General features: G+C 39.6%; 1 protein-coding gene, 1 non-coding gene and 1 pseudogene across 2 annotated transcripts; all 3 read right to left on the bottom strand.

Moving 5' to 3' along the window:
- Positions 1 to 7,840: 7,840 nt before the first annotated feature.
- Positions 7,841 to 8,753, bottom strand: LOC114897930 (annotated as a pseudogene).
- Positions 8,754 to 21,843: 13,090 nt separating this feature from the next.
- LOC114897929 (SWI/SNF-related matrix-associated actin-dependent regulator of chromatin subfamily D member 2-like) lies at positions 21,844 to 62,303 on the bottom strand. Its single transcript, XM_029226980.1, is given in 6 exon segments — positions 21,844 to 22,788; positions 22,791 to 23,053; positions 23,056 to 23,365; positions 34,487 to 34,697; positions 56,952 to 57,110; positions 62,290 to 62,303. Coding segments are annotated over 6 exon segments (1,902 nt in total).
- On the bottom strand, positions 32,599 to 32,705 carry LOC114900203. Its single transcript, XR_003794806.1, has one exon. It is a non-coding gene; the product is annotated as a U6 spliceosomal RNA (small nuclear RNA).
- Positions 62,304 to 72,089: the final 9,786 nt, after the last annotated feature.

Raw genomic sequence — 72,089 nt, 5'->3', positions numbered from 1 at the left:
GTTTGTGGGTGGACATGTTCTGTACCGCAGAATAATATGCTTCATTTGAGTATCTTTATAGCAGTTTAATCTCAAATCGCTCTTTTTTAGCTTTCACTACAAAGTGTTTCACATCCTTACTTCTCTCTTGAGCCCCAGTTATCCCATCCTTGCTTTACCATAGACCCTTTCTTTCTTGCCTCTTAACCTCTGGGTCTCTGATTACTGTGTCCTCTGTCCCAAAGCACTTACTTTTCATATATTTGGCATTTCCTGCGTTCCTAACTACACTGTATGTCGTTTGAGTGCAAAGGCTGTCTTCTATCTGCCTTTCAGACTTAACAAGAAGCGCAACTTCCCAAGAGCATCAGGTTGTTTAAGAGTTTTCCATTTTGCTCATTCTGATGGTTTTATTCTATCTCCATTTATCAAATGGCTTAAAACAGGTTTTGGCCATGTTGCTTTTTGTTTGTTTTCCCTCCTCTTTTTTTTTACTACCTTTTGGCATCCAACATGCCTGAACCATTCTCCCTTCTGCTGGACACGCCCTACCACGCTTTACTTTGTTCTTTATCCACTCTTCCTCCAGGAAACCTTCATGTATTTCCTCTAATCATTTTCACCTTGTTAGCACCTTCTAGGGGCTAAATTTATCTCCAACTCAAAGCTGTAATTATTGCTGATTCTTATTTTGGGAAGTGGAGGAGGGGACAGTGCTCATGTCTGTGGTTGTGGCTGAAAAGTGAATGTTGGGCAAACAGTTCTGGAACATCTCCTTGGTCATCTTGCTACTTCCTGTGGGTCCCAAATTCTCCTCACTTGTAGCTCTATTTGAACACTTCTTTACTCTGCATTATGTTATAGCTGGTTATCTCTTCACCCTTCTTAGACTCTCAGAATTTTGAAAATAGAGAGAATAAACACGTCTCTATGGCATACCAGCTCAGCATGGGGATTAGTTCATAGTAGATACTCAACGTATATTTAGAGTTGAAATAAAACATCCTTTTCTGCCCTGGAGCTGAGTTTATCTTGTGAGTAAGGACTATTTCTACTATGCAAAGAGCTGCTGTTCTCAAACAGTATAAAACTGTTGTCTAGGTTCACTGCCAGCCCGAAGCCTTCTTCAAAATGATCAGTTCCATTCCTTATTCTTTAAGGCATATGTTCCTAAATTGTTAGAACGATAATTACTTAGTAATACTAAATGTTTCAATAGATGTATAATGTGATTTACATATTGACAAAGTATTTATAGGAATCTTTATAGTTTTGTTGTATCATTTGGCCAGGTTAACCTCTCTGTGCCTAGGTTTTTTAATTCTGTAAAATGAGGATAAGTATTGTGGACAAAACTCAGGGTCTTTTTTTTTTTTTTTCAGTAATTCCCGGTATTTCTACCTCTACTCCACAGCTTTCCTCTACCTATGACAGATGTGGTCTAATATTTCCACCATTCACAGGAATCTCCGGAAAATTTCCTCTGTACGTGGGGACAGCTCCTACGGCAGAAAATGGCAATCTATGCAGGATAAGACCTAAACCTGGCCTTACCAATATGTCCTCTGCATGCTTTCATTGCAGTTGGGCTAAAAATGGGAAAATCAAGGTGATGGAATCTGTCTTAGGAAGGGTAGAACCATTATTTTGTGGCAATTTAAGTCATTTTAAAAATCAAAAGATGTTAATTGAAGCCCAAGTTGTAAATGAATAGTTAAACTTCCCTTTGCTGGATGAGATGTGTCAAAGAGCAAGTATCCATCTCATGTTTCACTAAACAGAGTACTGACTTAAGGTATCTGCCCTGGATCAACTCGGAGCAGTACTTAAAACTGGACTACTAAAGAGAGGCTGATGTTCTAGGAGCTCCCTGTGGGGGTGACATTTATTGGGGGAGGTCTTGGAAACCAGCAAGGGTCAACACTGTGAATGAAGCTGACCCCACAGGTGCAAGGCTTGTGGGTTTCAGTTCCAGTCTCACCCTTCAGAGATCAGTGAGGGCCACCCTAGAGGCACCATCTGCAGACCTATGGGAAAGACATCAGATTTGAAATACGTGGGAAAGAAAGAAGTTAAATTTGAAAGTTGACTTAATTATACTCTCTGCTTTCAGAGAGCTTCCTCTTTGTACCTCTCACCTCATTTTTTACCCACGCTGCCGAACAGTTTTGGCATTTGATTCTCCCCCAAACTACTGGTTCCTAGTTTCAATTTCTGTATCTAGTTGAGAAAGACAAATGGGGTTGGACCTCACTGAGAAATACAGGAAAGTTACTTTCTGGTTTGGAGTCTTGCCAGGCTCAGCAGATACTTTTCATGAGGGCAAGATAACTGCTGTTGGCTTCTGATGTCTGTGTCTGGGGAGCTCAAAGAACTTTGTATACACTGTCACATTCATTTTACCTGAGGCAGGGTGGAGGCATGCTTTATTGTAAAATTTTCTTTAAAGTTCTACTCTTAAGTATAAAAGAGAGATAGAAGAAAAATGTTGTCTATGTGTCAGTTAGGCACATTTAAAAAATATGATACTGAAAAAAGCTGGGGTTTTTTAATAATGTTCCCTCACTCTCTTTAGAGGGGATAAGGGGGTCATTGGTGACCCAATCCCAGGGCTTCCCCCAAGGGAGGGCGTTATAAAGGGAGAGAATATAGTGCAGACATCAGCACTTAAAGAGGAGCATGTTATAGATGCATATCCACTCCACCACATCCTGGGAGACTGGCCATTGACTTAAGACCTCTCCAAATTGATTGGACTAATACCTAACATTTTGCTGATTCTATTCTTTTGCTGTTGGCCAAAAAACCTCACATATTTATTTTTTACTTTTGGACATCATTAGAGACACCGTAGAACTCTAAACTGTAATGATACTGCTTCTCCTGCCACCTAATAAAAGTATTGGGTTAAGAATTAATAAATCTAAATTATTTCCTTGCTCTGCTGCTGTGACTCTTTACTGGGTACAATACTAGGGATCTCTAGGCCTGAGTTCCTTCACCTACACAGTGGAAGTGAGGGACCATATCACCTCTAAGATTCCTTCCAGCTTTGCAGTTTCCAGAAGTATATAACATGTTTTACTGCTTGCTGTGCAGGAAAGAACATGCAGAGAATATCGGAGTTTCTTTGTCTGAATATCCCTTGCAGCCTTTTCCTCTCTCTCTTAAAGTCATAGATATAACCTAAAAAATCTTATTCAAAACTCTACATGCTTGTTGTACAGAAAAGTTAGAAAATGTAGATAAACAAAAGTAATAAAAACTATGCATAATCTCACCACTCTTGGATAACTACTATTAACACTGTGGTATACAGTGCCTCTGGCATTGTTTCAGATATTTCTGAAAACACACACACTTTAGTTATGTCAGTGGCATCTTGAAGGTTATTAAGGTTGAGGTGCATTAAGAAACCGTCACTATTAGATGTTCAGGATACGTCTAGAGTTTGGAGGAGGGACAGGATGGTCCTTTGCTTCTATTTTGGGTTATGTGTCAGTCCATCTAGGTTTGCCTCAGATGGGCTTCCTCTGGCCTCCTTTCTTTCTGTGTTCTCTAAAATTCCATTTTAAAAATTTTATCGAAGTATAGTTGCTGTACAATATTATGTAAGTTTCAGGTATACAGTATAGTGATTCACAATTTTAAAGGTTATACTCCATTTATAATTATTATAAAATATTGGCTATATTCCTTGTGTTGTACAATATATCCTTGTAGTTTATTTTACACTTAATAGTAGTTGTACCTGTTCATCCCCTACCCTTTTATTTCCTCTCTCCTTTTCCCTCTCCCCACGGGTAACCACTAGTTTGTTCTCTAGTTTGTTCTGTGAGTCTGCTTCTTTTTTGTTATATTCACTAGTTTGTTGTATTTTTTAGACTCCACATATAAGTGATATCATGCACTATTTGTCTTTCTCTGACTTATTTCACTTAACAAAATGCCCTCCAAGTCCATCTGTGTTGCTGCAAATGGCAAAATTTCATTCTTTGTTTATGGCTGAGTTGTTTCCATTGTGTATATATATATATATATATATATATATATACACACACACACACACACACATCTTCTTTATCCATTTACCTCTTGATGGACTCTTATGCTGCTTCTATGTCTTTGGTCTCCTTCTTGTCTTAGAATTTTTTATCTTCTTTCCCTGTCTCCTAGTTTATTGGTTTGATTGATTTCCCCTCCTGGAGAGGTGGTACTAGCATCTTTCATCCTGCTCTTCCTTGGAAGGAACTTTATACAGAGTTAAACACTGATAGGACAAAAAAACACTTTGGTTATATTGATGCCTTTTATAGCATAAGTTCAGTGCCTTACTAGGCTAGCAGATTCTCTGCCTCTTTTTTTCCTACCTTAAAAAGACACAAACAAAATAAAATGGAATAAAAAAATAACTACAGGACATCCCTGGTGGTGCAGTGGTTAAGAATCTACCTTCTGGGACTTCCCTGGTGGTGCAGTGGTTAAAAATCCATCTGCCAATGGAGGGGACATGGGTTTGAGCCCTGCTCCGGGAAGATCCCACATGCCATGGAGCAACTAAGCCCGTGCGCCACAACTACTGAGCCTGTGCTCTAGAGCACGTGAGCCACAACTACTGAGCCCTCATGCCACAACTACTGAAGCCTATGAGCCTAGAGCCCATGCTCTGCAACAAGAGACACCACCACAACGAGAAGCCCACGCACTGCAACAAAGAGTAACACCCACTCACTGCAACTAGAGAAAGCCCGCGCACAGCAATGAAGACACAACACAGCCAAAAATTAAAAAAATAAAGTAAAATAACTACAACAACAGCAATAATGACATAACGACAAAACTCAAAACTCCTCCCAGGAAGGAGTAGAAGAGAAGGAAAATAAAGAAGTGAGGAAGGAAGAAAACTCTGACTTGCTTTGTGTTTACATTTGTAAATACTTTCTCAATATTTTCTATCTCAACAATCTATTTTAAAAATGTGAGCATACTTTGTGTAGTTTGAAACCCACTTTTTCTCATAATAAATCCATCACAAACATCTTTCTACCTCATCTAATAAATACCTAAATCATATATGTAGTGGTTGAATATTTTTGCAGGGGGAGAGATAACTTACCCCCATTATTATTTTTGTTGACGTAAACAATAATAAAGAATTACATTGGATGACCAGACTAGGATAATGGCATAATTATTCCTGTCTTTCTTCAGAGTCCTTTATGTCCATGATAGGTATATGCAAATATGTAGCCATAATCCTGCAAGACTTTACTAAAAGACCACGACCCTGTAGCTGAGATCTCAGCACAATGCTCCAGGTAGCCACAACTAGTTGATTAGAGATGACAAGCTAGATGAAATCTAGGCCACTCAACTTCTCTGGGTCCCCATATTGCCAAAAGCAGGAATGACATAGTATTAGAATCTGTCTCACAATGAAGAGCACAGTAAATTCTTTTATATTAGTATGCTTACACGAATCCTACTGAGCTGGCTATTGGCGGAAAGAGATAGGTTGATGTTATGGACTGAATGTTTGTTTCCACCGCCCCACCTCACCCCCCGCCAAGTTATATGTTGAAGCCCCAACTCCCAATGTGACTATATTTGGAGATGGGGCCTTTATGGATGTAATGAAGGTTAAATGAGGTCAAAAGGATGGGGACCCTGATTCAATAGGACTGGTATCATCATAAGAAGAGACATGAGAGAGGTCTCTCTCAATCTCAGTCTCCCTCTCTCTCTCTGCCATGGGAGGACAGAGGGAGAATGCGGCTGTCTACAAGCCAGGGAGAGAATTATCACTGGGAACTGAATGAGTCAGCACCTTGATTAGGGACTTCTAGCCTCCGAAACTGTGAGGAAATACATTTCTGTGGTTTAAGCCACCCAGTCTATGGTATTTTGTTACGGCAGCCCAAGCAACCTAAGACTGTAGATACATTATCACTAAGTATTACTCAGTTAAGGACCAAATATCAAGGATTTCCTCTGAAAGATGTAATTCATTTGTCTAAACATGCAAAAATGTTTCCATTTGAGAGTCAGAAATTTTGAAATACTGTGATTAACTCTGTTGGTAAATCACCTGAACAAATCACAGAATCACAGTATTGACAGGTGAGAAAGAAACTTGGCCACTTGGCTCAGCTACCCACCAATGCAGTAATATTTTTTTTCTAAATAACACACAGACTTTACTAGAATTATTTATCAAGTAATTTTTCTTTATATGAAACTTTGATCTACCTAGGTATAGCTTTCATCCATAGGAACAAGTTCTGTTATCTTTACCTGACAGAACAAGTCTGTTCTTTCCTCCACTTCATTCATCTTTCTAGATGCTGTGATGGTTAATTTTATGTATCAGTTTGTTTGGGCCACAGTGCCCAGATATTTGGTCACCTATTTTCTGGATGTTCCTGTGAGGGTGTTTTTAAATGAGATTTGTATTTAAATTGGTAGACTTTGAGAAAAGCAGATTGCCCATAAGGTGGGTGGGTTTTAATCAATCAGTGGAAGGTCTGAATAGAACAAAAGACTGACCTCCCCTGGAGAAGAGAAAATTCTCCAGCAGACTGTCTTCAGACTTCATCTCCAAAATCAGTTTTTCCTGGTTCTATATCAGACTGACTTTGGACTTAAACTGCAACTCTTTCCTGAGTCTCCAGCCTGCCAGCCTTCCCTGCATATGTATGTATATATATGCACATATATGAATATATAATATCCATTTATGTATAATAATATATATATTATATATGTCTAATTAGTTGTGCTTCTCTGGAGAACCCTAATACAGATAATGTCATGTTCCTTCTCTCTTCAAAGCTATCCATTGGCTTCTCATCTCAGTCCTGTAAAAGCCAAAACCTTATGATGACCTCAAGTCCTTACATGCTCTTCCCTCATCTTCACCTCTAAACCCCTCATCAATAGCTCTCTAACTTCATATGTTCCAACTCTTTCCCTAGATCACGCTGGTTCAATCACACTGGCCTAGCTGTGCCTGTCTCAATATTGTTGGATTTACAATTTCCTCTGACCTGAATGTTAGTCTCCCAGATAACCATGAGGCTGGATCCCTCACTTTCTTCACATCTTTACTCAACAAAAATCTCAGTAAAACCTTTCTTAGTTCTTTTTTAAAAAAAATCAATGTCCCTTTCCAATATTTCCTATTCCCTTCATTATTTTATTGTTTTCCTTAGCACTAATCACAATCTGTTATACATTGTATTTTACTTTTATCTTTGCCATCTGATTTCCCTTTTAGAATGAAATTTTCATGAAAGTTGGAATTATTATCTGCTTTGTTCATTGCTATAGTCCCAACACCTAGAGCAGTGTCTGAAATATAAGAGCTGACCAATTAATATTTGTCAAATAAATGAATGAGTCAGAACATCAGATCCTTTTTGAAATTTTTTAGGTTGATTTTCAAACCAAATCTTCAAATTTAATAAGTTTTGGCTTAATTTTAACATTTTTACACACTGTTAATTATTTTGGAATTGAAATATATTGTATATATATATATATATTTTTTTTTTATTTAAGTGTTTTCATCTTTTAATTTTTCTTATTTTTGTAAATTAAAATTAAAAGAGTGAATGTTTCTAGCTTAAGTTAGGTCAAATCAGACAGGGAAAAAAAGCAGATAATATAGCAAACACTTCCTCCTTTAACACCTGCAATTTCTAGAAGCGTTAAGAATACTGCTATTAAATTTAGATAAAGTATAACTGTGAACAAATACATGACTTTTTCCAAAAGGCCACTTTGTGATAAACTACATACACATAGTGTTCACGGGGTTTTTTAAAAGTGCTATATATGTCATCTCTGGCTTGAGAATCACCTACTGCTTTAAAAGGTCTTTCAACACAACTCCGGCGCTGTTGTCAGGTAACACTGGCAAAGGTGTAAATGTGGGCAGTACGTCTGAGATGGGTTTCAAAAGGAGATGCCCAGGCCCTCCAGGTCCAAGTCCAGCTGGGTTAATGAGAGGCACAGCCGCAGAGCGGGGAGCTAGGAGCGGATTCACATCTGTTCTACCAGACCTGGGTTCGGTTGTATCTTTAAAACTTCCAGGTACACTTGTATCTAGTTTTCTCCTTCCTGGTGAATCTAGAGGTTTCATATCATGAACAGAAAGCTTGGGTGGTGGAATAGATGGATGAGATTCTGTTTCTAGAAATTTAACAAAAAGTTCTGAAAAAGAACTATTAAGCAGAGATTGCTGATTTGTTCTCAAAGGTGTGTTGGGAACACTTTTTGATCCTCCTCCAAGCCACCCAGTCATCCACCTGGTAACACCACCCTGATCTTCATTCAACAACTGTTCCATTTCCTCCTTTTTGATACCTAGGATGCTTCCCATTAATCGTAACACTTCATGACGCTGATTTTTTGGTGTGTGGAAGTGTCCAGTGAAGAGATTTCTCATTAGGACTTTGTCCACTTTTCCTTCTGTGCTATTTTCTAAATTCATCAATTTCTTTTGTACATCATCCAGCATTTCTTGTCGGAACTCATTTTGTTTTTTAAGTTCTTCAATTTGTTCTTCCTTTAAATCTAACTGTTCTGTAAGTCTTGATGCTGAATCCAACGCAACATTTGCTTCATCCAAATGCTCCTGTAATGATACAAGTTTTCCTTCCAGATTTTCTGCCTTTTTCTTCCATTCAGCAACAAGTTGCTTGTGTTTTTCTAGTTCAGCAGAATACATAGCTTTTTCTTCGTGCTGGAAATGCTCCAGGACCATCTGCAGGTTGGAGAGTGACAAAATATATTGTATATTAAATATGTAACTTAAATACCTTAGTTTTCACCTGTTCTTAATCCACTGTCAAATGCTGTTACTAAATAAATGAGGCATCTCATAAACAACAGTGTTTCTGAGGTGATAGATAGATAGACAGTAGCAGTAGTAATGGAAGATATTCATTTATCCTTTATCAGTTTCATACTTTACATTTTAAAAAGTTATCAGTCATACTACAAATATTTATATAATGCTAGTTTATATACTTATTAATATACTTTAATATATTAATTATATTTATATATAATTTATGTAATAATAATTATAGAACACTATACTAGATTCAGGGGAATTGGCAACATAAAACATATGTGCCTGACTGTATGCAACTTACAGTCCAACATACAAACCAAATAACAAACATTTTGTTGGAAGACAATTCCCTATGGGTCTCTCCTGTTCTGTGAGTTTCTATAAGCAAGGGCACCAATTTGCCCTTTGCTCCAGATGATAATTTTAAGAATCTTGCTAGGGCTTCCCTGGTGGCGCAGTGGTTAAGAATCTGCCTGCCAATGCAGGGGACACAGGTTCAAGCCCTGGTCTGGGAAGATCCCAAATGCTGTGGAGCAACTAAGCCCATGGGCCACAACTACTAGAGCCCACGCAACTAGAGCTCATGCTCTGCAACAAGAGAAGCCACTGCAATGAGAAGCCTGCGTACCACAACGAAGAGTAGTCCCCGCTCTCTGCGACTAGAAAAAGACCGCAGCAGCAACGAAGACCCAATGCAGCCAAAACTAAATAAATAAAAAATTAAAAAAAAAAAAAAGAATCTTGCTATAGCAAACAGGCCTGGAACACAGAGACAGTGTCTCTCTCTGGACCAAAGGACAGATATACTTACTGCCCATTATAAAAGATTTAGATCCCTAAGCTCAGGGTTCTTCTTTTATTCTTTTATTTTTAAAAATTAATTAAGTTTTGGCTGCGCTGGGTCTCTGTTGCTGCGCGTGGGCTTCCTCTAGTTGTGGCGAGTGGGGGGCTACTCTTTGTTGCGGTGCACGGGCTTCTCATTGCGGTGGCTTCTCTTGTTGCAGAGCACAGGCTCTAGGTGTGTGGGCTTCAGTAGTTGTGGCTCACAGGCTTTAGAGCACAGGCTCAATAGTTGTGGTGCATGAGCTTAGTTGCTCCACAGCATGCGGGATCTTCCTGGACCAGGGCTCAAACCCGTGTCTCCTGCATTGGCAGGTGGATTCTTAACCACTGGGCCATCAGGGAAGCCCAGGGTTCTTCTTTTAAAATGCAACTCACCGCACATGTACACGTCTATCTGGGCCCATCCACATCACCTCTGTGGGACTTGGGGGCAGGTGGAACTGATGTAAATATGCTAGTACTTATGCTGCCTGTTGCCCCATGCATCATGAGGTTCTGGGTCTCTGAGCCAGGGTACTCATGTCTTTAGCAACATCCATGAAACTTGTTTGTTTGCAAGTAAATTGAAATCTCAGACCCTTCACAGTTCCTGATACACGTCACTACTATCATCATCAGAATTCTAACAGGAAAGCTCATTTATCTTCTTGGTTCTAAGATGCATTTTAACATCATAAAAATGAGGCAGATGAAGTCTTGTCAAAGGGTGGAAGGACCATAGAGAAATAAGCCTGAATTCAGTAATTTGATGTTGCTTATAAAAACAATTATATGACTTACCTGAATTTGTTGTTTTGGTGAGTGACTCTCGTTACTCTGGACCTTTGTGTCGGAATTCAAATCAGGAATAATTTGAGTCTCTCCTGGGGCAGACCCACTGGACACTTTTAGTCCAGACCGACTCCCTTCAGGCTAGCAAGAAAAGGATTGAGTTAGTAGGGAAGGTAGAGTTATGGGGATTCCTACTGGTGTTCTCACTAAATTTTATTGCCCACGGAATGCTCAATTGAATAAAGAACTATAGATTCCACAGATACAGATGTGAAGAACATGGAATCTAATTGACTCAGCTGTGATTTGTAGGTCTTTGCCACATACCTCACTCTAACTAAAATCCTATATTGTGTTGAGTTATACTCAATATTGTGGTATTTTCAAAGAGTGGTCCCCAAACATCTCCTGGGTGCTTATTAAAAATTCTGATTTCTTGATCCCACTCCAGACTTAATATATTGGGATCTTGGAGGTGGGGCTCAGCTATTTCATTTTTAACAAATGTCTCAGGCGTTACTTAGACACTTCTCAGGTGATATTTAGATTCTCTAAAGATTGAGAATCAGTATATAGACTGGGGTATCAGGAGAGAAGCCAGGTGATGAGGGTCACTGTGATTCTGGTGGGAAATGTGGTGTGCAGTGTACTATGGTATGATGTAGAGCAAACTGAGTATGATGGTTAATTTTATGTGTCAACTTGGTTCGGCCACTGTACTGAGATATTAGGTAAAACATTTTTCTAGTTGTTTCTGTGACAGTGTCTTTTTAGATGAGAATGACATTTAAATCACTAGACTTTGAGTAAAGCAGATTACCTTCCGTAATGTGGGTGGGCCTCATTCAGTCAATTGAAGGCCTTGATAGAAAAAGATTGACCTCCCCAGAAGAGGGAACTCTGCTAGCTGACAGCCTTTGAACTTGAATTGAAACTCTTCACTGGGTCTCCAGCCTACCCTGCAGATTTTGGACATGCCAACCTCCACAAGCAGTCTCTCTTCCTGGTTCTGTTTCTCTGGAGAACGCTGATAATACACCATCGTACCAGGTTTACCTTGGGGGATGAGAGGACATAGTCTCTGATCTTCAGAATGAGAATTTAAATTTTTGTGTTTGCATTTAATGATAAATATTTATATTCAGGATCATCTGGATGTTCATCTCCTATCAGAGGACCATCATATGATTTCAGTCATGAAATTTGTGATAGTGCTATGATTGCTGGGGACAGTTGGTTGTCTAAAGTGACAGCATTTAATTTTTAGTGTGTTTTTAAAACTTGAGTACACAGAATTCTATGTAGGGTTGCCAGATAAGATACAGGAGGCCCAGTTAAATTTAAATTTCAGATAGGCAACAAATAGTATTTTAACATAAGTATGTCCCAAATATTGCATGGGGCATATTTATACTAATAATTTTTTGTTGTTTATCTGAAATCCAAATTTAACTGGGAATCCTGTATTTTTATTTGCTAAATTTGGCAATCCCAAATTTGAGGGTATATTTCCAGAGGTCCAAGACTTTTCAGATTTGAAGGTGTTCTTTGCATGTATTTGTGCATGTGACTGTGTGTGTGTTTTAGGCAGACAGATGGTGCTTCTTGATTACTATATTTTTTCATAGTTACCTCTATATTACTCCTCTGTTTCATCAGTCTTTGGGAGATTTATTGACATTAACCATACTCTCAAGAGACCTCTTTGAATTCAGAAAGTTAATATTGATTTACAACAGGCGATATATTTTGCCAATTATAGTTGAGGTTTCTCTGTGGCTGGGTTCACTTAAGAAACCAAATGGCATAAGAAAATAGAGCTTGAGAAATTCAGGTTTAAAGCAAAGGGAATGGATTTTTAGGAATAACTTTGATATATATTAGCTTGATAAAATTCTGTTTTTTGTTTTTCTCATAATTTGGATTTAAAAAAAAACAAACAAACAGATTATCTCTTTCATTGGACATGGCTGAGGCACATAGCTAAAATATTTTCTTCCAACTCTCCTTTCTGTAGTCCCTGCGTTGGCCCCAAACTCAACTATTGCAGTTTTCTACCTCACTGAAATGCCTTCCAAACATCTTTACAATGTCAATATCCAATTTTACAGTGACTACCTTTTCAATGGACTGTCTCCTAATTGTTTCTGGGATGTTTTCTAGGTGCCAATGGCTCTTACTCATTTTATGTGGATTATTTTTGGTCTCAGAGAGCGTGTCGTTTTTATGTCCTTGCTCTTTCCACCTGTGCTCTAATTTTTAATGTCCAGAGTTAAGAGAATAATAGGAGGATATTTCACTCTTAGACCATAAGTGGTCACTGTCTATTCTCCAGATGAAGTGTAATACACGTTCTTCTTAAAGCTGGCGTTCTAGTTATATGCTCATTTCACATAACCATTGTAATTGTCTTATAAACCATAATCTAGGCTCATAAGGGAAAGCTAATTCTGTATCCACAGGAAAAATATTCATTTCTGTAGCGTATGCATTAAAAACCACATGACTTTTTAATTTTGTTCTTTTCTTTTATAAGTGCTCCCATTTACTATAAAATCTAATTTAGGTGATTATTTAGAAGAATGGAAACTATTAAAGTAAAACCAACCAAAAATTATATATAGAGGAGGGGTGAGAATCCCTTAATGGTTTCTTATTATAAACACTCTTAGAATAGTTCACAATGCAAAAGTTAAAGTTAAAGAATGACAGTAGTTTTCCCAAATACTTTAATTTAATGTATAAATATCGTCTTTCATTCTAGAAGATGAATTTTCTTCCAGAGTTCAGATTTAAAGCTGAGATATTTCTTTTTTTTTTTATTAAAGACTAGTCCTTTGTTTTATTAATTAATTTATGTATTTTTGCTGTGTTGGGTCTTAATTTCTGTGCGAGGGCTTTCTCTAGTTGTGGCAAGCGGGGGCCACTCTTCATCATGATGCACGGGCCTCTCACTATCGTGTCCTCTCTTGTTGCGGAGCACAGGCTCCAGATGCGCAGGCTCAGTAGTTGTGGCTCACGGGCGTAGTTGCTCCGCGGCATGTGGGATCCTCCCAGACCAGGGCTCGAACCCATGTCCCCTGCATTAGCAGGCAGATTCTCAACCACTGCACCACCAGGGAAGCCCCTGAGATATTTCTTTTAACACTCAATCTGAATTCATTCAGCCAATGGGAAAACTTGAAAAAAAATGAGTGCTGTTAAAGTAGATACCATCTAAAATCTTTCTGGTCCAACTTATCTCTAATATTGTCATAAACACACACACATATCTTTGCATACACACATAGATACTTACACATCTTCCTTCAGATGCCCAGATTTTTATTTAGCTTTACTGTTTAATAAAGACACTCAGGACACATAACCCATCCCAAATAATGACACCATTTCTCATTTTTAATAATTATGCTTTATATTTTCAGGTGCTTTGGCATTTAAAAAAGGTCTAGCAGGCATGCAGGGCAGATATAACTATATTTAATTTTCATTTTATAGGTGAAGAAAGTGAGAATCACAGAAGTTAAGTTTTTGTGCACTAAAAAGTGACATGGTTGGGGGACTTCCCTGGTGGTCCAGTGGTAAAGAATCTATCTGCCTTCCAATGCAGGGGATGTGGGTTTGATCGCTGGTTGGGGAACTAAGATCCCACATGCCACGGGGCAAGTAAGCCTGCGAGTCACAACTACTGAGTTCGCGCACCTCAGTGGGAGAGCCCGCGTGCCACAAACTACAGAGCCCACACACCCTGGAGCCTGTGTGCCACAACCAGAGAGAGAAAACCCGCACACCACAACTAGAGAGAATCCCGCGCACCACCACTAGAGAGATAAAAAAAAAAGTGACTAGGTGGGAGCTAAAGTCCAGTCGTTTCGACTGCAAATTCTGTTCTCCTTTCAATACAGTAATAGTTGTCATGAGCTTTATAAGAGATAATGTGTGAAAAATACTCTAGAGTATTAGTCATTATAATATATCCTCCAACTTACTGTTCCCAAACCTGGTTGACTATCAGAGTCCCTTGGGGATCTGTACTTTTGAAAACACTCCCCAGGTGATTCTGATGATCAGCTAGAGTGGAAAACAACTTCTTACGTCACATTCTCAGAAAACCAACTGACTGGTGATGTCAGTACCCTGTGGATCATGTACTTAATCCAAATATGTTTCCTACTGCCTACCTTCAAGTTGTAAAGTCTTATTCTCCTCATAGGAAGACATCATGGTAATAGAAATTTTTATCTTTACCTTTGCACTTTCCACTCATAGGCTACGTATTAGATGCTGTCGGCATTATCTAAATGTGAGGGAGGTGATGTTATCACCCTCTTACAGACTAGGATGTTGAAAAGCAGGGAAAATAAGTAAATTTCCCAAAGGAACTGCCATTGAATAAGTTGATTCGGTTAGCATAAGGTTGATTATTAGTTCATTCATGATAATGATCTGTAGTAACTGAAGCATCTTCAAGTTTTGTCATCAAAAGTTATCTTTCAAAAAGAAAGCCGCAAAGGCTCTTTCATTTACAGTTTTATTTAGAAAATTTCCAAAGTCCCTCTCTTTCTTATCTCTCTCTCTCTCTCTCTCTCTCTTCCTCACACACACACACACACACACACACACACACACACAGTCATGTAGAAAAAAATCTGAAACCTGATTGTTTTAAAACTCTTATTCTATAGAACAATTTACTTATGTAATTGAACAACAACTTTAAAGGACTTTCCAGACCATATTTTCTTGAAACCTTAAATATTTTAGTTCATCCTGGGAAGAAACATTTGCTTTTGAAAAAGACTGATGGTTTGAGTAACATACTTTGCTTTGATCCCCTTTTCTGCCTGGGGAAGAACATGTCTTATTAATCATTCAATGTGTAAAGTTTTATTTTTACTCCACAGTTAGAGGAGGAGAAAAATAACCAAGGACAATTGCAATTTGAGAGAGTACGCAAGGGCAGGGAAGAAGACATGAGATGATCCTAGACTTAAAAAATATATTTTATGTTTGTAATATCTTCTAGATATTATGAATTTGTTTGCACACTTAGCTTAACTTTGAAAGGAGAACCTCTAAATCAAGAAAATAGTTTTAACCATACTGTGCCAAGTTCAAAGCCAGGTCTTGGAGTCAGCTATAATTTGAGTAAAACAGTAATAGTTACAGCAGATGCAGCTTTTCCTTCAGCCTGTCCAGAGTCTTACTGTGTGCAAGTTACTTAATCGCTCTTGTCACTAAGACCAGTCATCCCCATCTCACAATAGAAATTACAAAAATCAATGTGTCATATCCCACTTCCCTGGAAAGCAGCACTGAGGATCTGTCAGTCAACAGCAACTACAACAGACACCATTCATGTCACCTGCCCCTTTTTCTTTTGTCCCCTACATCTCTCATAGGCTAAAGAAGAGAAGCCTGAGTTAGTAGCCCCTCACTGGGCCCTGCTTATCTGACAACAGTCAATTAATATTTATTAAACATTCATAATGAGCCTAGCCTGTGTCAGGTGTTGGCTCCCATCTTACAGCCCTCTTCCTGGAGGGTTATCCTCATCAGTCTTCACATGACTGGTTTCATTTTAACTAAAATTTTCAATTTCACCACTCCAAAAAGGTTTTCTTTCAATCTGAAATAAACATCTTAATCACATTGTGTCATATGATCCTATTTGAATTCTCTGCATAGCACTTATTATTACCTATTATTTTTCTTATTTAAAAAAATATTTTTTAAATTTTCTGTCTCCTATTACTACAATGTACATACCACAACAGGTGGAAACTTCTCTGTCTTGTTATTACTATGTCCTTAGCACCTAGAATATTTCCTGACACATAAATATTTGTTAAATGAGTGAGAGACTTAGGGTACAGCGGTGGGACAGAAGTGGACGTGGTTCCTGATTTTGCGGGGCAGCTTGTAGTTTAGCAAGGGCAATAGACATTAAGCAAAGAATCCTACAATTTAATGCAAATTTACAGCTGTCATTAGTGTGGAGATAGAGCCATTCTAGGAGGACTTAGTAATGGGCCATTAACCATAGAATGGAGGTCACACTAGGGTCCCTGAGAAAGGGAAACAAGGTGAGATAAAATCTAAAAGTAGAAGTGAAAGGGAGATGAGACAAGTAAGGAAATTGTTTGAGACCAAGGAATTTGTATGTTCCAGGTTCTGTGGTTGGAGGGAACATGCCCATTCAAGAAAAAAGCCAGTGTGGTTGGTTTGCAGAGGGAAAGTAAAAGGGTGGTTTTGAGATGAGGCTGGGCAGGCAGATGGGATCCAGGCCAAGGTAGGGTCTTGTGGGCAATGTTAAGCCTTTGTATCTTTAGCCTAGCATTGATGGAGAGCCTCTGATAAGTTTTAAATAGTAGTGGAATGATGGGATCAGATTTGCAATTTGAAAAAAATCACTGTGCATTGTAGAGAATGGACTATTTGGTGGTGGTTTAAAAAGGAAAAGCAATGCCATCATTCAAGCAAGAGATGTGGGCAGTTTGGGTTGGGATACTGTAGAGGAGATGTGGTGCAGTATACAGATTCAGGAGGTATTTTGGAAGTGAAATCAGTAAGATGTGGTTTTGGAGCAGCTATCAGGGGCAAGAAAGAGGGAGGTGTCTCGGATGATTCTTAGATGTCTGGCTTGCTTATCAGAATGGAAGCTTGTGTCATTCACTGATAATGGTCACTGTAAGAAGACGTGGAGGGGGGGTATGAGGCTGGAAACAATGAATTCAATTGTGTGTTACGTTGTGTTTAAAATGCCTTTGAGATATCCAAGTAGACACGTTTAGTAGGTAATTGGTTATGTGAGTCTGGAACGCCAAAGAAAGGCCTGTACCTGAGAAATATTCACAGATTTGAGAGTCATGTGTAGGTGGGCAAAAATAGAAGTTGTTGATGTCGATATAAGAGCCTGAATATAGAAATTGGAGAGAGAGAAAGGCTAAGACAGAGACTTGAGGAAGTTCCATCACTTAATATCATTTAATTATTGGAAAGAGAAGGATGGTCATGCAAAGCAGAGAGAGGAGGAAGTGCCAGAGAATAGGAATAAACCAGGAGAGACTTGTGTGATGGAAGACTCATCCATGTCAGAAGCTGTGTATAGACTGAAAAGATGACTTGTCTATTTCCCCCACTGGACAAATAATTTTTTAAGCAATGAATGAATATTGAACAAGAGGTATGTCATCTTCAAGGAAGATAGATAATAGGGCATTAAGGGAAAATGGGGATGTCATAACAAAAGGTGGGACTGAGGAGAGAAGTAGAGATTTCTGAAAACACACTCATCATGAATGATGTTTGTGGTCAATTATTAGTGTTAGACTTAAAATATAGACCCTAAATAGATCACCTTTCTGTCTTCTAAACATCATGTGGATATAATGGCAAATTCCAGAAGGGGCAATCTGGTGAAGAGGAGCAGTGAGACCCTGTGTTATCTGGGAGGGCTCACAGAGAACACAAGGTGCAGGTGTGCTTGGCTGCTACTTACAGGGGCACTTTTTGATCTAAAGGGAATTCCGTAGCTACTGCTCTATAGCCATTTGAGGTGCAGGCATCAGAGCTCGGCATGAAACATTGCTGCTTTGACTAAAAATGCATTTATTTTAGTCACTCTCGCAAAGACTTAGATTACACATGGTAGATGCTGTCTGTAACAAACCCCAGACTTCACTGGCTTAGCCCAGTGGCAATTTGTCTCATTCATATAGTGTTTTTGTGTAGGTGTGTGGTAGTGGCATTCCCCAGGGTGATTTATGAACTCTGGGTCCTTCTAGCTTGTGGATCTACTGTCCCTTAAAGCCATGGAGGTTTCTGCTGAATCCTCTGCTTCCAGTAGGCCAGTGTGAGAAGAAAGAAGAGTGAGCATTATGACAGAGATTTTATTTATTATTTATTTATTTATTTATTTATTTATTTTTGCGGTACGCGGGCCTCTCACTGTTGTGGCCTCTCCCGTTGCGGAGCACAGGCTCCGGACGTGTAGGCTCAGCGGCCGTGGCTCACGGGCCCAGCTGCTCCGCTGCATGTGGGATCTTCCCGGACCGGGGCACGAACCCACGTCCCCTGCATCGGCAGGCGGACTCTCAACCACTGCGCCACCAGGGAAGCCCGACAGAGATTTTTTATTTTAATGGGCTGGGCTGGAAGTAGCGTCCACCCCTTCTACTCATATTCCAGGAGTCAGAACTCAGTCCTGGGGCCACACTCTACTACCAGGGAGTCTGGGCTGTGTACTCAAGTGGAAAGGAAAACAGATTTGTGGAAAGGAAAACAGATTTGGTAACCCTGTCCACCTCTCCCCTAAGGGTCTTTTTTCATTTTTTCTGCTAGTTTGAGGACCTAATTAAGCCCTAGTACCTTCCTTGCCAGAGAATTCTCTTTCTTTACTCAACATATTTCCTTTAAACTGTTTCTGCCTGTTGGCCTTAACTTTTACTTAAATGTCTTCTCAAGAGAGGAAAATATTTGGGGATGATTTCCCACAATTGTCTAATGATTATTTTCCAACCAAGAAGACTCCACCTCTGGCAACCAAGCTGATTTACTTCTCCAAAAACTATTACTTCTCTGACTTTACCTTTGAGTTTTTAAAAAAATATTTTTGAGATTCTATTTCAACAAAATTTGGGGGAAAGTGTTTATAGTTTGGCTTTTGTCTAAAACAGTGGTTCTTAAAATTTCAGAATTGCCTGGAGAGCTAGCCCACACCCAGAGGTTCTCATTTTCTGGGTCTAGGGTGTGGGATGAGAATTTGCATTTCTAACAAATCCCTAAGTGATTCTCAAGCTGCTCATTCAGAAACCACATTTTGAGAACACTTTTCTAAAATAAACTGCTTTTTATTTTTTTAAAGAGGACATCCTGCTTTCCTAACCCTGAGATTTTATTTGCATGTGAACCTAACACAATAGAAAATACATTTTAAAATCAGAAAAAAGCTTAGAGGTAGAAAATCTTAATCCTCGTTTTGAACCAGTCACTTTTTAGTCTGTAGTATGAAAGTAGGCAAGTCATTCTACCTCTCAGGGTTTCCATTTCTTTATTTATAAAATGATGATAGTAACACCTACTTTGCCTGGAACAAGAGATTTTGTCCCAGGCTAATGAGGAGCAGAACAGCCAGGAGATTGGCTTGTTTGTATGAAAAGGGAGATTTACGCTCCATCACAGAGTTTCCCCGGGGGGCTGATCACCCCCAGGGAAAACTATTATGTAGCCTCCACAAAAGAGGCTGCCTTCATTTTCTGGAAGGCAGTATACACCCAGTCCCTGGACTGAATTTTGAAACAATGCACCAGCAACGACACTGAAAAGTCAACACTGCATCCCTGTGATTCTCAATGCAGCTCTGTGACAGAATCACTGTGTAGCTTTGAAAAAAATGCCCAGGCCCTAGTCTCGGGCATTCTGAGGTGGGGTTTGGGTGTCCAAAATTGTGTCTTAGGTGCTAACTGAGGTTGAGAACCTTCCTGTGGGAAAGAGACTGGCCCTGTCCTGGTCAGCGAAGTGGGTTGCACTGTGACTTCCAGCTTACAGATGACAGACACATTCTGTGCACATCAAAGTTTGATTGCAGTGGGGATATTAAATTCCCATGCAGGGAGCATTCTATCACAGGACAAATGAGAGTATCAGAGCGGGCTTTTTAAGGCCCTGTGCTATTATGTTGAATGATAAACTGCTTGCAGGTGATTAAGCTGCCTCCACAGGCTTAGGCCCTCACTTCTTTTGCTTTTCAGGTGATGCCATCTATCTTTGTTTTTCTTTTTTTTTCCACCAAAGAGAAAGCACACACATGTTGAATTGCTGCAAAGCATCCTAGATACTAGAGAAGTAGGTTGAAGAAGGTGCTTCATGCTTAATTTCCCTAGTCATGCAGAACTGGATCAAATCTAATGTAACTATGTCGTAAGAAATTGGACAGCTATAAATAATCTTGGGTTTCAATATCTGATTTTGAGGTGTTATTTTGGTTTTTATCACTAGGATAAAGACAAGAAGAATGGTAATTGTGAGAAGGAAGTGAAACAGGCTAGTATGAGATTCAAATGCTGTTATGACCTCTGCTGCTTTTTCTGTATGTATCACTTGGATTTCTATTGTTCCAGCAGAAAAAATGGGCCAAAACCCATGTTGTTTATTTGATAAAGGAATGCTAAAACTTGCTCTCTGAGCTCTCCATGTTTACACTTTTGAAAAGCCACTATTAACATACTTGACATTAAAATAATTTGGCTTGAGTAATATTTGTCTCAGAATAACTTTCACTTGGTTCATATATAAGCACTAGATATTCAAATATTTAATGATTCCAGAAAGAGGCAACTAGAAAACACAAATCGTGGAGCTTCTGATGAACTAAACTCCGTAAGTTGAGTGAACACTTTAAGACCAAGACCTGTTATTTTCTTCAAATGTACTGATAAGGAAAGAGCAACTTTGTAATGGCTCTGTTATTTATTTATTTATTTTTACCACCAATAAACAAAGATTTATTTGGAAATTTCCAAACCTGCCAGAAGTGGCACTTGCCAAGCCCTAGGTCCACCCTCCTTACCAAGCTCCGAAGGGCAACGATAGTCCCCCCCCCACCTCTCCCCTGCACCTCCCCTGCACCTCCCCCTGCCCACACACACCCATGCCTCAGGCCACACCAGAGAACTAGTGTGTCCTCCCTCTAGGAGGCATTACCCCTGGGCCCAAGAGCTTGGGTGGCAGCCCTCTGGCTTCTCAGGAGATGATGGCGGCCAGAGCCGCTTGCATAGATTGAGAAAAGAAAATAAGGAAGGAGCCACCAAGTAGGGCTCCCTGAAAAACCCAAGCTTACCCCTGTACAAAATAAGTGGCTCCTGCATAGAAAAACCTGCTCCACGAATACTGCAAATACCCAAAGGAAAGGAAAAAAAGAACAGCAGCAAGGCTGGGCTGGTAGGAATGGCAAAGAACTTTGGTTTGGAAAGCCTAGGAAGAGGGTGAGCTGTGCCCCTCTTCCTTGCAAAACTCCCCAGAGCCAGCGCTGACACTCGCCCCAAGGGAGTCAGTAAACAAGCAAAGCCAGGGGCCTTTGGTTCTGAAAGGTCTCCATTATGATGTCAAAGCACAGCCTCCAGGTCCTACTTGGGCCTGCCTGCAGGGGGCAGAGGAGGCCTCTGCTGTGAATCCAATTAAAGCCAACGTGTAAGTAGTAAGGCTTTGGGGACCAAGCAACAAGGAATCCTATCACTACACTTATGAAACTAAAGCTGGGGAGCAGAGGGTGACAGGAGACACCCCTCACCCCCACATCCTACATGTCTGTGCCCCAGAGGGTGGTCCCCTTCCAGGCTGAGGAAGGGGTGGCTCCAGGGCTGGGAAGAAACGAAGGGATCCCTGAGCAGTTAGGTCAGGCAGATTCCCAGCACCTGTTCCAGTTCCTGCCTTTGCTGCTGCACCTTGGCAATGATGTGCCTCCCCACTGGTTCCTGGGCCCAGGGCTTGTGGTAGAAAACAGCTTGTCTCTCCTCCTCAGGATTCCCAATCACATCAGTGATAATCTTGAGGTCCCGGTGCTGGGAACGGAGCCATTCCTGGATGAAGTCCTGGGGGTCAGTGCTAAAACTGAGTGTGAGATCCCTCTGGGTCTTCAGCTGGTTGATGAACTCAATGGTCTCATGGATTTTGACATCAAGGGAGGCAATCTCCTGCTGATTGGTGGTAGAGGCCAGAAAATTGCTCATCTGGGCCTTGAGTGGGTCATCCACCTCCACATCAATGTCATAACAGCCTGTCTTCTTCTGGTTGTTAGGGTCCAAGCCAATTACACGGTTGACGACAATGGGGTCTGGATGCTGCAGCAACCTGGCTAGCTTCATGGGAATCTCAGAGAAACGCAGTCGGCCACAACTGAAGATCTGGTGGAAGTACCGGTTGCAGTTGACGTACTCCCGCTCGTGGCCGTCCTGCAGCTGGTTGTGTTTGACGTAGAGCCACAGGGCCTGCATGATGGCAGCCCTCGTGTGTGTGTGCACCCCCAGCAGCCTCCCCAGTCGGGGGTCCGACTTGTACTGGGGAGGCTGATGATCCAGCATGAGCAGGCGGGTGCACTTGACGTTGAGGTCTCCAGGCCGTTTCACCTGGAAGCCATCTGTCTCCTGGGTGGTGGGCATCCGGTGCCACTCCAGCAGGTGGTTGTCAGGCCCGTACAGTTCCTTGTCCAGCTCAATGACGAGGCTCTTAAAGAATGAAGAAAACTTCCTCTTCTGTTTCCTAAGATCATCCGGCAGTTTTCCCTCTACTCGGAGTTCCCAGGAAGCCACCTTGTCCCCTGCGGGGTTTCCCCCCGGGGGGTCCCTGCGGTTCCTGCACTATCACCTTCTACCTTGCTGGGACTGAACATATTAGAAATATAGATCCGCAGCTTTTGTTTTTGCGTCAGAGGCTTTTTGATGGCCTCCTGGATCTCCATCCGCTTTCGAGCAATGGTCTGGTCCAGCTTCCGCTCAAAAGCCAAGAGATCCATGCACGCCTGAGGCTCTGGGACAAGCTCCCAAATTCGCTGAGGTAGAACTTTATCTGCCACCTTCCTCCTCTTTAACCCCCGGCGCTGGCAGGCATCGGGGGCTGGTCCTGGGGCACAAGCAGGAGTTTTCAGAATGGGTCCATCATGGTGGGTGGCATGCCAGGTCGAAGTGGAGCAGCTGCGCCAAATGGGGAGCCGGCAGGGCGTCCCACCTGCAAGCCAGCCATGGGCATCTGACTGCCTGGTGACCTGCCTGGTACTGCGCCGCAGGGCCCGTGGGGTTCTTGGGGCAGAAGGCAGCAGCCCCCCACGCCTCCAGTAGGCCTGGGCCCCCTGAGCACCACTCCAGGCAGCGTGCTGGGTCCCGCTGGCGGAGGCGGAGCTCCCAGGGCGGCCTGGCTCTGTTATTTTGATAATTTTGACTGTCTGAGATAATGGAAATTTTTCATCAGATGCTGTCTGTGATCAATGCTTTCTGAGACCTCTCTTCTCCTAGAAACTTCTTTTTCTTGATTACCTCTTGGCTATGGCTTTTTGATGACCTAGGTTTGGTTTAGATGATTGCTTCTGGAAGAACTGTGTTAGCATCCTTGCGGTGGTGTGGAGCCTCCTGAGGAGGGAGAGGCAGGACAGGATTCTAGTTCAAGTCGTCGCAGTTAGTAGGAAACTGGGGCTTAGAACCAAATAGAATCAGTACCCCCAGTGTTTGAGGAGGGACACCCAGGACAGAACTGGCTTCAGACTCCGGACAAGGCTGAAACAGCTTATGTCAACTGAAGGCACCTTTTCTAAGTTCCAGCCGTCCATGGACATTGGAGAGCACATGTGCGGTTCCCCAGCCTGTTTTAGGCTCTGGGAACAAAAGCTGGCACTGTATTGCATTATACTGGAAACTGACTAGAAGAGGCTTAGGTTTTTATTGTTTACTTCCAGGAGGAGAGGGGAAAAATTAACTTGCAAATCAGGTGGATGAAAATTGAGAATGAGAAAGATTTGCTTGTTGAAGGTAACCCTGTTTTCTCTCTCTTTTATTAGGTGTTTGTGAAGAGGCAAGTAAGGCTGAAACCCCTTCTGTTCTTCAGGAATTCTTTTAAAAGTATTTTGTTCTTTGTCTTAGATTGAGACTGAAGATGTGACACCATACATTACTGTTATCACCTTCTGCAGCTGAAATACAGACTCCAGAACTGGATGTGGCATGGTGTAATTTTTCTAATTAGCCCTAGAACTCCACTTTAAAGGCTCAGACTGCGTGTCCTTTGGCATGACATCAGTCCGCCGCTGACTCTGAATGTCAGCAGGAGTCTAATTATTTGGGCCAAAGCATTTTGCCTAGAGTTTATATTTGTATTCAAAGAGAACTTCTGTGTAAGGAAAGAAAGGCTTTTTGTTATTATTGTTCCTCTTCTTTGGAATTAGCACCTATCTAAATTAATCCTCTCTAACTTCTCCTACTTCTTCAGTAGGTATACTTCCTAAACTTGTTTAGTAACCCACAAAAAGGGGAGTGATGGTCTTTTGATTAGCTTTCTAGAGATAGAAAATTCACAGCTATTAAATCCAAGCTGTATCTAATGTGAAGTTTCAACCTAATGAACAGCTGTAAGTATGCTGCCTTCCCACACAGTGGAACTTGATGGAAGCCCTGGTTTTACAGCTGCTGGTTATTGATTAAACAGCTAGGCTGTTTTGATGCTGCTTGTTTCTGTTGTTGCACTCATCATCTTAGGTTTGGAAGAATTATTGCAGATATTAACGTTATTAGAGTTATTAAAGGTCACTCACTAGTCTGTCCCCTCACCCACCCTATGCTGGTAACATCTTTACAACATCTCCCCCAAGTGGTTGTCTTGATCATGATAGAACCCACCTAATGACAGTGGGGAGAAAGCAGACTCCATAATCCAGCAGTTATAATTTAGAGTTATTCCTTAATATAGTTTATCTAAAACTATAGTGAACTCCAGCTTAGGAGAGGACCTGAATGTATAAATAGATAAGTTGATATAAAATGTGGTGAATGCTTTGATAGAGGCACAGATAAGTTGTTTAGAAACAGCTAACTGCGTGGGAGAACATGGGAAAGAATTTGTCTTGAAGGATAAGTACATGTGCTTATGCACTCGTGGTGTGTGTGTGTGTGTGTGTGTGTGTGTGTGTGTGTGTGTGTGTGTCTGTGTGGTGGGGCAGAGTATTTCCAGAGAGAGGATATAGGTGCAAAGATATGGAATTTAGGAAAGGCTGTGTTAAGACATGGTGAGAAATTCGGAATGACTGGATGGAACCTGCAATGGTGAGAGAGATGTCTTGAGGTAGGCTATTTGGAGTTTTGTTGCCCACTCAAAAAGTTTAGATTTTATCCTACAAGAAAAGAAGAGATTTCAAAGGGGTTAAAGCATCGGAGTGGCTTGATCAGATTTCAATTTTATGAAGATAATCCCAGTGGCAGTTTTGAGGACTCATTTGTTGGAGGAGAGACTGTTTCAAGGATACAGGTTGGATACAAAGTGCTCTGCCCTGCTGGCAGCCCATGTGTCCTATAATATTTCTGGTTCAGAAAGTAAAGTCACTGTCTATAGAGCCAGTCAGGCTTAACTGGTTGTGGTGGGTTCTTGTAAAATGTTACACCTAATGTTGTGTGAATACTGGCAAAGTGAAATAGGAAATCATGGCACAATCATGGATTGTGCGGGGAAATAAAAATTGACTTGAAATACTATCTTAAAGAATTTTAAGATGGGAAATATCTAGGTCATTGAGCAAGGTTTTTTTCCCATGAAATGCTCAACTTTAGTTTGGCTGGACATAGTCTGAGGCACATACTCAGTAATTTGATGATTTCAGCAGTATGTTATTCTGTGACATCCTTATGGATCAAAAAGTCACTATACAGGTCAAAATGAAATCATGTAAGTATTGTATTTTGAAAAGGAAATGTCAAAATAATATTATGAGAGGCTTTAGAAATTTGTATGTACTTAACATTCAGCTGGAATGTGGGGATTACTACTCTCAAACCAGTATAGGTGGTGCATTTTTTTTTTTTTTTTTTGCAGTACGCGGGCCTCTCACTGTTGTGGCCTCTCCCGTTGCGGAGCACAGGCTCCGGACGCGCAGGCTCAGCGGCCATGGCTCACGGGCCTAGCCACTCTGCGGCATGTGGGATCTTCCCGGACCAGGGCACGAACCTGTGTCCCTTGCATCGGCAGGTGGACTCTCAACCACTGCGCCACCAGGGAAGCCCTAGGTGGTACATTTTTGATTGCCTTTCAGGAAATGCATTGGTGCTCAGAAGGTGAGGAGTTTTGAACTTTTTAGCTCTCACCCACGCGTTTACTTCTGCCCTACGATGTTTACGTCATCTGCCCTTTTTGTTTTGCTGGCTAACCAATTCCCATTCTCCACATGCCGTAAACAACTATTCCTAAGATAGGTAATGTCACAAACAGAAATTTATCTGTTTCAGAAAAAGATGAGGGGGGAAATATGCCTGAATTAAAGCCATGAAACAGATCCTCGAATTTCCTCGCTAATGTAATGTGAGAAATAGGCTTCCAATAGTTTATTTTTATTCATGTTATTTATTTAGTAGCATCACCACGCGGAAGAAAGTAGATTTGTTACCAACTGACAAAAGAGTTCAGTCTGGACACTGGTTGTCTTTGCTGTGGGGCTGGCTGGCTCCCGTGCTTTGTCATCTCTCAGAGTTTTCCTGATAAATAAATATGTGTTGGTCAGAATTGATCTCTGGCATTATTGTCAACGGCACCCATGAGTTGGCCCACAACTGCACATTTTCCTGCAACTGGTCTGTGGCTGCACCCTATCATTTCATATTCACAGCCTGCTCCATCAGGCTAATAAATCAGCTGTTTCTTATGCATGACATTCTGTGTTGTGTGACTGACGGATAACTGCAGCATTTTAAGTCTTGTTCTAGAGTCTCCATTATGCTGCCAGCCTCTCCGTTATACTCTATAAAAATGTTTCCTGTTATGGGCTATCAGAAGCAAAAGTAGGTTGTTTTAGAGTCAGAGCAATTGGAACCCTGTAAAGTACTGCTAGATTAGCAGGCATGGGTAGATGAGGAGAAGCTGTTTGGAAAAAGATGTGCTTAAGGGCATCAAACATAAGCACAAAAATTACCTTTTTCATGGCCCTGCATATATGGACATAGATAGAGTAGCTTCTGTGGAAGCTGTGATTCAGTACGAGCTGGAAAACTTCTTTCTAAGAGGTCTGGAGACTTGTTAGAAGAAAGACAAGCACAGGTGACTGACACTCGTTAAGTACTTTGTGTCCAGTGCTGTGCTATGTTCTACTGCACATATTAGGTCATTGATTCTCAAATAACTCTGAGAAACAGGGATTTCTATCCCCTCCCCCTTTTTTTTGGCCATGGTTTGTGGCATGTGGGATCTTAGTTCTGTGACTAGGGATTGAACCCTCGCCGCCTGCAGTAGAAGTGCTGAGTCTAAACCACTGGACAATGGCCAGGGAAATCCCTCTATTCCCTTTTTTTCGTTAACGTGTAAGAAACAAAGTCTGAGAAATTGTGGAACTTTCTTGCTTTCTCACAATGACTACAGTTCTGTGGCCCTTCCTGTGCCCTTTTCATGACCCTCTCCATGCTCCCAACTGAATGGCTCCCCAGGGAAAAGCTCTATCTCTAACCAGCTCTGGAGATTCTGGGAGGACTTGACAGGGCCCCAGCAAGTTGCTTCTTGAGGTTTCAGTGGCTCAATGGCTAGAGACTGTTCGTCCTAACAACACGAAAGCAGACTTCAGTGTAGTCTGTTTCTACTGATAAATTACATACACTGTTTATATTAGCAAATAATGTGGCAATTTAAAAATCATGTTTATCAAATCATTATTATGTCTTAGGGTTCTGTAGAGCACAGTCTGATAACTACAAGCTTAATATATTCCAGTAAATGGATTAACTCCTTTGACATGTGTGTCTTCCTATCTCTTCTTACCTTGAAGTCTTGACCTTCTTACATTTATTCATGGTCATTCATTAGCTCCAGGGAAGGTTTTTAGAGCATGGCTCTGCAACAACAGTGAAGTTCTTGGCTTATGAGTTGTAAGAATCTGGAATTTGAGCATCAGAGGCCTTAGTCCTGAGATCAGTGGGCAGAATTTATGGCCTAAGTGATAGATTTGGAAGAATATGTTGTGGGTCAGAGGCACTTTTTCTAATATCCAGATAGATGAAGATTCTGTGTGATGATGAGTGAGAGGAGATAAATCAGAAGAGACACACAGAGCACTTCTGACGGGTCTCCTGAGAAGGATCCAACACTCTTTCCAGACTCTTGGGATGTAATCATTTTAAAATATAGTTTTAAACAAAAGTTGTGTATGTTTAAGGTGTACAATATCATGATTTGATGTTTATATATGGGTATAGTGAAATGATTATTATAGTTAAGCTAACCAGCATGCTGTCTCCTCACATAGTTATTTGTGTGTGTGTGTGATGAGAACGCCTGAAATCTACTCTCTTATCATAACTTCAATTTCAATACAGTATTATTAATTATGGTCATCATGCTGTATATTATTCTTTAGACTTGTTTATACTACATAACGGCCAACAACTTTGACCAATACCCTTGACCCTTGACCAATACCTCCCTTATTTCCCCTCCCCTCCTCCCTGCTTGGCCCAGCCCTGGTAACTTATGTTCTAGTCTCTGTTTCAATGAATTCAACTCTTTTTTTTAAAGACTACACATATAATTAAGATCATACAATATCTTCTTCATGTGTCTGGCTTATTTCACTTAGCATTATGTCCTCCAGTTTCACCCATGTTGATGCAAATGGAAAGATTTCCCTCCTTTTCATAGCTGAATAATATGTCAGTGTGTGTGTGTGTGTGTGTGTGTGTGCGTGTGTGTGTGTGTAAAATCTCAAGCTCTGAACTTGGATTCAAATGATCTTGTATTGCTAGTTTCCCCAGGTGCTTGGCAAAAGCATTATAAAATCCTGTTTGGAAGATAATAAATTGATACTACTAATAATTTTCAAATAACATATTTAACATACAATAAGAACATCTAGATCCAAAGGACAAGACTCCTCTGGGTGAGAAACCTCAGTTAATAGGAGCAGATCCATAAAGACTGTAGATACTGAAATTATCAGACAAAAACTATGAAACTATGGTTACTATGGTTCTGAGAAAATAAACATCAAATATAAAACCGTGGCAGGTAACTGAAAATTATGAGGAGTGACACAGCGCATTAAAGTATATATTTTAGAACTAACTTCAACAATTGAAATAAAGAGCACAATGAATGAGTTTAATAGCAGATTAGACAAAACTGATAAGAAAATTGGTGAACTGGATGACATGATGGAAGAAATTAATCACAATTAAGTAGAGAGAAGCTAATTTATGGAAAATATTGAAGGAAGGGTAACAGAAATAGAGGGTACAGTGAGAAGGGCTGCCATAAGTGGAGTCCAAGAAGGAGAGGAAAGAGAGAGAATGTGACAGGTGGAATATCTGAAGACAATGACTGAGAATTTTCTGTAACTTATAAAATACACAGATTCAAATATCCTAAGGATGACAAATAAAAAGAAATCCACACTTAGACATATCAGAGTGAAACATATGCAAATATATGTATGAAATAGGCCAAGTTTACTAATAGATGTACATATACACACCTGAAAATCTCTGTATGTCTCTTAATCTTTAAAGTATCTGGAAATAGCACTGTAAAGTTGGCATCATCTAACAGTGTGTGAAGTCCTGGTGCTACTAATGGAGCCGGCTCCTTCACAGCCATTGCTCCCCTCCTTGAATGTGCACAAAAAGCCTGCAATCAAAAGGAGTGAAATTCATTTAGAAGAACAGGCATTCGCTCTAATTGGAAAGGTAAGCGTCACAGTCTTGTGTAAATGCACTTTCTTCAGCAGCACATGTTGAATCCTTATTTTCCCATTCAGTCTTTTTAGCTATTTTTACAGAAGCTGAGAATTCTTTAGCAGATTTGTGTCTTTGTATGTGTTCAGTGATATCACTATGACCTTCATAGTGGCTGGTAAATGTTGACAAGTTTTGCAAGTTACATGGTCATCATTAACTTTCTCAGAGATAAAGATGTAGCACTTATTTTTTTCATTAAACACACTGTTCCATTCTTTTGAACTCATTACTGCTAAGAGGGTTTATTGTAAATTGAAAAATGATGAAAATAATAAAACAAACAGCTATACATTTATAAGTTACATTGAAATAAAGACAACCACCACTGTAGCAAGTGTGTTCAGACTACTCTTCTTATGCTACGCAGCAGGATTCCTCATCATCTATTTTCCAGGCATACTTCTTGTAGACCTAGCCTATAATTTCCCATTTTCCACTGACTCTGCTGATTGGATGCCTGTGGCTTCATGCATATCATCAGTATAGGGTATGGCCTAATTAGCTGGTGGACCAGATTGTTGTCAAGGGCAACAGCATTCCTGTTTGAGTGCAATTGTTTTATCAGTAAGCTTCTGCATGCTTTCCTTGAAAGGAAAATGTTAGTTCTGTTGTGTATGAGAAAGACTTGGAAAAAGAGAAAAGGCTTAAGACACTTAGGATTAAAATATCAAACATCTAGAAATAAATTTATGGAAAAAACTATAAAACTTTATTAAAATAAACTAAAAAGACTGACATAGAGAAATAGATATTGGTTATAGACTAGAAGATTCAAATTTGCCAAAATGTCTTTTCCCTAAACTTATTTATGGATTTAATTCAAATCCAATAAAAATTGCAGTAGGGTTTTTTGTGTGTGTGTGTAGAATGTGAAAAGTTGATTCTAAAATTTATATGGAACTACAAAGATTAAAGAATAGCCAAGTTAATATAAGTCTACATTAATTTATACCCTGTGGTATTAGCACAAGGACAAACAGGGGAATGAAGAGAATAGAGTGTCTAGGAATGGAACCAGATACATATGGCAAAGTAACACTGCAGAGCAGTAGGGGAAAGGCTAGTATTTTCAACAATGGTTCTGGGACTACTGGACAACATTTATTGTAGAAAAAAAAATTGGATCTCCTGTCACACCTAACACAAAAATCAATTCCAGGTGGGTTACAAACTTACATATAAAAAAAAAAATCAAACTTGTACTGGATAAAAAAGAGAATATCTTCATGACCTGAGATAGGAAATGATTTCTTTTTTTAAATTAATTTTTATTGGAGTATAGTTGCTTTACAATGTTGTGTGAGTTTCTACTGTACAGCAAAGTGAATCAGATATATGTATACATGTATCCCCACTTTTTTGGATTTCCTTCCCATTTAGGTCACCACAGAGCACTGAGTAGAGTTCCCTTAGCTATACAGTAGGTTCTCATTAGTTATCTATCTTATACATAGTATCAATAGTGTATATACATCCATCCCAGTCTCCCAATTCATCCCATCCCCCCTTTCCTCCCTTGGTGTCCATACATTTGTTCTCTACGTCTGTCTCTCTACATCTGCTTTGCAAATAAGATCATCTATACCATTTTTCTAGATTCTGCATATATGTGTTAATATATGATATACGTTTTTCTCTTTCTGACTTACTTCACTCTGTATGACAGTCTCTAGGTCCATCCACATCTCTACAAATGACCCAATTTCATTCCTTTTTATGGCTAATACTCCATTGTATATATGTACCACATCTTCTTTATCCATTCCTCTGTTGATGGACATTTAGGTTATTTCCATGTCCTGGCTATTGTAAATAGTGCTGCAATGAATATTGGGGTGCATGTGTCTTTCTGAATTATGGTTTTCTCTGGGTATATACCCAGTAGTGGGATTGCTGGGTCATATGTTAGTTCTGTTTTTAGTTCTTTATGGAACCTCCATACTGTTCTCCACAGTGGCTGTATCAATTTACATTCCCACCAACAGTGCAAAAGTGTTCCCTTTTCTCCACACCCTCTCCAGCATTTGTTTGTAGATTTTTTATGATGGCCATTCTGACCAGTGTAAAGTGATACCTCATTGTAGTTTTGATTTGCATTTCTCTAATAATTAGTGATGTTAAGCATTTTTTTCATGTGTTTATTGGCCATCTGTATATCTTCTTTGGAGAAATGTCTGTTTAGGTCTTCTGCCCATTTTTTGATTGGGTTGTTTGTGTTTTTGATATTGAGCTGCATGAGCTGTTTGTATATTTTGGAGATTAATCCTTTGTCAGTTGCTTCATTTGCAAATATTTTCTCCCATTCTGGGGTTGTCTTTTCATCTCATTTATGGTTTCCTTTGCTGTGCAAAAGCTTTTAAGTTTCATTAGGTCCCATTCGTTAATTTTTGTTTTTATTTTCATTACTCTAGGAAGTGGGTCAGAAAGATCCTGCTGCGATTTATGTCAAAGAGTGTTCTTCCTACGTTTTCCTCTAAGAATTTTATAGTGTCTGGCCTTACATTCAGGTCTTTAATCCATTTTGAGTTTATTTCTGTGTATGGTATTGGGGAGTGTTCTAATTTCATTCTTTTACATGTAGCTGTCCAGTTTTCCCAGCACCACTTATTGAAGAGACTGTCTTTTCTTCAGTGTATATTCTTACCTCCTTTGTCATAGATTAGGTGAACATATGTGCATGGGAAAAATATGGAACGCTTCATGAATTTGCATGTCATCCTTGTGTAGGGGCCATGCTAATCTTCTCTGTATCGTTCCAACTTTAGTATATGTGCTGCCAAAGGGAGCACGGAAATGATTTCTTAAACATGACGCAGGGCTTCCCTGGTGGTGCAGTGGTTAAGAATCCACCTGCCAATGCAGGGGACACAGGTTTGAGCCTTGGTCTGGGAAGATCACACATGCCACAGAGCAACTAAGCCTCTGTGCCACATTACTGAGCTTGTGCTCTAGAGCCCACGAGCCACAACTACTGAGCTCGCGTGCCACAACTACTGAAGCCCGCATGCCTAGAGCCCGAGCTCCGCAACAAGAGAGGCCACTGCAGTGAGAAGCCTGCGCACCACAACCAAGAGTAGCCCTCACTCGCCCGCGTGCAGCAACAAAGACCCAATGCAGCCAAAAATAAATAAAATAAATTTTTAAAAAATGATGCAAAAGGCACTAATTAAAAGGAGAAGATCAATAAAGTTGATTTCATTAAAATTAAGTTCCCTTCATTGACATACACTATTAAGATAGTAAAAAGCAACCATAGGGCGGGAGAACATATTTCCAACAATTTTAACCAAAATATTCAGAATACATAGAGAATTGTTACAAATGATTAAAAAAAACCCCAAAAGCAATGCTGCCAATTCAATAGAAAAATGGGCAAGAGAATCCACTAATGAGGAAATCCAAATGACCAATGTACATTTAAAATGGCATCCAACCTCATTGGGAAGCAGAAAAAGCACATCAAAACCTCAATGAGAAACCATTGCTTACCCACTAGATTGGAGAAAATTTAAAAGTAGGACAATTCCAAGGCAAGAACATGGAGCAATAAGAACTTTCAAAAACTGGTGGCAGTAAACACTGATCCAGTCATTTTGGAAAATGCTTTGGCACTATCCAGTAATGTGCAGTTGTGCATATCCAGAAATTCCTCTCTCAGAGATATGTTCTATTTTTGAAATGCATACTTATGTGCACTACCGTACACTTGACAGGAATGTGCAATGTTGCGTACAATAGCCTCAAATGGGATCCTGCCAAACATCCATCTACAGTAAAATGAATAGACAAACGGTTTATTCATGTAATGGAATAACATTCAGTAGTGAAAAATTTAAAACTACAGCTGTGTGCAACATAACATCAACAAAAGAAACAAGACAAAAACAGATAAAGTAACCCACATTGATTAGGGGTTCCTGCTTCTGTCGCAAAACTATGAAACAAAGCAGGGACACATTAACCTAACAGTCAGGAGAGTGGTTACCCCAAGGGAGGCAAGAGTTTGAGATGAGCAAGGAACATGGTGGGGAAGTTACTTATCCTCCTGATTTGGTCCCGAACAAGGATCCTTCTGCCCAGTGTCATCTGAGCCAATAGAATGAGACCAAGCAAAAGAAAGTTTTTTGTTTTTTAATTTTATTTATTTATTTACTTTTTGGCTGTGTTGGGTTCTCGTTTCTGCGCCAGGGCTTTCTCCAGTTGTGGTGAGCAGAGGCCGCTCTTCATCGAGGTGCGCGGGCCTCTTACTGTCGGGCCTCTCGTTCCAGAGCACAGGCTCCAGACGCGCAGGCTCAGTAATTCTGGCTCACGAGCCCAGTTGTTCTCCGGCATGGGGGATCTTTCCAGACCAGGGCTCGAACCAGCGTTCCCTGCATGGGCAGGACGCCCGGAAAGTTTTATTCTTTGATGAAAGAATGGAGAGAGGCGAGATCACCCTGTAGAGTACCGGCTCTCCCTGGCTGCCCGGAGGTAGGGCTGCTTTACAGGGTTTTCTTCAGCGGGGAGGGGGTGGAGTTCTCTTGGGGGCGGAGTTCTCTCAGGGGCGGATTTCTCCCAGGGCTGGCACAACCGCTTGCGGCTTTAGATCACGGTGCCGGGTGCAGAGACGCTGCAGACGGGCTGCCGCCGCCATCTTGACTTGCTGTGTCGTTCGTGGAGCTTCTGCCCTGTGTCCCACGGAGCTGAGGTGTCGGCGCAGCTGTTTGTGCACTAGAACTCTGGTCTGAAGTGCTGGGTGCCAGGTCTCTTCACACGGCCCCCTATGAGCAACTGAAACTAGACTACGCACAGAGGAAAAGAAAAATGAAAGGTTAGACTTTTTAAATTACCCAGATTCTATTTTCATTTCCCGGGAATAGTCAACGGGCTTTGCCAGTGATAGCAGCATTCTCTAATGCTGATGATGTTCACTATCTTGATCTTGGTGAGTGTTACACAGGGATCCACACTACTATAATTTGTTAAACTGTGTAGTTTGTTATAACTTGTTAAACTGTACACAATATTTTATACACTTTTCTTCATGTCATATTTCATAATTTAGAAATGTTTAAGCATATGCAGGGTACGGAGGGAATACAAAGAAAGGAGTCCTTTCTATGGGAGGGAGGAAGTAGGAAAGGCTTTTTAAGAGGTTTCCGGTGAGCTAAGTTGGGAAGTGACTCAAGGAGTAGGAGGGTACCGTCAGACTTTGATTCCTGTCACAAATGCTTACTTGTGTGTTAGTGTCCAGACTGGGAAGACTGTTTCAACTTGGTGGGAGTGGAAAGATGATGGCGATGAATACACTGGGCAAAAAAAAAAAAAAGCAACCAATTTAAGGTCCATAGGCTACAGATAGAATATAGTTAAGTGTTGTCCTGGGCAGTATGGTTTAGTTGTATGACATTACTGGTTCATTTATTCAGTAATTAATCCATTCATTCAACAAATATTTTCTGAGCATCCGCTCTGTGCTGTGTATTACTCAAGATCCTGGGGCTAATGTGTTTTCATTGACCATGATTAGCATGGGATTACTATAGGCATCTGCTTATTTTCCAGAGTAGGTTGAGTGGTTTGGGATCCTACGGTCACTGCAGAATAGACCTTTGCTTCTGGATCTCCTCCAAAATAGCCCAAATCAAATGTGTTCCTTGATGTAAGGTCCATGAGATTATGTGGGTTTTCCTCAGCGTCACCCATGGCATCTGGGTCTTTACCTTGTCCCAGATTTGCACCCACAGAGCTCAGTGGGTTATAATTTGGAGACTTGGCCAATTCTTTTAGTTTAGAGAAAAAAGACAGTATTTACCTGTGTAAGTACTTAGGTGTCTCCACCATTTCTGATTCCTTCAGATTTTAACTTTACCTTCAGCAGAGCTCATTGAGCCCACAATAGAGGGAAAAAAGTGTTTGTAACGGCTTTCTTTATACGAGACAATTTTAAAAAATAGTGAAAGGCAAAATGAAACTAATCCTAAGAAGATCTCTGAAATAACTACTGTTTCAAACTGTAGACTTGGGGTTACTTTTTATTCCAGAAGTTGAAAAGTATTTGAATTGTTTGTTTCTCAGGAAATTTTACCCTCTAATAATATAAAATTTATTGCATGGTGAATTTCACTGAATAGGCCTGAAGAAGATCCTAAGATGGAATTCTTGAAGAGAAGTTATTTTTTCACGTTTAGTTTACAATGTATATATATAATGCTTGACGTTTCTTTATTTCATATTTCAATGATATGCATTAATTTTTTGTTTTTAGTTTGGGTAACCTTGGCTTTTATCTGATCAAAAGACTTGTTATCATGCTGACCTTTCCAGCATTTGATTGACAACTGATTCCTTCAGAGTCTCATGGGATATATGTTTCCCAAAGTTTACAAATGCTTTTATTTAATAAGACCCCCCAAAAATGGTAATTTCTGAGTAATTTGTCCTGCTATAACTCTTTTCTCTTAGCATTCTTTAAAAAAAAAAGATCTTTTCCCAAAACTACTTCGGAGACATTATAAACATACTAGCTAATTCAACAAACATTTACTGAGTGCCTGCTACATTCCAGACACAATGCTAGTTTTTCAGTTAAGACAAAACAGGTAGGATGCAACACCTGTCCACAGGACTTCACAATTAGTTGAGGATTGAGAGATATAAATTGTCAACAAAGATACAGTGTGATAAATGTGATAATCAAGGTTAGAATAGAATGCTAAGTAAGAAAATAGGAAAGATATTTAGTTGATATCGGAAGCAAAAATGAAGGCGTTTCTAGGTGAAAGTGACCTGAGCTGAGACCTGAAGAAGGTGTAGTGCTGGGTGATTAAGGTAAAGATGTTAAGCTGGACAGTGACCTAGGCAGAAGGAACAAAAGGCGTAAGACACAGGGTGTGAGAGAATGTGGTAAAGTTAGAACTGCAAGTGGCTTAGTGTGGCTGAAAAGTAGGTTGTGAAGTAAGTGGGCAGAGAGTGAGATGAAGAGGCTGGTAGGATTCAGGTAATCCAGGTAATTAAAGGGCTTATGTGTCATTCTAAGGGTTATCAACCTTATCCTGAAGGTAGTGGGATGCACTGAACAATTTTAAGTAGAGGAGTGAGAAAATATTTGTATTTTAGACTAATCTTTCTGGTGGTAGTTTGGAGAACAGATAGTAAGGTGAAAGCCTGGTGTTTGGGGATGAGGCCATCTGACCAGAGGCAAAATTAAAGCACTAAACTGAAGCAAACAAATAACTTAGAACTGAAGAGTCAGTTTGGTTCCAAACACCTGTGTAATTCAGATTTTTCTCTGACAGATTTCCAGATTATTGCCAGCTCACTTTACCTGAGTTGTTACATATCTATATAAAGGTAGTAGATAATTAAGCAGAGTTGATGTGAATGAAGCAACATCTATTCCTTCTTTGAACAGGGAACAAGATTTCAAGGAAAAGAATCTATAATGCTTTAACAATGATGTGAGATATAATAAGAAAAATACAGTGTCAAGAAAGGCCTGACTTAAATTACTATCAGTAAGCCAAGGTGAGGTCTAATGACAGCCTTAACATTGTTTCAACAGCCGCCAATATTTGAAGCTAGTGATTTGTTTACATTTGTCCAAGAGATAGGTTAACGGCAATTTTGTAGATGGTGGCAGGCATCCTAATCAGTCTTCCAGCAGGACAAAACCATCATTTAATCATGTCACTGGCTCAGGATTGATATAGGGAGAGTGAGAAGTTAAGTGAGTCTTCAAAACGCTCTATCCATTCAAAAAGGGGACTTCAAAAAAAGATTCAAGGAGAAGAATTCATGTGTATCTTCAGCTTTAGATATGTTGGTATATTGAAAAAGTAGAAAAGAGAATGTGGAACAGACCTCCAGTGACAAATTCTGCTCTTTCCCCTACTTGAGAACCATTAACACAAAATTTCATGGTGGTAGCTTAGGTTGAGAGACCTAAACACGTGCATGTTCTAAATGGGTGTTCCTTTTCTTAATTTTTTATAAATTTATTTATTTTATTTTTGGTTGCGTTGGGTCTTCATTGCTGCGCACGGGCTTTCTCTAGTTGCAGTGAGCGGGGGCTGCTCTTTGCTGTGGTGCACGGGCTTCTCATTGTGGTGGCTTCTCTTGTTGCAGAGCACGGGCTGTAGGTGCACAGGCTTCAATAGTTGTGTCACGTGGGCTCAGTAGTTATGGCACATGGGCTCAGTTCCTCCGCGGCATGTGAGATCTTCCCAGACCAGGGCTCGAACCCGTGTCCCCTGCATTGGCAGGTGGATTCTTAACCACTGTACCACCAGAGAAGCCCCTAAATGGGTGTTCTAATATGATATTTTCCCATCATAAAACATACCAGCATTATTTGTAAAAGGCTAGAGACCACGAATCCATGTCCAAGCCCTGTGTTGTCCAGCTCATCTGGTTAAATCTGGAAAGAACTAAATGTGCAATTCTTACTTTGAACAAACACTTGACATTGCTATCAGATAAAATTACAAGCTAGAATTCTATGAAAAGTCACATTGTAATTAAGTTGTTCTAATTGAATACATTATTTTTTTTAATAGTTACCCATGCCTTCAGTTTGTTAGTAAACATTATCTAATAAAATACTCTATTGTTTAGGAAAGTTTGCGTAAAAGGGAAATTGTTTGGGGAAAAGAGTAAGCAGTGAATAGAATCTGAAAAGAAATGTCTCATAGCAGCCAAGCAATTATGTTCCTTCACAGAATAAGTGCTTAGTATCAATTTTGTGCATGTAGAGGGCATCTCTAGTGATTCAGAAGAGAGAAGCAGTTCTTGGTGCTTTCCAGTTTTCCTTATAAAAACACTGCATTGAAAAGATTAATGAACATACAGTTGTATGTTTAAAGAATAAGATGATTTTGTTTCCACTACCGTTCATGAGATGATGAGTGAATGGGTTGATACTTCAGCTGCTCTGGTTTCTGGTGTTAGGAAGACTACCCTACGGTCAGTTTCACCACATTCTGCTTGATTGGCCTTTTGGGAAGGGCGATAGGCCAATCCTTGATTATAATGATTTGCTCCCTGAATTTACGTATCCAAAAAAGTACTTAGCTCCTAAGAGAGTGGTCTCTACTTCCATCCAAGGGGTCAGATGACCTCACACAAACAAAAATCAGGATATGTGTTTTGAGAAGTAAGGAAGAACTTAGTATTATAAATAGGAGTTGCTATATATTAGTTATGTATTGCGATGTAACAAGTTACTCCAAAACTTAATGGCTTACAAAAACAAGCATTTATTACCACACGTTTTCTGTGGGTTAGGAATCTGGTGTGGCTTAGCTGAGTGCCTCTGCTTCCGGGTCTCTCACAAGGCTGAAATCAAGGTGGCCAGCATTGCAGTTATCTCAAGGGTCAATCAGGCATGGATCTCCCAAGCTCACTCAAGTGGTTGATGGCTCAACTCGGTTCCTCGTTGGGTGTTGGATGGAAGGCCTGAGTTCCTTGCCAAAGGAGACTCTCCATAGGACAGCTCACACCATGGCCACTGGCTTTCTTCAGAGTGAATGTGCAGGATTGGGAGGGAGGGAGGGCAGCCCAAGATGGAAGGCACAATCTCTTTGTAACCTCATCCCAGAATTGACGTCCCGTTACTTGTGCTGTAGCCTCCTTGTTAGAAACCAGTCACTAGGTCCAGCCCACACAAGGGGAGAGGCATTCACAGGGCATGAATACTAGGAGGCAGGGATCATTGGGGCCATTTCAGAGGCTGCCAACTGCAAACTGGGAAAACCTGGCAAGAGTAGTTCTTCTTTAAGACCCCTCTTAGTCAACTTCCTGCAACCAAGATTCTTAATATTCTTTCTTCTTTGGGATCCCTGTCCCAAATCTCCCAGTTTCTTCACTTTTCATGAATTTTTTTCCTGGAACAGTTTTTGAGGTTGCTCTGTAAAGCCATTAGCAGTGGCCTAGAATTAGACTGCTGGTGTGATCTCAGAGATGGGTATACTAGCTATAGCGTGTGTTCTCTTGACCTACCAATTTTGAGGATTAAAAAAACTTTAGACCCACCTTAGAGTATTTACATATTTATTATCAATTTTAAATGTAGGAGGTGTGGAATATGGTTAAAACCCCAGGCCAGAGAATTTGGAAGATTGAACCTCTGGCTTTGTTTGACTTCTAGGCAAAACTCATTGTCCTTCGGCTGCACATTCCCATTGTTCTTAAAACCTGCTGTATGGGAGGATGGCGCCTGAAGAGGGAAAATGTCTTGGCCTTGCCACCACCCAGGCTGTTATATCTTTCTTATAAATATCAGGCTGCAGTCACTTGTGAACATTTCCCTCATTAGGTTTGGATAATTAATTGCTGAGTCTTGCTGCTTTCTTTTGAGAAAGGGGCAGTATATAAAATATATTTTGTAAATTAAAATATGTCTGCTGCATCTGATGTAAGAATAAATGCTCAATTTCAGGACTGCAGTTTGGCAGTGTGTTTTAAATTTGTCTACTCCCTTATGAACAGAGTAAGGTCAACAGTTTAATCAGTTCAGTATTTATCAAGCACCAAGTGCTGCCAGACATGGTGCCAGGGCCCGGGAATATGAGGATGAGTCATACACATTCCTGCCCTTGTGGAGTTCTCAGTCTGTTGGGAGGAACAATCAGGTAAACCAATAATAACAAAATAATGTGATAACAATAGAGCTGCCTACGGAGTTCAGAGAGGGCCCTGAGAAGCGGGTGTCTAACTCTGCCTGGGAATTTGTGTTCTACAGCATCCCTTAGAATACAAACCTCAGAAGGTCTGATGTGTTCGGGAGGAGAAGCATGTATGCTTGTAGGCTGTGCAATGTTTTTTCAGCTGTTCTATCCCCAGAGGGAAAAGAGCATTACGTCTTCACTGAATTTTAAAGTTTTTTTTATAATTACTAAATTATTATCTTTAGAAAGTAGAAAATAGTTTAATTTTACCAATGTAATTCTCTTTGAAACCAACTTTGAAATGTCAAATGTCAGATTGATTCATTCTCCTAATAAACTATTTAGCCAGGAAGTCCTTTCACTAGGAAATGCTTTGTTTACATCTCTGAAGGTGGTCCTAAAAGAGTAGAGGGTATGTATTAGGAATACTTTGTACTTAGCAGCATGTACAGTGATGTCAACTTACAATGTAATACATTCATTTATGCCTATAAAGTTGTTTTAACTTTAATGAAAAATACCAGCAACACTAGTGTATTAGTTTTCTAGGGCTGCCATACAAAGTACCACAAACTGTGTGGCTTAAAACAAGGTATCAGCAGAGCCATGCTTCTCAGGCATGCTCGGAAGATTCTAGGGCAGAATCCTTCCTTGCCTCTTCCAGTTTCTGGTGGCCCTGGATGTTTCTTGGTTTGTAGTAGCATCACTCTAATCTCTGCCTTGGTCTTTTCATGGCCTTTTCCCCTGTGTCTCTCTGATTCTCTCCTCTTGTTATAAAGACACTAGTCATTGGATGTAGGGCTCACTCTAAACCCACAGCATGATTTCATCTTAAGGTCATTAACTAATTTTATGTCTGCAAAGACCTTATTTCAAAATAAGTTCACATTTTAGATTCTGGGTGGACATGAATTTTGAGGAACAGTATTCAACTTATTACAGTTAGATTTACAGAAACAGCAAAAGATATATTTGCACATCAAGGATAAAAGCTTTATACTTCACATTTGAAAAAAGATATTTCTTTATATTATTTTTATACCTGGTGGTAGAAAGAAAAAGAAGTGGGGAAAAGGTAGACTTTAAGGGTAGTTAGGTAAGATCTGATAGATGTAAGGAGATTTAACATGTAGAGAAATATGAAATGCTTAGGACCAAAATGTAATGCAGGAAGTGCTGTGATAGCCTAACTTCCCCAAAGTTGTTCATCCAAAAATGGTTACAGATATTTAGATTGGAAGTCAGAAACTTAATTCAAAATAGGTAAATTAGTTTACTGAAGGGCAGAAAGGTAAGAACCATTGAAAAGTCCTAAACCACTGAAACTTTTAAGTATTGACTTGGCAGTTTGAAAGTCTGTCCATTTTTTCTAAGATGTAAGTCTGATAGGCTATCAGCTCAGTCTTATTTATCGCTGTATTTAATTAAATGAGTCAAATCAGTAATTATTTATTGAAAAACTGCTTTCAAGGGAAGGTGTTACATTGTACATAAAGAAATATAAAACTCAGCCCTTTCTTTCAGTAGCTTAGTTGTGAAGACAATCTGAATACATATGAAAAGATAACTAACTGTATAAGCAGTAAAAAGACTGTGTCAAGGCCTTATAGCAATTTAGCGGAGTGAAAGCTGCTATAGGTATTTTGAATAGAAAGAGGTTAAATGCAGGGCCTGAGAGACTTACACAAGTGTTGAAAGGACTGGGAGTGCTGGCTTTTAGGAGACCTGGAAGTGCAGGGTCCACAGGGAAGCTGCCACTGATGAGCTCAGCTGTCTGCAACATTGGAGTGGCTGATTCTCAGGAGATCATGTTTATCCTTGTGGAGCGCCTGTCCTGCTGGGGGAAATAATCAGATAAACTCATAATCAAAATACACTGTGATAAGTGATGTGGTAGAGTCAGGTACAGAGCGCAAAAAGGGCATAGAGAAGGGAGTGTCCCCCGCCAAACCTCACATTGCCATCTGGGAGTGCCACCTCACTTACCTGCAGATGATCTAGGGGAGTAATGACCTGTTCATCCTGCCTTCTGGGTCAGCCCCTTATTGGTAGAATCCAATGAGCTCTGCTGAAAAGAGCCTGGAAGTGTAATTTCCTGAATTTATCCCCTTCCGTGCAGAGGAGGGCTTAGGGGGCAGTGATGTTTCTGAGAATCAACAGACACATCTTCTGCAGTAGCCAAGAAAAGCAACTGAAAGAGGGATATAATGTGGGTCTTAAAGAGAAGTGAGATTTGGATAAGAAGGAAGAAGGAAGGTGTGTATTCCAGGTGGAACCAGGGCTTAGGATATTCCAAAATGTGTTCAGGGTGCAGGGATTATAGCAAATTGACTGAAGTCATGTGGAAAGTCAGTGACAGATAAAGTTATAAAGATAGATTGGGTCAGATTATGAACAGCTCAATGGTGAGTTGAAGGGATGGGAATGGATTTTAGGTTAGTGGGTCCCAACTTGTGGGCCTGAGGTCTCTGGGACCCTGGAGTTATTATTGTCAGGGGCTCTCTGATCCATATGCATACCATGCATAGCCTGGACACGGAACAGATATGTCTGTCCCATGATATGAGCTACGGTTTGTACTTGACTGTAGGTGATGTGACTTAGCAAAATACAGATTAATTGTATATGTCTAAATTTATTGCAGCATGTATCATCTATTTTTTTAATTAAAGTGTTCTAATAGTAAGACTACTATCATGTGGTGACCTGTACAAAATTGTTGATATTGTAAAGGGGTTTTTATATTTAAGAAGTTTAGGATCACTACTCTAGGCAGTATGAGTCCTTTGAAGGCTTTGGAGCAGCATAAAGACAAAGTGAAATGATGGTTTAGGGAAATCAATCTGATAGTGCTTTATAGATTTAAAAGTGGAGATTAAAGGCAGCTAAACCAATAAGAAACCTCTTGTGGAAATTAAGCTTCAGAAAACCAGTGAGCTGAGAATAAGCAATTCCTAAAGCAAGATGTGATGTGTGACAATGGGTACAATTAAAGAATTGTGCACCAGGTGTGAATTTATTGCCTCTCAGCTCCAAATTCACACTGTGATGCCTGTTCTGTGAGAGTGGAGCTGGGCTCTGTTTGCCAGCTGACAAGTTGTTACGATTTGCCATTGAAGGGCGCTGCAGGGACACTGGAGGAAGGACTTCCTTATATTGGGCCCAGTGTGCACCTCTCTCCGGACTCTTGTAGCACACACGGCTTCTCCAAGATCTGGCTTTGGCCGCCTGTGCAAGTTCTCTAGCATCAGATTCCTGTAGCATCAGTGCAGCTTCTCCTGGCACCCCTTCAGGTGGCTTTGCAGCAGAGCCACTGCCGAAGGACAACCTTGTGGATGGCTTTCCTCCGGGACACCAGAGGGCAACATTCTGGCAAGCTCTGCTGGCACAGGACCTCAGCAACTTCTCTACCAACCAATGAGCCACAGCTGCTCCCTCTCCAGTGAGGGAGTGGATTAGCCCTTGTTGGGGGAGACTCTTATGTGGGGCAATAGCTCAGCCCTAAGGGTAGTGGCTGCTCCTTTATCTGTAATTTTTGTATTCCTTGGTGTTTTCTTCGCTTTTCACTAGCCAATCCCTTGTTGAATTTAATAAACATTTATATTAAACATTCCCCATAAACTCCTGTATAATCTTTGTGATATAGGTCCTGATAGGACCCTGACTGATATAAATAGTATCTAATTCTGTTGGACATTCATAATAAAGCAACATCTTCTACATTTCTCTTTAGCTGAGGATATAAAAGGCTATGTGTTTTAGCCAAATAGAGTTATATTATTACCCATATTTTTCTTGCTGCTAGGGAGCAGTAAAAGCAACATCATATAAGCATTTTGAAGGCTGCAAACATAATGAGTTTCTTGAAGAAGTTCTTCATAAGTAGAAAGTAATAAATTAATATTGTTTTAAAATGTTTTCTGTGGTTGATAACATGGTGATAATAGAAGTTTTATTTATTAATTCTTCTTGTCATTCATTCATGTCTTCTCTGTTATAAAATGGAACTTTTTACATTATTACTGAAATCCATCTGGGATTATGACATTTGGGATTTCATCATTAAAACATATGTTTATAGCCCCTTACTTGAGGAATTTTATCAGCAAAGTATCAGGTACTACGTTTTCATATTATTTAGACCTCAAGGTCTTGGAAGGCCAAGAGGCTTTTGTGTTTAACTCATTTTGTTCACAAATGTGAGCTTAAATATATACTTTTGCTTGAAAATCATTGCGTAGCTGAGGTTTGGATAGATTGACAAGTATTACATATGAGTATGTATTAAAATATCAGTAAATTAAAGTAAGTGTGTGTGTGTGTGTTGGGTGGGAGTCTGAGAATGTGTTTTTTTTTCTTGTTTACTTTAGTGACTGAAAATAGCCCAGGTTACAAATTAGTAAATTTAGCAACATTATGCTTTTATTAAGAAATAAAAAGATATCAATGTTCTTCTGAGGGTGAAAACATTTATATAGTATCAAATTTATAGTTAAGTGGTGTTTATTCTTTTCTAAGACACCTTTCTGTACTAGCCCCGATGGAATTGAAATGTCTTTTCCCCTTGCCTCTTAAAGGGCTATAAACCACGTTCAGAACTCTAGAAAGACTAAAGAATGCTTAAGTGGGATTTTCAAGGTTGACAGCGTAGAACTCAAGAACACAACCTTGCTTTGTTAGATCTGTTACAGAGAATGTTAGTGACGTTACCCATCATGTTTGCTAGATGGCGCTAGAGTTCATATCTCATATCAAGACTTCACACACCTTCCTCTGTATTTGGAGTCATTATTGTCGGATTTAAAATCGTATTACCTTAAAAATGTTATTTATTAAGTATGTACGGAGTGTTACTTTGTCTGACATCATTTAAGATCTCATTTTCCTCTAGCCCGTACATGAAAAGATCTGACAACACAATATAAAAATGTTTTCTTTGAATATTCATGTTTAGAGAGTAGAAGACTAAACATGTCCAGAAAGAGCTTTTCCAGAAAGAAAATTCTTAGTGAAAACTGAGCTTTCACTATGTGTCTATACTTGAAAATTGAGTAGGCGAATTGAATAATTACATGCTTATTTTAAGCTTTAAAAACATCTTTGCCTCAATTATTTTAATGTTTTAGTTGAAGGACCTCTGTGTCCTGTATATGCACATAAACATAGTCTGTTGACTAAGAGAGGTATTTGAAATGAAGAAAAAAAAATTACCTATAAGATATAGTTTTTAATTAACAGTCATAAATAAGAAAATGTCACATTTTCTAAGAAGTAATAGCTTGCATTTATTTTCTGCATTTGTTTCAGTTAAAAATCATATTACAAACAATGCATATATGCATGTATAAAAAATGTCCTACTGACCGTATGTTCTGCCTTCCCTCACCTAGTTTGACATTGTAGAGATTTCTGCCGTTAGAAGTTTGATGTCTATTCCTCAACAAATTTTCCTAAACATGAAACATAAATATGTTTTCATCTTTGTAGATTATCTCTGTATATCTTTATATGTTATCTTCTGATCTGTCTATAATACAATTATAATCCTTGTATACACAAAGATCTGATTACATGAAAAAAAAAATCTAGAGTCCAAGAAAATAATTCAAAGTAATGTGAATCATATTCCAGTCTTGCATAAAAATATCCAAAGAGAAGAAGATTCCCATGCATCACAGAATTTCTTTCAAAAACTTCTTTCCCCAAGTTCTTATTGTCAATATTGTTCACACCCGTAGCAATGCTTTAAAGAGTCACTCCTTTCTCACTCCAAGCTTTCTAAATTCTCCACCCAATTCAGTCCAGACCAACCCTCTCTCTGGTGTAGTTTTCTATTACTCAATCAGTTTTTCTCTTCCTTCAATACCTAGATTCTGCAAAAGAAAGTAGGGTCTTGAAGCTGACTGAGCAAATAAGTCAGCTTCATCTCTCTTCTTCTTCTTTTTTTTTTTTTTATAAAGAAGATATTGGGGGTAGGAGTTTATTAATTAATTTATTTATTTTTGCTGTGTTGGGTCTTCGTTTCTGTGCGAGGGCTTTCTCTAGTTGTGGCAAGCAGGGGCCACTATTCATCGCGGTACGCGGGCCTCTCACTATCGCGGCCTCTCTTGTTGCGGAGCACAGGCTCCAGACACGCAGGCTCAGTAGCTGTGGCTCACGGGCCTAGTTGCTCGGCGGCATGTGGGATCCTCCCAGACCAGGGCTCAAACCCTTGTCCCCTGCATTAGCAGGCAGATTCTCAACCACTGTGAAGCCCCATCTCTCTTCTTTGTGATGGTGATGGAGAGGGAAGAAGATGGTAAACATTATAGCCTCTTATCTTTTTATCCCTCTCAGTGCCCGCGCGCATGCACGCGAGAGCGCGCGCACACACACACACACACACACACACACACTCACATATGCAGATTCTCTTTCCCTTTTTTAGTTACATAAATGGAAAATCATACTATATATATTGTTCTGGGTCTTGGTCTATCTGCTCAACAATTTATCATGGACATTTTTTCTTTTTAAATTTATTTATTTATTTATTTTTGGCTGCGTTGGGTCTTCGTTGCTGCGTGCGGGCTTTCTCTAGTTGCGGTGAGCGGGGCTACTCTTCGTTGTGGTGTATGGGCTTCTCATTGCGGTGGCTTCTCTTGTTGCAGAGCACAAGCCCTAGACGCGCAGGCTTCAGTAGTTGTGGTGCACAGGCTTAGTTGCTCCGTGGCATGTGGGATCTTCCCGGACCATGGCTCGAACCCGTGTTCCCTGCATTGGCAGGCAGATTCCTAACCACTGCACCACCCGGGAAGTCCCATGGACATTTTTTCATATCCATACACGTACATCTACTTCTTCAAAAAAAACCCCATGCACTTCATATTATTCCATGCATTGATGAGTATGGATGTACTTTATATACAACTGTTTCCCAACTGATATTTGGGTAATTTCTAATTTATGTTATTTTTTAAAATTAATTAATTTATTTCTGGCTGCATTGGGTCTTCGTTGTTGTGCGTGGGCTTTTTCTAGTTGTGGTGAGGGGGGCTACTCTTCGTTGTGGTACGCAGGCTTTCATTGTGGTGGTTTCTCTTGTTGAAGAGCACGGGCTCTTGGTGCATGGGCTTCAGTAGTTGTGGCATGTGGGCTTCAGTAGTTGTGATTCACGGGCTCTAGAGCTCAGGCTCAGTAGTTGTGGCACACGGGCTTAGTTGCTCCGCGGCATGTGGGATCTTCCCGGACCAGGGCTTGGACTCAAGTCCTGCATTGGCAGGCAGATTCTTAACCACTGCGCCATCAGGGAATTCCCTGGTATTATTCTAAGAATACTCTGGTAGATATACTAGTGTATTTCTGAAGACACTTAGAATTGGAATAACTGGTGTGTAAATTTAAAGTTTAATTGACAGTACCATATTACTTTCCTAAAAAGTCCTACTGGTTTTTGAGCCCATTAGTAATGCATGAGCCTGCCCATTTTCCTATTATCTTGCAAATGTTGCTAGTATCAATCTTTAACTTTTTTCCAATCTGAATACTAAAATTATCTTATTAAATATCTTCAAATTTTTATCAAATTAATGACTGTATATTGTTTATAAAGTAGAAGTAGAAGTATAAATTTATATTTAAAAAACAGCAGTTTTTTTAGTGTTCTTGTTCTGCAATTCCTGTTAGTCACATGTTGAACCTCCTGGATTGAGTCTTGTATGGGCCAGGTTTTGCTGTTATAAATTTCTGTTGTGAAGTTTTAGTGCTTAACCCAACAACTGTTTGTCTCATACTCATGTTCAAAGTGAATTGGGTGAGATTCCTTCTGCTTCACATGGTCACACAGGTACCCAGCTGATGGAGGCACCACCATTTGCTGCAAAGCTTTTTATCAAATAGATAAGAGAGTGGAGAATTTTCTCTATTTCAACCTGGAGGTAACACATGTCTTCTGCTCACACTTCATTGGACATGACTAGTCACATGACCCTGCCTAGTCCCAACTGTGCTGGGAAATATAGTGGAATATTTGATGAATGTAGCTACTTTTGCCACAAACCTATAGGGCTCTCATTTTTCTCTCCAGTTTTTCAATTCTGATATTTTGTTCCGTGTATTATAATATAGTCATAACTTAATCTTTCAGTCTAAAATTAAATTTTTCTGTCACATTTTTGGTTTCTAAGAGTTCTTTTCTTTCATTTTTTTAAATGTATTTTTCCTTCTGGTTTCATGAATTCAATATATATTCTTATTTCTCAGAAGATATTAATTTAAATTTTAACTTTTCTTTTTGCCACCAACCAATGCATTGCCATTGTTTCTTCAAATTTCCCCTTTCTGTTTGTTTTTCTTGGTCTTTGTCTTTCCTATTGGAGGCTTTTCTAAAGTGTCTGGTGATCCTTGACTCTTTTTTTGTATTTATGACACTAAAAAGATGATTGAAATCTTTTTGTGCAGCTGGGTGGGAGGGGTGGGGGAGAGACTTGTCAAATGATGTGCAGAGTGGTCAGATGTGGTATGTGTGTGGGAATCCCTGAATATTAAATATCCATATTTGTGTGTTTTTTCTCTTGGGCTGCTCAGTTCCTCCAGAAGAGACTCCTCTAATCTCTGAGTATTTGGGGGTGATTAAGCCTGCTGCCAGTTTCTGATAATCAACTGAGGGAAGGGAGTGTGGGAGCTTACCATCTAGTACATACAGATTCACCTAGCTGCCCTGTTCTCAGTCTGGGGTTGTGGCACGATGGCTAGCTTGCCACCAGCATTCATGCTTCCACATCCATTACGTATGGAGTTATTGGAAGCAGCTTCCCAGCCAGAGCCTATATCGTCCATCCCCTAATATATCTAGGTGTCTCTAGGTGCCTAGTCCATACATCTTTTCTTGGGAAATGCTTTATACTCTTTCTTTTTTCAGCCAGTTGTGATAGAGATAAACTTCAGGCAAAACTTTGAGTTTACATTTTAAAGACAGTAGATTTTCAGTTTGGATGCCTAGCTGACTCTGTAGATGTATTTTTTAGTTTCCTATTGCTGCTAAAACTAATTACCACAAACTTAGTGGCTTAAGACAACACAGATTTATTATCTTACTGTTCTGAAGGTCAGAAATCTAAAATGGGTCAGCAGCACTGTGCTCCTTTTGGAGGCTCTAGGGAAGAATCTGTTCCTTGCCTTTTCCAGCTTCCAGAGGTGACTTGAATTGCTTGGCTCATAGCTCCTTGCTCTCATCATTCTGACCTCTGTTTCTATAGTCACGTCTCCTTCTCTCACTCTGACCCTCCTGCCTCCCTCTTATAAAGACCCTTGTGATTACATTGGGCCCACCTGGATATTCATGATAATCTCCATTTCAGGATCCTTAAATTAATATCGTTTGCAAAGTCCCTTTTACCATGTAAGGTAACATATTTGTAGGTTTTGGGGATCAGCATGTGGACATGTTTGGAAGGCCTTATTCTGCCCACCACAGAACAAGACTGTCCCCTCCACCTGTTTATGTACTAATGAAACAGGAGGGAAGGGGGCAGGACACAACCTTTAAAAGAATTTTATAGCCATAGTACATGACAAAGACTTGTTAGAACCAAGTAGGCCCAAGATGGTGGAAGATTCAACTTCCAGTGGACCTTGTGCCTCATATGCTCATTGTAATACATTAGCATGCTAAATGACACACCTACCACTGCCATGACAGTTCTGAGGCCAACCATAAAAGGTCAAAAAGTGGGTGGTGGCCCAATTCCTGGAAATCCCTGCCCCTTGCCCAAAAGAATTAGAATAATCCTCCCACTCATTAGCCTGTGAAATTACCCAGCCCATAAAAATTAACCACACCATATTTCAAGGCCTCTTGCCTCTTGCCTCTTGCTTTCCCAGGTGGCCTGCACTCTGTCTGTGGAGTGTGTTTTTCTTGAAATAAATCTGATTCTTACCTATCACTTTGTCTCCGAATTCTTTTCCAACAAAAAAAGAACCTTAAGTTCACCAGCAACACTAACTGCTGTTATATGAGCAAGAAAACCCTCAAACATCTATCATGTAAAAGCAATGAAATTTGCTATAGCTTTTAGTATTATGTTAACTAATACAGAATTGAAATGGAGTTATGCCATAACAAAAACTTAAAATAGTGACACTGAGTTAGAGCTTAAATAGTGAGTGGTGAGAAAACATACATGAGAGGCTGTTAAAAATGGGAATAAGGTTTTATAAAACTCTTGTTTGTGATAACATGGAAGGCAGACAGACCAAGTTCTTACTGAATCCCCATAACTTTAGTGAAAATGTCTGGGAAGAGCAAGAGTATTAGTATGCATTGATTGCTTACTGATGCACTTAGCAAGGTGTTTTAAAAGAAGTAAATGAGTTCTGTGCAAGTAGAATTAAAGAGAGTAGAGAAAGTTCAGAAATTTGTCACCTTACAGAGATGGAAGAGCCAACTACTTCTAGACACCAAACTTTAGGAAATAAAGTCACAAAAAGCTTTGAATGGCAAAAACCCATTGAGTTTACAGTTAAACAAATGACTCATCTGGGCAGCAGATACTACATTAAGGATATTACCTCCCTTTCAAGCTATTGTTTCAGAAGACCTCAATGCAAATTCCATTAAGTTGGAAGAGAAAGAGGAATAGTCTTGAGAAACAACAAGTTATGGAAGGCTTGGATTCATGACTAGGAATTGATTGGAAGCAAATAGAACAGAAGCCTATTAAGATTTTTGGAGAATTGTATAACTTAAGAAACTATGAACTTGGCCCACAGAAAGCATGTGATGGTAAAAATAACCATTAAAACCACAAGATTTTACTTTAGTCTGAGGAACTGTTTGATGCTCACAGTGCATAATCCCTAGAAGCTCTGTTTGTATGCACTTTCCTTTGCACGCACGGTACCAGTTCCAGTTAGTTTCTTGAGTAAGAAAATTCAACCCACTAAGCAACTTTTCATATGGCAAAAAATCACAACAGGCCAAACAGCCAGAAATCTAAAACCCTAAATTCCATCATACCTAAAATGGTAGGTTTCTCTCCCCAAAGAAATTACACCTGGGGACCTTCCATAGGAGCTAGACTTTGCTATAGAACTTTCATAGAATTAGAGCTTGGAAAAGAGCTGGAGGTCAGATGGTAAGTATTCAGAGGCTGTCTCACCTTTTCAGACCTTATAAGAAAGGTATGCCAGTTAGGATAGCCCTAAGCATTTTTTGCTTTAGATTTAACTGATGGTCTCTGTATGACAAATTTTATCTCCTGGCACAGGGCCATTCTTAATGAGTGGTACTAAAACATTGCATAATATATGACAAGCACATGAGGCATTGTGGCCGAAAATAGATCAGTGGTTGTTTCTTAATGACTGGGATTGGATTTGTGTCACAAAAGATTATTGACTATCCCCACAAACTTTGTAGAGATGTCTTATCTTGGTAGTCTGATGACTGCCTTCAGATATTACCCAAGGTCCATTTTAGCCTGTCAATTTCTCTTCTTAGAAAAAAAAGGGTGATTTAGATAATTAAACTCAAAAATTAGAAAAATTGGGTCCCAGTTTGCATTCAGACATTGAAAGAGAATTTTGGACATCTTTCCTCTGCCCCCAAACTTCTTCAATTTATACTTTACAAAAGCCCACACCAATGTAGATAATCCTACATGCAGTGGTTCAGTGTATGGCATGAGAGCTAGAGAATGCCATTGAGGTTGTGGAACTTACAGGAGAGGCTTCTGAAATTAGACAGGTGATATTACTAAATTTTAGGTTATTGGCATCTGGAGGTAGAATGTATACCGTCTTAGGAGAAGAATATTGTATTTACATCCCTGTAGACCTCTCCAGGATATTTTATATTACAAAAAATACCCAGGGAACAAAGACATGATGAAATTAGGTAATTTGGCTTACATTCCCATATTTGGTTTTACAGGCTCTTTGGTTTGGGATGGGATGTTTTCTCTTGGTTCCTGTATTATGCATGGACTACAAATTATGATTACTATTCTTCAGTTAGTATATGTTTTTCAGTGCTCAGTTTTATGGTTTTCAGGGTCTTGAATGCTGTGGAGAGGTCACTGTTCTGTGAAATGAAGCAATTAATGAATTTTCCACAAAAAATAAGAAAACCTGATATTTTTAGTGTTGGAATGACTACCATCAGAAGCTCTACACACAACCAGAACACATCATCCAGCTGTGCAGAACTGGATTAATCATATGTCCAGATGATAATGTTCTACCCTTCATTTTAGGAGGAAGAATGGCCTAAAAGGGGATTATATTAGTTCTCTATTGCTGTGTAACTATATTTTCACAAACTTAGAGGTTTAAAACAACACGTATTTATTATCTCACAGTGTTTTGGGGTAAGGAATCTAGGAATGGCAGAGTTGAGTCCTCTGCTTTAGGGTCTTACAACACTGTAGTCAAAGTTTCGCCTGGTACTGCTGTCTCATCTGAGGCGTCACTGTGGTAGGATCTGATTCTAAGGACACATGATTATTGGCAGCATTCAGTTCCTTGTAGGTAGTTGGAATGAAGACCTCAGTTCCTTACTTTCTGTCAGCTGGAGGCCACTCTCAGATCATTGCCCAGTGGGCCTTCTCAACATGGCTGCCTTCGTTGAAGAAAATCTCGAAAGAGGAATGTTATAATCTTATATAACGCAATCACATACATCCCATCACCTTTGCAGTATTCATTTGGTTAGGAGCAAGTCACCTCTTGACTGGTCCACAGGGTGCCCAGATATTTGGTTAAACATTATTTCTGGGTTTGTCTATGTGGTTTCTCTGAATGAAAGTAATAGTTGAATCTGTATACTGAGTAAATCAGATTGCTCTCCCACATAAGTGTGGGCCTCATCCAATCTATTGAAGGCCTCAATAGAAAAATACCTGGCTCTTCTGGATCTGGACTTCTCAGGTTTTATAATCATGTGAGCCAATTCCTTATAAGAAATCATACATATATATGCTTGAGTTGTAGGAACTGGAGAAGATGCCAAAAGCTAAAATACGTATTGGTCTCAGCTAATCTTTCCTTTGCATCTTTCCCAGGAAATGACTCAATTTTGGGTGCCAAATTTGGTTCATCCATGGCCAAGAAAATTACAAACAAACACCAAAAAATCTCAAGACAACAATAATACTTGTGGTCATTTTAAAGGTATATTTACAGATTTTTTGGTACTCTTCACTTAAAGAAGAAAAGCCTAATTTCCTACTGCTTGAATGTGGACTAGACTTAGTGACTTGCTTCTAACAAATAGAATGCAGCAAAAGTATATCACTTTTGAAATTAGTTATTAAAAGACTGCAGCTTCCATCCTGGGTCCCTCTCTTCTCTCTCATCACTCACTCTGGGGGAAGCCAGATGCCATGTTGTTTGAGCAACCCTGGAAGAAGAGGCCCACATAGTGAAGAACTGAAGTCTCCTGACAACATCCATGTGAATGAGCTTGGAAGTGGATTCTTCAGGCCCTTCAGATGATTAAATCCCAGCTGACATCTTGACTGCAACCTTGAGAGACACCCTGAGTCAGAAGCTACTAGCTATGCCACTCTTTGATCCCTGACCGTCAGAAATTGTGTGAGACAATAAATGTTGTTTTAAGTTACTAAATTTGAGGGTAATTTATTATGTGGTAATAGATAACTAACAAGCTTGTGTAAATCTTCAGCTGCTCCTAGATTAGGTAAAATATTTCAGGTTTAATAAGTTTCCCATCACATTTAAAATATTTTTTTCCCACAAATATTACAAAGTTTAGGGTTTCCCTGGTGGCGCAGTGGTTAAGAATCCACCTGCCAATGCAGGGGACACGGTTCGAGCCCTGGTCTGGGAAGACCCCACATGCCACGGAGCAGCTAAGCCCGTGCGCCACAACTACTGAGCCTGCGCTCTAGAACCTGTGAGCCACAACTAATGAGCCCATGTGCCACAACTACTGAAACCCACGTGCCTAGAGCCCATGCTCTGCAACAAGAGAAGCTACCACAATGAGAAGCCCACGCACCGCAATGAAGAGTAGCCCCCGCTCACCGCAACTAGAGAAAGCCCGCGCGCAGCAATGAAGACCCAACACAGCCAAAAATAAAAGAAAAAAGAAGTTGAAAAGTGAAGTCTTATTGTAGATTCCCACCTACCTTCAATTTCTTTTAATGAGCTGCCTTATACTAAAGCCAAGTTTGAATAGACTTAGGACTCTACATAATAAGCAGTTAAACAGTGTCTAACTTACTGAAAGCCTATTAGGTGTTCAATTCCTTATTAAGCTTTCCACATAATATCTCATTTATTCCTCTCAATAATATAATGGTATTATTATTATTATTTGCTCCATTCTTACATTTGAGAAGACCGAGGCTGAGAGAAGGGAAATAGAATTCCCCCTTTGTGGGTGGTGTTGAAACCTGTGACTTGCTTCTAACCAACGGAATATGGAAAAAGTGATGGAGTAGGTACTTTTCATGATTATATTTCATTATATATCAGTCCCTCTTAGCAGAGTCTGCTGGCCTTGAAGAACAACTGCTATGTTGTGAATTGCCTATGAAGAGAGTCACATAGCAGGAAACTGTGAGTGGCCTCTAGAACTAGAAGGGGACCTCCAGTCAATAGCCAGTAAGAAATGGGTCTTTAGTTCTACAAGTATAAGAAAATGAATTCTGCCAACAACCTGAAAGAGCTTGGAAGTAGATTCTTCCTCAGTCAAGCCTCTGATTGTGAATGCAGCCCAGCTGATAACCTTGATTGCAAACTCGTGGGACCCTGATTAAAAGACCCAGCTAAGCCATGCTGTTCTCAGTATATATAGGATAAAATAATTTCAGTTTGACTGGGTCCATGGAGATGATGTATTTCACAGGTTTTCAGTAGTGTTCCTCAGAACACTCAAGGTTTCACAGAAGAGGTGCTAGAAGATGTGGTGGTAACCATAAAGGTGAAGTGGGAGCTGAAAGAGAAGTTTGTAGAGAAGGAACACCACAGTCCATCCAGCTTCAACTTGAGCTGCTTTGATTTTGGTTCTTCTGAATATTGGTTCTGGGTAGGCTTTCACATGAAATAAAGTGTTTTATTACTAAAAAAATTGAAAACCACTTATGTATAGCAACTATTCCATCTTACAATTAAGAAATTGAAGCTTACAAAGGTTAAGTGACTAAGAAAAAATTACACAGTTATTATATCATTTGGTAGAAACAAAATTTGGATATGAATTCAGGTTTTTGAACCTCAGGCTTTTTCAGTGTTCCATCCTTGATGTCTTCAGAGCATAGAATAAAGAGCTACTTCAGCCCAGTATAAACATATATATTATCTTAATATGTTTCTCCATGAATATGCATGCACATTTTAAAATTATTGTTTCTAGACAAAATTTTTCCATGAAGAATTTGAGGTGGCTTGCCACAACAAATTAGGAATTTGGGGAAGGGAAAGTGAGGTGGAACTAGAGTTGCAAAATACCTGTGCTAAAGTCTGGATGGTTGTAGGGGTGGGCTATAAATGGATGGTGAGCCTGGTAGAGGTCAGTGCAGAGGAAACAACACAGAATTTCTGGCACCTTGAAAATGTATGAAATCAAACCTGGGGGGAAAAACACTAAAAGAGATCTGGGCCAACAAAAGTAACTGCTCTAGACTGCCTGTCAGCTCTTACTGTTCTTGATGTGCATAAGGCTTACTTATTTCCCTTTGCTCTAATGTACTCAAACTCCAAGTGCCTGAACATAATGTGGGGAGTTAAAATAGAGGAGTGCCTCAGTTCCCATAGTGCCTTGCATCTGTCAGTTTAAGAGGACACCACAGCATTGCTTTAATGTTGTGTGTGTGTGTGTGCATGCCTGCACACACTTTTATTAAACATATGCTCCCAGCCACATTCCACTTGGCAAGATCACAAGTACATAATAGCTACAAGCTGTAAAGAAAAAATAAAAGAGAGCTTAACCAGTTTCTTTTAAAAATAAATAAGACCTCCTAAGCCACTTTAAGTATTCATTTATACATTCTTTGAGTGTGCACACTAGCTTTTCTTCTGTCTCTGAGTCTCTATTTTCTCACCCCTACACAAAGATGAGTATTGCAGTGTACGTGATGCAAACATTGGAAATCTGTGTTTACATTTGTGTTTCCAACTGAATATGCTAATAGTGTTTAATCAGCAGTGATGTTGCTTTATATCAATGTTTTGTGCCACGTACAGCCTCAGTGATAATGTTGTGATAACCAAATTTTTCCCCACATCAAAACTTGGAGACTATCCCAGTTTTTTGAACAGCCATTTGATTCCAAAATATGATGAAATCCTTTATTTTCTTCAGGATTGTTTCTGTGTTTTCAGGGAACACTAAATATCCTCTTTGCTTCACTAAGGGGTTGGGGGGACTTGGAACAGATTTACTCTTTTAGCAGTCCCGAGGTTTTGGTGATCCAGATGAGCTCCCCAGCTGGCCAGGAGAACCTGCAGGGGGAAGCTCCAAGGTTGGTGAGGCTGTCAGAAGAAACGGCAGCAGGCTGCTTGGAGTGTGATTCGGGGATATTCAGTCCAGTGGCACACTGGCTAGAAAAGCAAGAAGAGAACAGCAGTTGAGTACCATGGAGATGGGAAATGACAGGCTTTTAGTCACGAATTTACAAACACATTTTTCTAACCTTCTAATAATATAGCTAAAGGAGATATAGGGCCTGTACAAGATTTGGTGAGCTTCTGAACTTAGGCAAGGGATACTCCATAGATAAAGTATTACACTCTTAGAGCACAAATATCTATCTCCTCTTGAAAAAAAAGGTAAGAATAGCAATCTCAAACTGCAAACTTCCTTTTTAAAAGAGAAGTATTTCTTATTCTTTGTGTATGTTCAAAGTTGGTTAGGACTCCTTTTTTCCCCAGTGAGTCTGTGAGAAACTTGTTGTTTTTTTGACAGAAACATGGCATACTTTTTAAAGAATACTGTCATCTGGAAAACAATTCACACTTTGCACTTTAACCTTAATATATTGTATACAAGTTCTCTTTAATGCTGTTTCTCTCAGAGGACATGAAACATTTTGGCTCTTAAACACTTAAGAGCAGTACACTGCTTGAGATGAACAGATAGCTTTCATTAGTGCTAATGGGAGTTATACTTCTGCAGCAGGAGAGAATAGAGACTAAAGATTTTAAGTTATCCTTCATGCAAATCTTCCAGATGGAATAAATTATGAGGGATGCTTAGGGGGAAGAGGTCTAAATATCCCCTAAAGCCATAGTTTAATAGAAAAGCAATACTTCTGAGTAGTGGAAGTGGAGTCAATAATAATGGCTTTAACAAAAAATAATAATGGCTTTGGGGCTGTCACCATGGTAAGTAGCTGATATTGACTCTTGAAAATTCTTATTGGATTAGTACTGCACTTGAATTCCATTATTTTCCAAAGGACCTGAGAAGTAGTTCTCTATCTTGAATAGTCCACTAAAATGTATTCAATTTGGTTCAGCTTTTAAGGCCATTTATCTTAAATTCTGTAAATTTCTAATCTGCAAGCCCTGTAACAAGGAGATCTTTATTTTTGTTTTTCAGAATAACCCTTTCTGAAAATAGTGTTCCCTGTATCTTTCTTTCTGGCTGGGCGGGGGGCGGGGGCGGCACATATTTTACTTTTCCTTGTTTTTAAAATGTTTACCTTCTTTTACATGTAGCTGTCCAGTTTTCCCAGTAACACTTATTGAAGAGACTGTCTTTTCTCCATTGTATATCCTTGCCTCTTTTGTCATAGATTAGTTGACCATAGGTGCGTGGGTTTATCTCTGGGCTTTCTACCTTGTTCCGTTGATCTGTGTTTCTGTTTTTGTGCCAGTACCATATTGTCTTGATTACTGTAGCTTTGTAGTATAGTCTGAAGTCAGGGTCTGATTCCCCCAGCTCTGTTTTTTTCCCTCAAGACTGCTTTGACTATTCGGGGTCTTTTGTGTCTCCATACAAATTTTAAGATTTTTTGTTCTAGTTCTGTAAAAAATGCCATTGGTAATTTGATAAGGATTGCATTGAATCTGTAGATTGCTTGGGGTAGTATAGTCATTTTCACAATATTGATTCTTCCAATCCAATAACATTGTAATTGTATATCTCTCCATTTGTTAGTATCATCTTTAATTTCTTTCATCAGTGTCTTATAGTTTTCTGCATACAGGTCTTTTGTCTCCCTAGGTAGGTTTATTCCTAGGTATTTTATTCTTTGTGTTGCATTGGTAAATGGGAGTGTTTCCTTAATTTTTCTTTCAGATTTTTCATCATTAGTGTATAGGAATGCAAGAGATTTCTGTGCATTAATTTTGTATCCTGCAACTTTCCCTAACACCATACACAAAAATAAACTCAAAATGGATTAGAGAGCTAAATGTAAGACTGGACACTATAAAACTCTTAGAGGAAAACATAGGAAGAACACTCTTTGACATAAATCACAGCAAGATCTTTTTTGATCCACCTCCTAGAGTAACGGAAATAAAAACAAAAATAAACAAATGAGACCTAATGAAACTTAAAAGCTTTTGCACAGTAAAGGAAACCATAAACAAGATGAAAAGACAACCTTCAGAATGGGAGAAAATATTTGCAAATGAATCAACGGACAAGGATTAATCTCCAAAATATATAAGCAGCTCATGCGGCTCAATATTAAAAAAACAAACAACCCAATCCAAAAATGGACAGAAGACCTAAATAGACATTTCTCCAAAGAAGACATACAGATGGCCAAGAAGCACATGAAAAGCTGCTCAACATCACTAATTATTAGAGAAATGCAAATCAAAACTATAATGAGGTATTATCACCTCACACCAGTTAGAATGGGCATCATCAGAAAATCTACAAACAACAAATGCTGGAGAGGGTGTGGAGAAAAGGGAACCCTCTTGCACTGTTGGTAGAAATGTAAATTGATACAGCCACTATGGAGAACAGTATGGAGGTTCCTTAAAAAACTACAAATAGAACTACCATATGACCCAGCAATCACACTACTGGGCATATACCCAGAGAAAACCATAATTCAGAAAGACACATGCACCCCAATGTTCATTGCAGTTCTATTTACAATAGCCAGGTCATGGAAGCAACCTAAATACTCATTGACAGACAAATGGATAAAGAAGATGTGGTATATATATACAATGGAATATTACTCAGCCATAAAATGGAACGAAATTGGGTCATTTGTAGAGACGTGGATGGATCTAGAGACTGTCATACAGGGAGAAGTAAGTCTGAAAGAGAAAAACAAATATCGTATATTAACACATATATGTGGAACCTAGAAAAATGGTACAGATGAACTGGTTTGCAGGGCAGAAATTGAGACACAGATGTAGAGAACAAACGTATGGACACCAAGGGGGGAAAGTGGGGGCGGGGATGGTGGTGTGATGAATTGGGAGATTGGGATTGACATGTATACACTGATGTGTATAAAATGGATGACTAATAAGAACCTGCTGTATAAAAAAATAAAATTCAAAAATTCAAAATAAAATAAAAATTACAATTAAAAAAGTAAAACAACAAGAAAAATAAAATGTTTACATTTGATTTATTTATTTTACATTTTAATTTTGCTTTGAGAAGTATTGCCTACACTTCTGAGATCATTGGGATTGTTTCCTATTGTGTTCTTTTGTGACATATCTCTTATCTTCTTGTTTTAAAATTTGTTATATTTTATTTTACTTGAGAATTTTTGCTTTGAGAATTATCCCCCCACACCCCACTGAAATAACTGAAAAATTGGAGGAATTTCTTTCCTATTCTATTGACCTAAGGGATCATCTCCTTCTTTTTGTCTCCTGTGAGAGCATTTTCACTTGAAAAATTCCTCTACCTTCAAGTGGAAATTAAACATTATATTTACTTGACATTAATTACTATTAGAAGTAGAAAGGGATAGGGCATAGAAGTAGTGAGAGGAAGGTAAGATGCTGCCAAGAAAAGATGGGATGACTACAAAAGACCAATCATCTGGTGAATTTATGGTGGTTCAGACCACCTCTGAATCCTTCAGTGTCCCAGTATTCACTGGACTTGAAGAAGTATATCAATCAAAGATTGAAGTAGATTAACCCAGATCTACAACTTATAAATATACAATGGGAAATGTTATTTTCTAGAGTGAGATGGTGGAGCTTGCTAATTAGGGACACTTTTTCAGCTCTGGAATCAATATACCCAGAAGCCAAATGAATAATCAGAAAGTTGTTCAGTAAACCTGTAATCAGTGCAGAGGAAGCTGGAATAATGTTAAGGCATATTTTATCCAAGCCAGGTAGGCTCAATGAATCATACCTGCTCTACAATAGGGTAACTTATCTGGGGTGTTCACATGCTCCATATTCCCTGTCACTCTCCCCAGGTAGGCAGGAAACTGCTGCTAATCTCTGGGATGTTGGTGTCTTTTTTTTTTTCATTGACCATCCTCCTTTAGTTCATTTAGTCCTTCTTTAGGCATGGTACAATTCAGTTGAAATGGCTCTTGCTTGCCCAATTTCAATCAAATCACTTTGATTTCAGTTTTGAGTGTTCCTAAATTCTTTAGATCTATTAGTTAAAATCCGCAGGTGGTTAATACAATCATCATATATGCACTTTTTTTCTAGTTCAGAAAAAACATTTATTTTCTTCAGCTTTAAGTTCCTGGGGAGAGAATGCCTTACTGTTAATCATTATATACTGCCACAAATCTGCATTATGATACTATAATAATTTTTTTGAGTGCTTGTGGTGTTCTGGGCTGGTATTGTATGAAATCCTAAGAATACTCTCTTTTTATAGGTGAGGAAACTGAGCATCAGAAAGCCTAAGAAACTTGCCAGAAATCTCACAGGTACACAGGAGTGAGAGTCCAGCCAGGTCTCTCTGGCTCTTTTCACTGTGCCTCTCAGCCTGCCACTTTGTTTTTGATATTTTGTTTGAAATTGCTAAAATAGAGAGTGGCATTAAAGACAAGGGAAGACACTGCTTTACTGTGTTCTTTCTAGTTTTTTCTTGGGAACTTTATGTCACCTAGTCCCTGGACCCTGTGTTCAGTTTAACTGTGCCCTTGGATTTGGTTAGTACCCACATCTATAATCAACAAAAATGCAGTGGAAAATCCATGGAAGAAACTTAAATGTATATTTCTAAGTGAAAGAGGTCAGTCTGGAAAGTCTACAAACCATATGATTCCAACTATATGACATTCTGGAAAAAGTAAAATATGGAGAAAGTAAAACAAGTGGTCGCCAGGGGTTGTGTGGGGGGAACGGGCGAACAGGCAGAGCAGAGAAGGTTTTTAGGGCAGTAAAACTGCTCTGTACAATAATATAATGGTAGATGCATCTCATTATACCTTTGTCAAAATCCATAGAATGTACAACAGCAAGAGAGAACCCTAATGTAAACAATGGACTTTGGGTAATAATGATGTGGCAATGTAGATTCATCAGTTGTTAACAGATGTACCTCTGTTGAGGGATGTTGATAATGGAGGAGGTTCTGCATCTGTGGGAACAGGAGGTGTATGGGAACTCTCTGTACCTTCTGCTCAGTTTTGCTGTGAATCTAAAACTCTTCTAAATATAAAATCTATTTTTAAAAACTTCAGTGGAGAGTAGCAACAGGAAGTGTGTGTTCTTTGGAAGTGATGCCTGCTCTCTCTTTGGAGTAGGTGTGGTGCATCCAGTTACACAATAATTCTACCCTCAGAAGCCTTTCTCTTCCACTCACCCATCCTCATCCATTTTTCTCACAAAGCCTTAAGAAAGCAAAGCATTTGTGTGTGTGTGTGTGTGTGTGTGTGTGTGTGTGTGTGTGTGTTGATCTGCTATTGTGGAAAAGAAGGGAAGTATGATTGATTACCATTTGGGCTGAAAAAGGAAAGAATCATTCTGGCTTCTCCCCTTTTTCCATTTCAAAGTTTCCTTGGTAAAGTAGGGGACGGTGAGGAGGAATTGGAGGGGCAAGTAGGATGAAAATGAAATTCCTGCAATACATGTGAAGAGCTACACCCTTGTCAACTGATATTTTTCTGTATCACAGCACCTGTTTTTTTTTTTTTTAATAAATTTATTTATTTATTTATGGCTGCACTGGGTCTTCATTGCTGCGCGTGGGCTTTCTCTAGTTGCGGCAAGCGGGGGCTACTCTTCGTTGCGGTGCACAGGATTCTCACTGTGGTGGGTTTTCTTGTTGCACAGCACGGGCTCTAGGCGTGCAGGCTTCAGTAGTTGTGGCACACAGACTCAGTAGTTGTGGCGCACTGGCTTAGTTGCTTCATGGCATGTGGGATCTTCCTGGACCAGGGCTCGAACCTGTGTCCCCTGCATTGGCAGGCGGATTCTTAACCACTGCGCCACCAGGGAATTCTCTGTTATCTTTTTTTATAAGTATTAATCATTAAGAAATATAACCACTGGGAAGGTGTTTTTTATTTTTACCCCCAAATAACTCAGTCCTAGGATTTAAAAGCTGTGTATGACATTTTATATGTCAAAGATCACAGCTCCAAATATCCATCAAACCAGACAGCTCGCATTGTTACTGGAAAGGAACATTCAAATACTGAGCAAGCCTAGTGGCCTCTCTTGCCTTTTAAGACTATAAATGGACAATTCTTCACACGCACACTGCTAAAATTAAATGAGCAGCATGAGATGGCGAATAGCAAAATAATGACGTGAAACACTTGGGGTGCCTGCTCCTTGCACAGTGGGGAGGTGGAGACTCCATGGGAGGCAGAAAGAAAAAAATAGGCTAGGCTATCTAGGTGGTATTCTCTAGTTGGCATGGAAGAGGGAGTTGGACAGCACTGACAGCTGGGCTGCAAGTTGAAGAGGATGTGAGAGTGGGAGGAACAAGCAGACTTGACTGCAAGCTGTTTCATTTGCATATGGTCCACAAGCTGGCTCACTGTCAATCCACAGCCCACTCTCCCCTCCTCATCCTGGGTAAGTGTCCGTGTTGGATGTGATCTGTCAGCCAAAGCCACTGGACACTAAAAAGTTGATCCGCTCAGACAGAATTTGTTCCAAGGATAGGTAGCACACACACACACACACAAAAGCGCAAAGGATGTAGCACACTGGAGATTTTCCTTTATTGAGATACTATATTTCAATCTTATTGGAGTGAAATTGACCTCTCAGGTCAAGGCATGTGAAAGACATTCTGGCTTAGGCAGGGAATTTAAATGTGTGCCATAGAATTTACATATCCAGTCTTTTAACCAATCATTTGCTGGTATCTTGTTAAAACTAGTTTCTGAGAGCTATTGCTGAACGTTGGGAATCACTAGGAATGCTTTCTCCCCCCATCAGGCTGTTTTAACTATGTATAGCATTGTTTCTTAAAGGTTTGATAAGAAGAGCTGAAGCAGTAAAAAAGAACTGTTCAAACAGGATTTAATTAAACAGCTACCAACATCTGCATTCCATGAGAAGTTAGAGAATTCTGTGTGTGTGTGGGTTATTTGTTTTTGGTGGGATGACTGAAGAAGAAGCATGCTAAATAAATATGGTGTTCATGATGGTGTACTGTTTGTTGAAAGGATAATGGCTGTGCAAATGTTTAGTAGAGAGCTGTCTTTCACTTGTGGAAACAAGACATTTTGTCTTGTTTAGGGGCAGACATTCAGACATTTTTGAAACGTGGTTTTTATCATTTACTCAGGATATGCATGCAGGCAGAAAAGACGGAACATTTGCCAGTCAGAAGCCAGGTGACTATTCGTCTCAGTTTTGAATACATCAGTTTTACAAATTCTCTTTTACATAGGAATACAACCCAAGAGCAACACCCCCCTTTCCAGGAGTTGTTTTGGGATCCATTGAAGAGGGGTATCCTATACTCACAAATATACAGATTTACAATATACAGTGAGAAGCGATTCAAGCATATATTTTGAAAATGGGGGAATAAGCCTAGGTAAATTATAAATCTAATCAGAGATACAGATGTACATTTGGAAACAGGAGGAGTCACACTGAACAGATAAGGTATTCTGATTTAGATATGCATTGGATAAGAAAGGAAGTCACAGTATTTGCTTAGAAGTACAGAGGGAGTATGACATTAAGGTTGTAAATTATTAAGGATAACTTTTATTGCTTAAGTTTGTTTTTTTTTGCGGTACGCGGGCCTCACTGCTGTGGCCTCTCCCGTTGCGGAGCACAGGCTCCGGAGGTGCAGGCCCAGCGGCCATGGCTCACGGGCCCAGCCGCTCCACGGCATGTGGGATCTTCCTGGACTGGGGCACGAACCCGTGTCCCCTGCATCGGCAGGTGGACTCTCAACCACTGCGCCACCAGGGAATATTGCTTGAGTTTTAACTTTCAAAATATATAACATAAAGAGGGGGTGTGTGCTTGTGAGAATTTACCTTAAGTCACCACACTGAACATTTTTATGCTGGCATAGTTTAACTTTATAATTTAAAATAATTTGGTTAATTTTTTCCCCATTTTAAATAAGTAGATCAGCACATCTGCATTTATTTTAAATGGTGGCATGAGAAACTCGGGTGGTCTGTTCCAAGTCACGAAGCTAGCTGGTTCCAGAAGGAGAATTAGACTTTGAGAGAAGCTATGAATAGAAACTCCATTCTGTTGTCTCAATTATTAGCTAAGCCCTATTGGAATATCATGGTTTACTGTATGTTGGGCTAAGTTCTTGCTGCCTAAATAAACCAAAGAGACTAAAATGTGAACATAACTATGTTGCACTGAAAGCCTTTCTTTGATGTCTTTAGACAAGAAATGACACCATCACTGATTTAATATTACAAAGGGTCAGACGTCCAGGAGGTGGCACTAGTGAGCAGTGATTAAGGGTATGGGACACATCCCTGGCTGAGAAGATTGATTACCTTTTCTGAAAGAAGAGAGAACTAAATGGCTAAGATATGGCAGATACATGAAGACACCTAAAAAAATGAGAGACATTTTTCACAGACTGATAACTTGAAAGTCAGCTGGAGGAGGCTACATCTCCCCAAACCCTATGTTGTCTCCTTGATTCATTGGACCAACATGACTATTTTTTTTTTTTAAACATCTTTATTGGGGTATAATTGCTTTACAATGGTGTGTTAGTTTCTGCTTTATAACAAAGTGAATCAGTTATACATATACATATGTTCCCATATGTCTTCCCTCTTGCGTCTCCCTCCCTCCCACTCTCCCTATCCCACCCCTCCAGGCTGTCACAAAGCACCGAGCTAATATCCCTGTGCCTTGCGGCTGCTTCCCCCTAGCTATCTACCTTACTACGTTTGTTAGTGTGTATATGTCCGTGACTCTCTCTCGCCCTCTCAAAGCTCACCCTTCCCCCTCCCCATATCCTCAAGTCCGTTCTCCAGTAAGTCTGCATCTTTGTTCCTGTCTTACCCCTAGGTTCTTCATGACATCTTTTTTCCCTTAAATTCCATATATATGTGTTAGCATACGGTATTTGACTTTTTCTTTCTGACTTACTTCACTCTGTATGACAGACTCTAGGTCTATCCATCTCATTACAAATAGCTCAATTTCATTTCTTTTTAAGGCTGAGTAATATTCCATTGTATATATGTGCCACATCTTCTTTATCCATTCATCCGATGATGGGCGCTTAGGTTGTTTCCATCTCCGGGCTATTGTAAATAGAGCTGCAATGAACATTTTGGTACATGACTCTTTTTGAATTTTGGTTTTCTCAGGGTATATGCCCAATAGTGGGATTGCTGGGTCATATGGTAATTCTATTTGTAGTTTTTTAAGGAACCTCTATACTGTTCTCCATAGTGGCTGTACCAATTCACATTCCCACCAGCAGTGCAAGAGTGTTCCCTTTTCTCCACACCCTCTCCAGCATTTATTGTTTCTAGATTTTTTGATGATGGCCATTCTGACTGGTGTGAGGTGATATCTCATTGTAGTTTTGATTTGCATTTCTCTAATGATTAATGATGTTGAGCATTCTTTCATGTGTTTGTTGGCATTCTGTATATCTTCTTTGGAGAAATGTCTGTTTAGGTCTTCTGCCCATTTTTGGATTGGGTTGTTTGTTTTTTTGTTATTGAGCTGCATGAGCTGCTTGTAAATTTTGGAGATTAATCCTTTGTCAGTTGCTTCATTTGCAAATATTTTCTCCCATTCTGAGGGTTGTCTTTTGGTCTTGTTTACGGTTTCCTTTACTGTGCAAAAGCTTTGAAGTTTCATTAGGTCCCATTTGTTTAGTTTTGTTTTTATTTCCATTTCTCTAGGAGGTGGGTCAGAAAGGATCTTGCTGTGATTTATGTCATAGAGTGTTCTGCCTATGTTTTCCTCTAAGAGTTTGATAGTTTCTGGCCTTACATTTAGGTCTTTAATCCATTTAGAGCTTATTTTTGTGTATGGTGTTAGGGAGTGATCTAATCTCATACTTTTACATGTACCTGTCCAGTTTTCCCAGCACCATTTATTGAAGAGGCTGTCCTTTCTCCACTGTACTTTCCTGCCACCTTTATCAAAGATAAGGTGTCCATATGTGCTTGGGTTTATCTCTGGGCTTTCTATCCTGTTCCATTGATCTATCTTTCTGTTTTTGTGCCAGTACCATACTGTCTTGATTACTGTAGCTTTGTAGTATAGTCTGAAGTCAGGGAGCCTGATTCCTCCAGCTCCGTTTTTCTTTCTCAAGATTGCTTTGGCTATTCGGGGTCTTTTGTGTTTCCATACAAATTGCGAAATTTTTTGTTCTAGTTCTGTGAAAAATGCCAGTGGTAGTTTGATAGGGATTGCATTGAATCTGTAGATTGCTTTGGGTAGTATAGTCATTTTCACAATGTTGATTCTTCCCATCCAAGAACATGATATATCTCTCCATCTATTTGTATCATCTTTAATTTCTTTCATCAGTGTCTTATAATTTTCTGCATACAGGTCTTTCGTCTCCTTAGGTAGGTTTATTCCTAGATATTTTATTCTTTTTGTTGCAATGGTAAATGGGAGTGTTTTCTTGATTTCACTTTCAGATTTTTCATCATTAGTATATAGGAATGCCAGAGAGTTCTGTGCATTAATTTTGTATCCTGCTACTTTACCAAATTCATAGATTAGCTCTAGTAGTTTTCTGGTAGCATCTTTAGGATTCTCTATGTATAGTATCATGTCATCTGCAAACAGTGACAGCTTTACTTCTTCTTTTCCGATTTGGATTCCTTTTATTTCCTTTTCTTCTCTGATTGCTGTGGCTAAAACTTCCAAAACTATGTTGAATAAGAGTGGTGAGAGTGGACAACCTTGTCTTGTTCCTGATCTTAGTGGAAATGCTTTCAGTTTTTCACCATTGAGGATGATGTTTGCTGTGGGCTTGTCATATATGGCCTTTATTATGTTGAGGAAAGTTCCCTCTATGCCTACTTTCTGCAGGGCTTTTATCATAAATGGGTGTTGAATTTTGTCGAAAGCTTTCTCTGCATCTATTGAGATGATCATATGGTTTTTCTCCTTCAATTTGTTAATATGGTTTATCACATTGATAGATTTGCGTATATTGAAGAATCCTTGCATTCCTGGAATAAACCCCACTTGATCATGGTGTATGATCCTTTTAATGTGCTGTTGGATTCTGTTTGCTAGTATTTTGTTGAGGATTTTTGCATCTATATTCATCAGTGATATTGGCCTGTAGTTTTCTTTCTTTGTGACATCCTTGTCTGGTTTTGGTATCAGGGTGATGGTGGCCTTGTAGAATGAGTTTGGGAGTGTTCCTCCCTCTGCTATATTTTGGAAGAGTTTCAGAAGGATAGGTGTTAGCTCTTCTCTAAACGTTTGATAGAATTCACCTGTGAAGCCATCTGGTCCTGGGCTTTTGTTTGTTGGAAGATTTTTAATCACAGTTTCAATTTCAGTGCTTGTGATTGGTCTGTTCGTATTTTCTATTTCTTCCTGATTCAGTCTTGGCAGGTTGTGCATTTCTAAGAATTTGTCCATTTCTTCCAGATTGTCCATTTTATTGGCATAGAGTTGCTTGTAGTAATCTCTCATGATTTTTTTTATTTCTGCAGTGTCAGTTGTTACTTCTCCTTTTTCATTTCTAATTCTATTGATTCGAGTCTTCTCCCTTTTTTTCTTGATGAGTCTGGCTAGTGGTTTATCTATTTTGTTTATCTTCTCAAAGAACCAGCTTTTAGTTTTATTGATCTTTGCTATCGTTTCCTTCATTTCTTTTTCATTTATTTCTGATCTGATTTTTATGATTTCTTTCCTTCTGCTAGCTTTGGGGTTTTTTTGTTCTTCTTTCTCTAATTGCTTGAGGTGCAAGGTTAGGTTGTTTATTCGAGATGTTTCCTGCTTCTTAAGGTGGGCTTGTATTGCTATGAACTTCCCCCTTAGAACTGCTTTTGCTGCATCCCATAGGTTTTGGGTCGTTGTGTCTCCATTGTCATTTGTTTCTAGGTATTTTTTTATTTCCTCTTTGATTTCTTCAGTGATCACTTCATTATTAAGTAGTGTATTGTTTAGCCTCCATGTGTTTGTATTTTTTACAGATCTTTTCCTGTAATTGATATCTAGTCTCATGGCGTTGTGGTCAGAAAAGATACTTGATACAATTTCAATTTTCTTAAATTTACCAAGGCTTGATTTGTGACCCAAGATATGATCTATCCTGGAGAATGTTCCATGAGCACTTGAGAAAAATGTGTATTCTGTTTTTTTTGGATGGAGTGTCCTATAAATATCAATTAAGTCCATCTTGTTTAATGTATCATTTAAAGCTTGTGTTTCCTTATTTATTTTCATTTTGGATGATCTGTCCATGGGTGAAAGTGGGGTGTTAGAGTCCCCTACTATGAATGTGTTACTGTCGATCTCCCCTTTTATGGCTGTTAGTATTTGCCTTATGTATTGAGGTGCTCCTATGTTGGGTGCATAAATATTTACAATTGTTATATCTTCTTCTTGGATTGATCCCTTGATCATTCTGTAGTGTCCTTCTTTGTCTCTTTTAATAGTCCTTATTTTAAAGTCTATTTTGTCTGATATGAGAATTGCTACTCCAGCTTTCTTTTGGTTTCCATTTGCATGGAATATCTTTTTCCATCCCCTTACTTTCAGTCTGTATGTGTCCCTAGGTCTGAAGTGGGTCTCTTGTAGACAACATATGTATGGGTCTTGTATTTGTATCCATTCAGCCAATCTGTGTCTTTTGGTGTGAGCATTTAGTCCATTTACATTTAAGGTAATTATCGATATGTATGTTCCTATTCCCATTTTCTATATTGTTTTGGGTTCATTATTATAGGTCTTTTCCTTCTCTTGTGTTTCTTGCCTAGAGAAGTTCCTTTAGCATTTGTTGTAAAGCTGGTTTGGTGGTGCTGAACTCTCTCAGCTTTTGCTTGTCTGTAAAGGTTTTAATTTCTCCATCAAATCTGAATGAGATCCTTGCTGGGTAGAGTAGTCTTGGTTGCAGGTTTTTCTCCTTCATCACTTTCAGTATGTCCTGCCACTCCCTTCTGGCTTGTAGGGTTTCTGCTGAGAGATCAGCTGTTAACCTTATGGGGATTCCCTTGTGTGTTATTTGTTGTTTTTCCCTTGCTGCTTTTAATATGCTTTCTTTGTATTTAATTTTTGACAGTTTGATTAATATGTGTCTTGGCGTATTTCTCCTTGGATTTATCCTGTATGGGACTCTCTGTGCTTCCTGGACTTGATTAACTATTTCCTTTCCCATATTAGGGAAGTTTTCAACTATAATCTCTTCAAATATTTTCTCAGTCCCTTTCTTTTTCTCTTCTTCTTCTGGAACCCCTATAATTCGAATGTTGGTGCGTTTAATGTTGTCCCAGAGGTCTCTGAGACTGTCTTCAGTTCTTTTCATTCTTTTTTCTTTATTCTGCTCTGCAGTAGTTATTTCCACTATTTTATCTTCCAGGTCACTTATCCGTTCTTCTGCCTCAGTTATTCTGCTATTGATCCCATCTAGAGTACTTTTAATTTCATTTATTGCATTGTTCATCGTTGCTTGTTTCATTTTTATTTCTTCTAGGTCCTTGTTAACTGTTTCTTGCATTTTGTCCATTCTACTTCCAAGATTTCGGATCATCCTTACTATCATTATTCTGAATTCTTTTTCAGGTAGACTGCCTATTTCCTCTTCATTTGTTAGGTCTGGTGCATTTTTATCTTGCTCCTTCATCTGCTGTGTGTTTTTCTGTCTTCTCATTTTGCTTATCTTACTGTGTTTGGGGTCTCCTTTTTGCAGGCCGCACGTTCGTAGTTCCCGTTGTTTTTGATGTCTGTCTCCAGTGGCTAAGGTTGTTTCAGTGGGTTGTGTAGGCTTCCTGGTGGAGGGGACTAGTGCCTGTGTTGTGGTGGAAGAGGCTGGATCTTGTCTCTCTAGTGGGCAGGTTCACGTCTGGTGGTGTGTTTTGGGGTGTCTGTGGCCTTATTATGATTTTAGGCAGCCTCTCTGCTAATGGGTGTGGTTGTGTTCGTGTTTTGCTAGTTGTTTGGCATAGGTTGTCCAGCACTGTGGCTTGCTGGTCGTTGAGTGAAGCTGGGTGCTGGTGTTAAGATGGAGGTCTCTGGGAGATTTCCGCCGTTTAGTATTATGTGGAGCTGGGAGGTCTCTTGTTGACCAGTGTCCTGAATTTGGCTCTCCTACCTCAGAGGCAGAGCCCTGACTCCTGGCTGGAGCACCAAGAGCCTTTCATCCACACGGCTCAGAATAAAAGGGAGAAAAAGTAGAGAGAATTAGTAGAAGTATGAGGAAAGAAAGAAGGAAAGGAGGAAAGGAAGGAAGGAAGAAAGAAGCAAAGAAGGAAAGAAAGGAGGGAGGGAGGGAGGGAGGAAGGAAGGAAGGAAGGAAGGAGGGAAAGAAGGAAAAAAGACAAAGAAAGAAGATACAGTAAAAATAAAATAAAGTATAATATAGTTATTGAATTTAAAAATATTTAGAAAAAAAAAAAAGGGACGGATAGAACCTTAGGACAAATGTTGGAAGCAAAGCTATACAGAGAAAATCTTACACAGAAGCATACACATACACCTTCACAAAAAGAGGTAAAGGGGTAAAAATCATAAATCTTGCTCTCAAAGATCACCTCCTCAATTTGGGGTGATTCGTTGTCTAAAGGAGGGAAGGAAGGAAGGAAAGAAAGAAAGAGCGAAGGTAAAGTATAATAAAGTTATTACAATTAAAATTAATTATTAAGAAAAAAATTAAAAAAAAAAAACCATGGACGGATAGAGCCCTAGGACAAATGGTGGAAGCAAGAGTACACAGACAAGATCTCACACAGAAGCATACACGTACACATTCACAAAAAGAGGAAAAGGGAAAAAAATCATAGATCTCGCTCCTAAATTCCACCTCTTCAATTTGGGATCATTCCTTGTCTATTCAGGTATTCCACAGATGCAGGGTACATCAAGTTGATTGTGGAGCTTTAATCCGCTGCTTCTGAGGCTGCTGGGAGAGATTTCCCTTTCTCTTCTTTGTTCTCACAGCTCACAGGGGCTCAGCTTTGGATTTGGCCCTGCCTCTGCGTGTAGGTCGCTGGAGGG

Source organism: Monodon monoceros, unplaced genomic scaffold, assembly GCF_005190385.1.
Source record: "Monodon monoceros isolate NGI ecotype Baffin Bay Population unplaced genomic scaffold, NGI_Narwhal_1 Super_Scaffold_18, whole genome shotgun sequence".
Classification (NCBI taxonomy): domain Eukaryota; kingdom Metazoa; phylum Chordata; class Mammalia; order Artiodactyla; family Monodontidae; genus Monodon; species Monodon monoceros.
Note: the sequence above shows the minus strand (reverse complement) of the source record. Positions and strands in the feature narration are given on the sequence as shown.